This window comes from Lolium rigidum, chromosome 7 (assembly GCF_022539505.1).
Source record: "Lolium rigidum isolate FL_2022 chromosome 7, APGP_CSIRO_Lrig_0.1, whole genome shotgun sequence".
NCBI classification, from domain to species: Eukaryota; Viridiplantae; Streptophyta; class Magnoliopsida; order Poales; family Poaceae; genus Lolium; species Lolium rigidum.
In genome coordinates, this window is record NC_061514.1 from 235,387,793 (window position 1) to 235,459,881 (window position 72,089).

The 72,089-nt window shown below is 44.3% G+C and overlaps 2 long non-coding RNA genes and 1 pseudogene across 2 annotated transcripts; 2 read left to right on the forward strand and 1 right to left on the reverse strand.

Moving 5' to 3' along the window:
• The first annotated feature begins 3,258 nt into the window (after nt 1-3,258).
• LOC124679215 lies at nt 3,259-7,650 on the forward strand. The gene is made up of 3 exons (XR_006994858.1): nt 3,259-3,564; nt 5,011-5,351; nt 6,648-7,650. It is a non-coding gene; the product is annotated as an uncharacterized LOC124679215 (long non-coding RNA).
• A 5,870-nt stretch (nt 7,651-13,520) lies between these two features.
• On the reverse strand, nt 13,521-14,365 carry LOC124678711. Its single transcript, XR_006994609.1, has 2 exons — nt 13,945-14,365; nt 13,521-13,800 (listed from the first exon to the last, which is right to left on the reverse strand). It is a non-coding gene; the product is annotated as an uncharacterized LOC124678711 (long non-coding RNA).
• A 7,001-nt stretch (nt 14,366-21,366) lies between these two features.
• Nucleotides 21,367-25,918, forward strand: LOC124678299 (annotated as a pseudogene).
• Nucleotides 25,919-72,089: the final 46,171 nt, after the last annotated feature.

A 72,089-nucleotide genomic window follows, 5' to 3' on the forward strand; every position in this document is an offset into this window, starting at 1 on the left:
TTTCATGAGGGGTGGACAGAAAGGTTTCAGATACACCGGTTGAGAAATTTTCCATCTTATTTGGTCTAGTATTTTTAAAAAATGTGTTGGTACCAATGTCAATCTTTAATTTGGTGGTTGCTTCACAAAACACCCCGTTTTCGGCACCTCAAAAATGGAAAATGGTTTTTTCGTGCGATAAAATGGAAAACTTCCTCCTGCAATATCGTAAGACATCCCAAGATGCACATGTGTGCACAATATGGGCACATTATCACAAACTATGCCGCGATTCTATCCATAACATGGTCGTTTGACCTAAATGTCATGAAACCTCGAACATGATAGCTCATTTTGTGAAGGATTTTTTGTGATGTTCGCAATTTTCCAACTTTAAAATTTTTCCTTGCAACTATGACACATAATATGACACCATGCGAAGGTTTCACATTGTTTGGATCGTTTTCGAATATTTTATGCCCGTTTCAAACTATATTCAAAACGGTGGGCATGAAGATCTTTTTCATTTTAAATATTTCAAGTTTGATATTTTTCCAAGATAGAACTTATTTTTCTGAAAATTTTGATATATTATTTGTATTTTTCTGAATTATAATGATTTAGTTATGATTTTTTTAAGATTAATGTCGTAAAATGGAAAATAGCTATGCCGACGGCTTTGCCGTCGCGCACGAGCTCGACGTCTGTTAGCTCGCCGTCACGGCGGAGAGGCTATGCCGACGACCGAAACTCGTGCCGACGGTTGCCGTCGGCACAGATCTTCATGTGCCGACGGGCCGACTTGCCGGCTCGGCCGAGACGAGTCCTGTGCCGACGGCCCCGATATTTTGCCGTCGGCACAGGATCTGGCCGTCAGCACCTTGACTGGTTCCCGTAGTGGCAGACGATCTTCCGCCTCATGCCCGCTCTTGCAACCTTTTTATAGAAGGAGCTTAAGTTTTTACTTTAAACTTTTACGAAACCTGTAAGGGTGTAAGCATATTGATCAAGAAAGAGAGCTAAAATTCAGAAACTCGATGCCTGGCCCGGTGCGAGCACATACGTACGAGCGCACGCAGCCTCTCCCAGCTGGCTACCTTTTGGGCTTTCCATCTGCCACCTAAGGGCATCTCTAGTGTCGCGACGCAAATCGGTGTCTGCGAGCGTCCGTTTGCGTCTGAGGTATCTCCAGCGGCTCGACGTATTTCCGCGACGGTATGAATTATAATGTTTGAAAACAACAAAATAAAGAGAACGAAGTCATAGTTATTACATCCAAAATTTAAAAAATCTACACAAAAATAAGATGATATTCCTCTAGGCATGGTCTTTATGGCCAGTCAATGTCTACTGATGCTCAATCAGATCCGTTTGTAGCCGTTTGCACACGGTCTCGTCAGTGACTTCTACATTCATATGCAGATAGTCCTCCCAAGATAAAGCCCCGGGGAGTGGCGCAACCAGCTCACCTTGAAATTCCCAGTGGTTCTCATTGTGGCCATTAGGACGCTCGTTCTCAACGACTAAGTTGTGCATGATCACGCAGCATGTCATCACCTCATGCATGGTCTTCAGCGACCATATTCTTGCCAGGTGATGGACAATTGTCCACCGAGTTTGGAGCACACCAAATCCGCGTTTCACATCTTTCCTGCAAGCCTCTTGTATCTTGGCAAACCTCCTCTTCTTCTCATAGCGCCGAAAATAGGAGTAAGACACCTACCAGCGCAATTGACCGAACAGGTTGTGGGTGGCACGGAAAGGCGGCGCAACCGACAACGTTTGGCCCTAAAACAGGCGGCAGGTACGCGCCGGAGCCAACCCCGACTACGATAGATCCTGCTCTCCCGCGCGGCGAGAACCGAACCGACGGCGAGTACTGCGGCGCTACGGCGGAACGGCGGCGGGTGGGATTGGGTTGGTGGCGTCGCACTAGGGCAGCAAAGAAGAGAAAAAAGAAACAAATCGAAGCGATCGATTTTGCGGTCCCTAACTTGCGGGACCGGGTAAGAAAGGAGAACGCTCGGCGCGATCACGGAGCATCCGCGGAGACGTAAACCTGGCGCATATTTGGGCCAGGTTTACGTCGCTACGAACGGCCCGATCACTTTGCGTCGCCCCGCTGGAGCAGGATCCAGACGCATTTTCGATCACGACGGACGGAAACGGTTGCTCAACATCCGTTTTATGTTGTCCCGTTAGAAACGACCTAAATAACCCAATCTGCAACGAGTATGACCGGAGTTTGCAGTTTCGCGAAATGCTAGCCGGTTAATCAGACAAGCATACTCACCTGGACCTCGTTGCGCTAGATGACGCGCGATTGAGGAATCTGGCTGATCGCCTTCTAGGATGCTAACATCGAATGAGCTATCAAGGATCACTAGGAAGTGTCAGGCGCGACGTCACGTCGCGTCCGTGGTGCTTTTTAGTAATTGTTTGAAAAAATATTAAATATTTAAATCTGACTATGTGGTCTAAAGGTTAGGAGTATCTGTGTAATATTATGTTCTCCTTTAGGTCTATATATAATTTCTTGTCTGTGGATAACGTCGGTATACATCAAACACTTTTAATATTTTCTTCAGTGAGCTTGTTTAGATGACTCTGTGTATAACCATTTTAAATTTTCCTAACCACTGTTAAAATTATATTGGAACGGGTTATACCTTGTATTTTTTTTTACAGAGTTATACCTTGTAACTTGTAAGCACTTCTCTCCTACTTTTCTTCGGAGGGTTTATACAACTAACAAAATGAGGCGACACAAGCTTCCATATAGCAGCTAAGAAGAAAATTCCACAATAAATAAGTAGAGAGCATAAGAAATTATTCTGGTAAGTATAGGGACGGTGATAATTTCTATTAATGTGAATTTGTAACCGTGACTAATTTTCTTCTGTTGTATTCGTTAGTTTTTATTTTTCATAATATTTTTAGACGTACAAAAGCACTTCCTCACACATCGATGACAGGAGCCTAACAACACTCATGTCGCGTGCAAGGAATAAAAACACAACATGTCACACGCACAGAGCATACCCGTACGGGGTAGCTCCTGCTCACCTTTTCCCCAAAGTCCCGAGTCCCCTTTTCTCTTGCTTCCCTCTGTCGATCTTTGCGTTCGCGCTGCCCTCGATTTGATGTCGTTATTGCCAAATCGGTGCAGCCGGACGCTCATCGGCGCTCTCATCAGGCCCCTCCGCCGGTACCCTGCATCCGTGTTGCCTGCTGCGCCTCCACATCAAAATCTTACCCCAGCAAGACGGGAAGGTGTCCTACAGTCTTCATCCGAAGGAAGGTGGCCGCACATCTGGCGGGCCCGCAGAGCGCCGGAAGGTGAGGATCCGTCTCATCAGCGGTGGTCCGGCGAAGGCGATAGCACCTGTCGGTGCAGCGGAACACGGGAAGTGGCGCTTCATCGATCCACCATCATTCCATCCTTGTGGGTGGTAGCCGCGACTCCTTTCATCTCGCCGCCGCTCAGCCGGAGGTTGGCACAGAGTCCGCGTGGCCATAACTGGCTTCCAACCAGGATTGACAGAGCACCACCCGTCACAGCGAGTAGGAAGAGAAGATTTGCTGGTACACATCCCGTCCCGCACCATTGCCTTCCCCATTATGTGCTTGATCAGTTGATCTAGTTTTGTTGATGGCAAAAAATGCATATGTGTTGATTTGGAATTTCTTTACCTACCAATTTCTGAATGCTAAGCACTGCTGGCTGTAGCGATCTACGTTCTATGATTTAGATGCCTAAGTGCTCACTGCTTAAGGAAGTAGAAAGGCTACTTTACTCGAGCTGTGATGTTTGCCTGGGATGATAACATGGCTTCTAAAACCTATGGAACTTCAATGTAAATGGGCTGGCAGCACTACTCTGTTATCACGCATAAATTTAGTGTTAGTTTACGTGGAGAAGAATTTATTTTTTTGAAATAAATGTCGTATAAGTTCAACAATGTGGCATGCAAATTATTTACGTGGTTCATAAAAAAAATCCATGGTATTCGACTTCTGGACTGTATGCATGTAGAAGTAGAGTGATAGGTAAATAGATCTGTCAATATTCATTAATTCATGCTATACATATTGATTATATATATTCAATTATCCCATGAACCGGATGAATTTAGATGGAATCTTCATGTAGATGGTTCTTTCTCAGTTAAATCTTTATACAATGCAATCCTCCATTCTGATTTACCAGTTGATAACAATAAGAAAATTTGGAAGATGAAGATACCATTAAAAATCAAGATTTTTGGATGGTACCTTCGTCGAGGAGTTATTCTTACTAAAGATAATCTTGTTAAGCGGAATTGGCACGGAAATACACGGTGTGTTTTCTGTCATCACGACGAAACCATCAAGCACCTTTTCTTCCAGTGTAGTTTTGCGAAATCTATATGGTCAGTCATCCAAGTAGCGTCTACCCTGTATCCCCCGACTAGTGTGGCAAATGTCTTTGGCAATTGGCTTCATGGTGTTGATGCAAGGTTTAAGTTGCTTCTTAGGGTGGGGGCGCTTGCAGTTATCTGGGCGCTATGGCTATGTAGAAATGACAAGATTTTTAACGATAAAAACTGTTCTCCGTTCATGGTTAACTCTTCAGCGGGCGGAGAACCAAGACCTATTTACGGAGGTTTGTACACGGTTGGAGGCTACGGCTAGGGATACTTTTTCCCGACATGGGTGGAAGCATAGTCTACGGATTGAAACTCCACACTTGCCTTAGGCGTTATATAGTTTATCGTCTCGATATGTATTTCGCCTTTTTTCTTTTAATGCTCGTTATGGACTGTTGAAACAGCTGTGTGCGGCTGGATGTAATTGCTTATCAAAGTAATAAAACATCCTTTATCGAAAAATACGTATTGATTATATGCTAGGTTGGCTTACTTTGCTTATCTATATCTGAAATTCTCTGCCGAGGTTGTTAACAATAGATTACAAATGCTCAACACTATCCTCTGTCGAGGTTTTTTTTTTCCTTTTACTAATTTACAGATTTTGTTTCGATGATAATAGGGATGCATCAGATGGTGGTTGTCCATACACAGTGACGCTGCTCTCCTGCCGTTTGGGCACGGGCACGGCGCCGACATCTACGGACCTGTCGACAAACCTCATGTCTAGCCAAGCTCAAGTTCTTCATAGGGCTGAGTCCACTGTCGCCAATGACGCCATCTAAGTTCCTTGTGGATGATACCAGAACATCAGTAACAGTCACGGTAGTGCATATAGTGGTGCCAAGGAACACGTGATCATCGTCGTCGCAGAGCAGGTTAGCCCAAAGTAACACTGTTGAGGGCAACAGGAAGGTCACGGTGTCGTCCTTCGCCCCCTGCCTGACATTGGTAGCGCAACAGGTGCAGTTCCGTTTCTCTGAAATTTAGTCTCTGGTGTTGCTTGATTGTGGAATGGGGCATGGAGGGTCTTGCTTTTTCTTCTGCTGAGGTTAATAACTACATGAATTGAACTTCTTTTCCTACACAAAAAACTTCAGTAGGTCACCGTAGATCCTTTCTAGTGTGACTATGGAATTTCTGAGGCTTAGAAATCATAAGGTGGACATCTCTTACCTCTTTAACTGTTTGATTCCTATTCGTGCACCTGACCAAAAAGATTAACCAATTTGTTGGTAGCTTGTACAGCCTGGAATATGCCGTTGCAGTAGATGTTGATTAGTAGCATCTGAGTTATATCTTTATATTTATCATTTAACAATATACAATACATTGGTAGACTGGCACGCTGTCAATTAACAATACAATACATCGGTGGCATTTCTACTTAACATTGCAGTGTTCATACTTCCTATGGTGGTAGATAGGTGGATAATATTTCAGGACTTTTCTGGGATGGCCCGAGTCTGCAAAATAATAGATATATTAACATGCTTACTTCTTCTTTTATCTGCAAAATAGATATATTGACATGCTTAGTTCTTCAGGGCAAACTTGACATGTTGCTGCAAGCAAGGTTTCGGTCTGTACTGCATGGAAAAGAGTTCAACAGCAGTATTCTTGACCATATTGATGCCTCTCTCATTTGTGTCAATATTATTTCAAAAATTGACCTGGCAAAGCATAGTCCTGTACTTGGAAGGGAATAGTATGAACAATGTTAAAACTGAACGGTTTCTAAATCTTATCCTCTAAATATGTGGTAGTTTTTTTGGCAAACTTTTATTAAGAAACCTTAACCTTGCTCTTGAAATCGTGAAGCCCATTTTGTAACAAACTCCAACTGGATCTTCCTTGTCTCCTGTTTCTGAAAAATTGTAGAAGATTATACACTTATTCAGACTAACTGCAAGATCAACCCTCCATCCAGGATGGTAACTTGCAAACAAACTTATTAGAATCCAAAAAAAAACATGTATTCGATGCATCATTAACTTAAATGATTGGCGCACTACTAATTATGGCTTGCTTTTTTTTATGTTGACATGTTCAACATGACTACAGTAGTATACACATTAGCTGAATAGAAGCACGCAATTCTATAGACAAAGCTCAATAAAACTCAGTAGAGAGCAATAGTACATGGCCAGACGTCGCAAACATACACATCGGCCTTATGCAGTGGCTACCGTTGAAGACTAAACAATTTGAGTTGTGCTAGTGGTACTGCATACTGATGCTTTTCCAAATTATTTGCAGTTAAAGTAAACAGCAAGCAGCAATCAGATATATGCAAATATGAAGGATCAATGAAATCAAACAAAAAGGATGAGAAACAGCAGTGACCAGGTGTTGGTGGCAAGCAGGCATCAGTGTTCGATGGGCCAAGGAGGAGCAAGGCTTCGCCAGGAGATGCATGAGTTTTCGGAAGAAGAGGGGCATGGCTCGATGAAAGTATCTAGGCTGGACGAACTGGACATCTCCATCATGGCGCTCAAGGTCGAGAACAACCACGCCTTCCATCCTGCAAATGAAGAACCAATTGCTCGTTAAGAAGCTAATTTTCATAGAATCATACCTTGGTTCTGCAGCTAAAGGGATGAAGCTTCAGGAAATTTCTTAGAGCACGGGAGGAGAAAGGAAGTCGTCGATCAAGCAACGCTGCTGGTGCGGGGCTCTGTTCCGGTGGCGGCATCCGCTCAACGGGAACGTCATGGACCACACCGGATGCACCTCGCCAGCAGACCGACTGGAGGACCCTAAAGGTACCCCGCTTTGTCCCGTGCTGGGCATCGCTACACCGACCCCTGCATTGCTGGTGTAACTGTTTGTACTCGCTGAACACGGAGCAGAGTCAGCAGACATGAGAGGGGGAAGACGATACCAACTTGTCCCCATCACTTTACTTCTGCTGATGTTCCAAGGTGGACGGCCGGGTAGCTGGTGGGCGCTGGTGCGGGACTCCAGACGGCAACCTCCATGTGCGAGATCGCCTGCGGCGCTGTGCGGAGAGCTCTGACTTTCGCAAGGACCAAGGCGTACGCTGGGAGGAGGCGGAGACAATGGCGGCGAGGTATGGTAATTGCTCTGCCCGCGACCACACACACTCCCTCTCCTCTAGCTGGGAAAGACGTGGAAGAGGCAAGCGCGGAGGTCTTCCACCACGCCGCCAGCAACCTCGGGAGGGAGAGAAAGGTGTGCTCCGTCGGAACGGATAGAAGGGCGTGTCGCAGTTAGAGAAAAAAGCGCCCCAATGGTTGGCTCGGCAGGTGCCTTGCTGGGCAGGAACGGAGAAGAGGACGCCGGCCTCTGCGGCTGGATATGGATTACCAATTCGTGGAGGTCCTGGATTTTTCTTTGAGGGAATCGTGGAGGTTCTGGATTATTCAACGTGGTAACGGTGGCACCGCTTTGACCGCTTTTGATGGCAAAACAGGAGCACGACCAGCGCGATCAAGTAAACATCACAACTACTACACCGGGAAACCGAAAGATAACCGGGAGAGATAAGAAGGGGTAACCGAAACTGAGCCGGTAAACATGGATTTCTCACACGAAAAGAAAGGGCTAAGAAAAGGTAAATACTACCTACCGTAGTCCGATCTGAAGCAAACGGCCGGACTAGCATCTGTCCGTTCAGTCTACCCGACGCATCCAACGATGCAGGGTTGAGGTTATATAATGGCCCACATCGCACCATCCCTAACCAGTAGTAATGTCGCCGCCGCTACCGTCATCCTCCGCGCCGGTCACCGCTCGATGTTGCCGCCGCATCCGTCCTTCCCACAACACTTTCCGAGCTTCTGGCGGCGCTCGTCAATGCTGCATGGGTATGTGGCCTAGACCTCCACGTACTCGCTGTTGCCGCCACATCCGGCCCTCCCCCGACGCTGCCCGAGCTTCTACCTCCGGCGCTGCTCGTGCTTCCGGCGACGCTCATCGATGTTGCATGGGTCTGTGGCCCAGACTTCCGCTCGCTGTTGCCGTATGGCCATATCTGAGTACGTTCCAACAGAAAACATCAGTGCTTCCGATGCATCATTTGTACGCTTTTGACAACACAGGGATGTGCTTCGAATTTTTTGACGTTGCTTCCTTCATAGACCATGGATTCTATACTAGCATCGCATGTGCTTTCTGCTAATAATTTATTTGCTTCTGAAGCCAAAGAAAATACTATATCATTGCATCTTCCAAATTTACAAAGCTGCCGATGAAATAGTGGCATGCTTCTTAGTAAAACAATTGTGCTTCACGCAAACTTTCCATGGAGCTCGATCAGTCGCATGCGTCTTTTTTCCATCTTCTGCGAAAGAAGCAACTAACGAGGAAGAAAGGCAAGAGACGTTAGCGATCTATCCGGACGTGAATTACGGAAACGAGTCATCGGGAGCAGTTTTTGCAAAGGAAGCATGCAATTAATCCCTTGATTCAGGAAAAAGCCGCGCGGACCTGGCTTAGAATCGTAGGGTCAAGATGCTTCAAATCCTGTGGCTAAAGATTGGTCCGATGGAAAGCAAAAAATCGGGAGCCGATTCCTAGTGCTGCCCGATTTTCTTTGGCTTCAGAAGCAAATAAATTATTAGCAGAAAGCACATGCGATGCTAGTATAGAATCCATGGTCTATGAAGGAAGCAACGTCAAAAAATTCGAAGCACATCCCTGTGTTGTCAAAAGCGTACAAATGATGCATCGGAAGCACTGATGTTTTCTGTTGGAACGTACTCAGATATGGCCATACGGGTTACGAAGTATTGTGCGATCCCCGGCACAGGCGGAGCCGGTTGGCATCGATCTAGACGGCAAAGCAACCCCTATGGTCAACGCGTTCGCCAAGGTCGATCCACTCGAGCGCGCATACGAGAATCATGAATCCACAGACCTTGTGCAGTGCTTCCTCGCAGTGGTCACCCTCACCATGAAGCGACACAATCACCATGACGCGCCAGGCTCCTGGCTGCATTGCCGTCTTGCCCCGATACAGTCGCTGGTGCTCCGTTCCTCTCCCTCTTCAGCCTGGAGGGCCCTGCTCAAGGTCTGGGCCACATACCCATGCAGCGTCGACGAGCACCATCAGAAGCACAGGCGCCTCGGGGGAGGGCCGGATGCGGCGGCAACAGCGAGCGGAAGTCTGGGCCACAGACCCATGCAACATCGATGAGCGTCGCCGGAAGCACGAGCAGCGCCGGAGGTAGAAGCTCGGGCAGCGTCGGGGGAGGGCCGGATGTGGCGGCAACAGCGAGTACGTGGAGGTCTAGGCCACATACCCATGCAGCATTGACGAGCGCCGCCGTAAGCTCGGAAAGTGTTGTGGGAAGGACGGATGCGGCGGCAACATCGAGCGGTGACCGGCGCGGAGGATGACGGTAGCGGCGGCGACATTACTACTGGTTAGGGATGGTGCGATGTGGGCCATTATATAACCTCAACCCTGCATCGTTGGATGCGTCGGGTAGACTGAACGGACAGATGCTAGTCCGGCCGTTTGCTTCAGATCGGACTACGGTAGGTAGTATTTACCAAGAAAATACTATATCATTGCATCTTCCAAATTTACAAAGCTGCCGATGAAATAGTGGCATGCTTCTTAGTAAAACAATTGTGCTTCACGCAAACTTTCCATGGAGCTCGATCAGTCGCATGCGTCTTTTTTCCATCTTCTGCGAAAGAAGCAACTAACGAGGAAGAAAGGCAAGAGACGTTAGCGATCTATCCGGACGTGAATTACGGAAACAGTTACTGGGAGCAGTTTTTGCAAAGGAAGCATGCAATTAATCCCTTGATTCAGGAAAAAAGCCGCGCGGACCTGGCTTAGAATCGTAGGGTCAAGATGCTTCAAATCCTGTGGCTAAAGATTGGTCCGATGGAAAGCAAAAAATCGGGAGCCGATTCCTAGTGCTGCCCGAAAAGAAAACTCAGCCGCGCCCATCTACAGTAAAGAATGCAGACGCGTCAATATTTGATTGGATAAAAGATAACTTGAAACGCTGCCCCTTCCAACAAATGGGGTCAGCTTTTATATATGTATGTAAGTATGCATCTAATGTGGTCTCCAGCGACCAACTATTACACTAGCATATTGCTGATCTACGTCACCATTTACTTGGACGGATCACACAATGTTGGCAGTAAGTAAATCGACTAACACCCACATATAGACTAGGAATAATACCCATACGTTGCACTGGGAAAAACAAATACTCAAACGCTCTAACAAACTTTTCACGTTGACATTTTCTCCTACATGTCACCATTGTCAATGGTGGTCACATTTTCTCCTATTCATGACAAACATAATAAATTTTAAGGTGAGGAAAATGGGCTTGCTAGCCACTGAAGCTTTCCTATAGAGAATAATGATAATGTGCTCACGACATTACTTAATGTTGATACTGAACAAAAATGTAAAGATATAGACATACTCACATCCTTCACATGCTAAACATTTAGTTTAAAATACCCATCTGAACCATCAATTATGACACCAATGTAATAACCCATAACCGATGTGATATATCGTGAGTCCAAACACAAGTTTTTTGCCATGTTAATATTCAGATAAACAGCAGGCCGAAATTCAGCTAACCGTACACAATTGTGTCAAAAAAAGGCTAACCGTATGCAAGCATAATATAAGCCTGAGAGTAAATGCTGGAAGTAAAGCACCTCTGTATAACAGAAAGTGCAAGGATGAAAACATAAATTGCCTAAAGGAAAGCGCCATGATGAAAACATAAATAAATTGCCTAAAGATATTATGGTCCCTCTCTCCTCTATCTCTATCCCATCTCTGATGTGTTCTCATGTGGACGATTTGGACAGTCCACCAGCGCCACGACACGCAATTGATCAACTTTAACTAAAAAGGCTAATATTGATCTCTGTTAACTATTAACACTTGAAAACACGGGCACGATTGGCCTGGAGTTTTCAAATGTTGTTTACAAATGTGCATTGTAGAAAGATGAATTATGCAGCCATGGTACACCAAAGGCACTTGGTCAAATTATACACAATCACGTACATTTAGGGGAGGACAAATTTTTTGTTTCTTATAGGCATATCCACAAATTTCTTGAAATAATTAGAAGAAGCTCAAATCCTATATGAATAAAACTAAAGTGAGAATATGATTGTAATCAGTGAAAATTTATCTACCACGCAAAGCTTCATTTAGGAGATTACCTGCTGTGGTGTACTGATGTGCATCCGTGCTACCATGGCAGTGTTGCTCAGCCCGAACGCTGATGCCATTGGACAATCAGCTGAATCAACCAATATTCATGAGCATCCACTTCTGCTTGAGAAGCGAAATTGGACGTAGGAGGTGTTTCTGGCTGTTGTCTGGCACGCATTGGAGCTGGAAGGGTGGTAGCGGTGTATAAAAGCAGTCATCACGTTCAAGGATCTTCATCTGAGATTCTCTCAACTAAGCAAGTAACGATCTTAGCATAATACCACTGCTTCGAAGACACCAGGTCAGCGATCTTCTCTGTCTAGCGGCAATTGCAGTAGCATGTAGCCCTGTACGGCGACTCGTCAGACGCCATCTGCCGGATCATACAGGAAAACAACAGGCCTCGGCATCCATAACGGGAGCATGTCAGACAGACCTCGTCGAGCTCCCCTGCTGCGTCACCGCTTGGCTTGAGGATGGAGTTTCCTATCAGCAAGCAGCGTGCCGTTACCCTGCTGCTGCCGCCCTCTGGTCAAGACGCCGCCAGACATGGACCGTTGAAAAGCCAATGATTTTCAGGTATATAATGCAAGCTTACCTAAATTACTAAATCTGCATATTACAACATACCACTAAATCCTCAGGAGATACAGAGTGACAGAAGAAAGTAGGACGACTGTATTTTTGCCTGTGCCCTGGCTTGCTCTGTATCCAACGAAAGGCACGCCCCAATTTGTTTCTAAGCTCGTCCCTGTTGTCGTTGCTTGTCGGTTAACTCGTCCCTACTCCAATGCTCCTGCTCGCCGTTCCGCATTTCCTTGTAGCCCAGCACTTGCCACCGCGGCCGATGACTACCTAAAGCCGGACATGGAAGAGGCAAATCAGACCGGAAAAAGTTAACTGACCAAAGCAAATCAGAGCCGCTGAACCGTATGAGCAGGAGCCAAAAACAAATTGTGTCATCCCACTCGAAGCAGGGCGAGGGACGCTGCAAGTGGGGCAACATTAGGGTACCTTTACCCTCTTTTGTGCAAAAGTTGAACTAAAATGATGAGGTCATGAAAAATTGCTAGTTCATTTTTTAACCAAGTAGGGTAGAGGGTACCCTAATCTTGGCCCACTTGCATCGCGCGTGGTCGTGGTCCAGGCGACGGGACCATCTCCCCCGAGCAGTCTGATTTTCCTCACGGGCGACGCCGCTCACGCTCCCCTGCCGCATGGACCTCCTCCCCGAGTAGGCCGAGCTTACCAGCTTGCGGCCGACGCGCCTTGCGCTCCCCTTCCGCCTGGACCACCTCTCCGATGGGCGCCGCCGATGCGGGATTCAGGCTGAGGACCGAGGAGGGGGGACTTGGGCAGATTCCCGTGGCAGGGCGTCTCGGGTGGCCTGGGACTGGTGCAGATCTGGAGGGTCTCCGTGGGGATGAAACGGTAAAAGGGCAATTTGCAGTGTTATGTGATACTGTTCAATACCCGGGTGTTGCTACGGTTTCTATTTTCTTTTATAATATGTTAATATAATATATTTTAAAATTCATGTGTATGCAAAATATAGCCATAAGATATTTAAAAATCTATGAGATTATACCTTTTTTCAATGATGTTTGGACAATTGTTATAATTGATATCGTGTGAATATGAAATAAGCACCTGATTAATTATTTTTATTAACTAATATCTACTTAGATATTGTCGTACAACATTAGAGATATTGTCTCCTGCTTCATTTTCATGATACTTGAGAAAGAGTACCAAGAAATTCTTTCGGAACTCGTAACATTGATGCACAACAATAATTGTCATTACCATGTACATTTCATGTTGAATAAAATAAAATATATGCAACATAGAATACCCACCGTGCATATTGGATGAACCAATTATTTACCATCGCATAAGAGCATATTGTGAAACAACAAAATAACCATGTATGTTACCACGAAAAAGAAGCTTAGTATGTGTGCATATGAGTTGCTATATTTCGTCAAATGCATAGAGCACAATGTATGCTAAGTTTGGACCAATGTGAATGTATTTCTTTTGTCCCTCCCATCTGGCACCATGAGTATGGTTTCTAATATCATTGCGGTATACAATCTGTCACATTTTCTCTCATTAATCTCCTTCAATCAAACACCCCTCGTCTACTATTAGAAATCGAAAGACATAGATACACTTGCGGATGGAAACAATGGTCGTCTTTGTTTTTAGCTCCACTCCGCCTCCAACACGGCCCTGACCAGAGCAATCAAAAAACATTCAGTTCGCATGCCATTAGCTCCTTGCAAGTTGGTGCTTTCACACAGCACGTCAAAAAAATGTGCGGCAGTCCTGAAAGGATTCCTTCATACTTTTGGCTTGATTAACACATAGGTATACCTTACGCAAATGTTTCAGAAGTGTAGTAAGCAAAACTCCTTGTCCGATATCCCTTGTTGGTGGGAAGAGTGACATACCACCATCACGGCGATGACCCCCGAAGATTTCCCAGTTTAATCTTGCAGAATAAGGTCCTGAAAAAATTATTCAGGTAACATCATTTAGTTTAGTATCTAAAATATTGTTGCCGATAAAAAACCCATCGATGCACACTTATAATAAGAAAAGATGGTATTTTCACAAACATATATCTATAAGTTGACTTCCTACACCAAGGTCATAGTTTCGTATCTAAAATATTTTTGCCAATGAAAAACCATCGATGCACACTTCTGATAAGAAAAGATGGTATTTTCACAAAACATACATTGCATAGGTTGACTTTGTACACCAATGAATAACTGAAAATTTTCTTAGTATTAAAGTTGGACGGTTAGATATTAAGCGGGATGTTAAAGATAAGATTGGACGGTCTTAATGCTCCTGATCTTTGACATCAAATATTTTTTATGACATACGGACTGCAATATAATAATAAAGATATGGTGGGAGGGCAAATCGGTCCAATAAAAAGTTGGACAGAAATCAGAAACTTTAGCTCATTTATATTAGGTATAGATAATCAGAATCGGTGTCTTCATTTCTCGTGCATATCAAACATTCATGCTAGCTCATACATTCAGGCTTAAGGCATATTCTGAGGATAGCACATCGCATGTTGCCAGACATCGTGAATCATGTTCTCCACGTATTATTATCATCATCATCTCAAAAATACGTGGATGGTCTGGTAGGGGCTAGGGTTCTACCGGATCTAGGGCGGAGGTTGTAAGGGTGGAAGTGAGGGCGGAGAGGCTGGAGAGCTCGGCGCCGGCGGCTGGGCGCCGTCACGGAGGAAGGAGGCGGCGGCTAGGGTTGGTGCGGCGGGGCGCAGGGGTCTCCCGTCTCCCTTCAGGAGACGAGACAGTAATGATACTGAATATTGTCTGATTAATCTCGAAGGGGTACAAGTGTTTATATAGGAGGACGGCCTCCTCTAAACCCTAATTTACTTGGGCTAAGCCCCTAATTTACTTGGGCTAAGCCCACAACTAGCCACTAGTGGGCTTCCTGCGTGTATAGGTCAAACCGACCATAACATCTCTCCCCGCCTTCTCAAACAGCTCGTCCTCGAGCTGAACTTCCGAAACTGCTGGCGGAGATCTTCAAGCTTCTCCCAAGTCGCCTCGTCCTCGCGGCAGGCCTGTCCAATGCACCAAGACGTGCCAAACACCACGGCGCTGCCGGGCCTTCAACACGCGAGCCACACTCGCCGGGGCAGGCTCGAGACGCCCATCCGAAGTAGGTGGAAGAGCTGGTGGTGCAGAAGGAGGGTCGCCCGGTAGGCCTTCGGGAGGCCGACGTTGAAGACGTCGTGGAGGCGCGAGACCGCGAGCAACTCAAGGCGGTAGGCGAGCTTGCCGATGCGCTCCAGCACACGGAAAGGACCGGCGTAACGAGGTCCCAACTTGCGCCTGGAGCGCGGGTCCAAGGACTGGGTCGTCCGGTGAAGAAGGCGTAGCCAGACCCAGTCGCCCACCGCAAACTCCGCCTCGCGATGATGTGCATCATAGTACCTCCTGGCCAGCTGCTGAGCCTGAAGAAGTGGCTGGCGCGCCTCAGCCAGTATCTCGTCGCGGGTACGCAGCAGGTCATCCGCCGTCTCAGTAAGGGCCGTGCCAGACGCATAGGGAAGCATCACCGGTGGTGGCCTCCCGTAAACCACCTCAAAGGGAGTAGCGTGCAGCGCGGAGTGGTAGGACGTGTTGTAGCAGTACTCGGCCCACGCCAGCCAGTCCACCCAAGCTCGTGGACGATCCCCGGTGATGCAGCGCAGGTACATGGCGATGATCTTGTTGACGACCTCGGACTGGCCGTCCGTCTGAGGATGAAACGCCGTGCTCATGTGGAGCTTCACGCCCGCCAACCCAAAGAGGTCCCTCCAGACGTGACCCGTGAACACAGGATCACGATCACTGACGATGGAGGATGGAAACCCGTGGAGGCGAACGATGCCGTCGAAGAAGGCGCGTGCCACGGACGCCGCCCGTATAGGGATGGCCGAGGGCGATGAAGTGCGCGTACTTGGAGAAGCGGTCAACCACCGTGAGGATGACGGACTTGCCGCCAACCTTCGGCAGCCCTCGATGAAGTCCATGGAGATGTCCGCCCACACTCGGGACGGCACGTCCAGCGGCTGCAGCAAGCCCGTCGGACGGAGCGTCTCCGTCTTGTTCCGCTGGCATGTGACACACGCCCGCACCCAGTCTCGCACCAGGGCGCCATCCCCTGGAATGTAAAAGTCAGCGCGGAGACGGTGCAGGGTCTTCTGGACGCCCTCGTGACCTGCAGAATGCGCCAAGGACAAGGCCTGGTGGCGCAGGTCTCCATGATCTGGCACGAAGATGCGGCGTCCATGGAGGAGTAGTCCCTCGTCCAGGCGCCATGGCGCGGCCAGCTCGCCGTCGGCCGGGCGCTGGCGCAGCTGCCGCGCATCCGCAGCCGTGGCAGTAGCGCGGCGAACCTCGTCGATGAAGGCGAAAGATGGCCCGGAGTGGATGCAGAGGGTTGCACCGACTGTGGGCGCGTCCGCAGTGTCGTCAACGTCTCGGCGGGACAGGGCATCGGCGACTGTGTTGAGGCGGTCGGGGCGGTACTCGACGGTGAAGTCGAAGCCGAAGAGCTTGCTGATCCACTGGTGTTGTGGGACGGTGGAGAGGCGCTGATCCAGCAAGAACTTCAGGCTGTAGTGGTCCGTGCGCACACGGAAGGTCCGGCCCCAAAGATACGCCCGCCAGTGGCGCACCGCCTGGACTAGCCCGATCAGCTCGCGCTCATATGCGGCGAGCTTGTGGTGGCGAGCGGCGAAGGGGCGACTGAAGAAGGCGAGTGGACCCTCGCCCTGGTGAAGTACGGCGCCGAAGCCAATGCCGGAGGCGTCGCAGTCCACCACGAACGGCTCGTCGAAGAGGTCGCCGTGCTGCTGCAGTGAGTCGGCCAGGAGCGGATGCGCCTCGTCTAGCGCGGCGGCCATCAGGTGGAGCTGCGGGGATGTGCCAGTGCTGCCCACGCCCGTCCAGTGAACACGGCGGCCGCCCTCGCGCCAGAAGATGAGGGACAACACGTCGAGGTCCCACAGGATGGGGCCTAAGGTGCTCAGGAAGTCGAGGCCGAGGATGAAGTTGTAGCAGCCCAAGTCGATGCCGACGCAGTCGATGGAGAACGGCTCGTCGCCCACGAGCACGGGAACTCGTCGCGCCACGCCACGGCACGTAAGACGATCCCCGTTGGCGACGGTGACGCCGTACTTCTCCGATCCCGCCGGGCTGGAGAGCGAGGTGGCGCATGGCGGTGTTGGACAGGAAGTTGTGCGTGGAGCCCGTGTCCACCAGCGCAGTGAGACGCTCCCCATTGATCGTCACCGGGAGCAGCATCGTCTTTGCCGTCTTGATGCCCGCCATAGCATGAAGGGAGTCGACGAAGGCGGACGCGTCGACTGGTGCGTAGGTCGTGACACCGGCCTCAGTGACGCTGACGGTCTCCAGGTAGAAGAGGCGGGCGCACGTGTGGCCCGGTGCGTACTTCTCGTCACAGTTGAAGCACAGCCCCTGGCGGCGCCGCTCAAGCTGCTCCGCAGCCGTTAGCCGCTTGAAGGGGCGAGTCGGCGCAGGAGGGCCTGCGGGCGCAGCGGCCGGCGCGGGGCGCGGCGGGGCGGTGGGCGTCGGGGCGGGTCGGGGCGCGGGACGAGCGCTGCCACGTTGCGCGTAGACCTGCTGCATGGCGAGGGCGCGCTGCTCGTAGGCTCGTGCGTAGTACATGGCCGTCTGCAGGTCCGCCGGCTCGCGCATCTCGACGTCGACGCGGATGTAGTCGGGGAGGCCGCCGAGGAAGAGATCGGCGCGCTGCCGCGCCGAGACGCCCGGGGCATGGCACGCGAGCGCCTGAAAGCGGTCGGCGAAGTCTCGGACCGTGGTGGTGAAGGCGAGGCGTCCCAGCTCGGCGAGGCGGGCCGCCGCGGAGGGTCGGCCCAAACCGCCGGAGGCACGGGTCGCGAAACGCTCCCGGGCGGCATCCCGCCCTCGTCCCGCTAGAGGGCGTAGTACCAAGTCCGCGCGGCGCCCGTAGGTGATAGGAGGCGATCCACGTGCCGTCCGGCGCCGAGCGTCCGCCGCCCCGAAAACCGCTCACACTCGGTTCAACCGGTTCGGGGATCGGTGGCACCGTCGTAGGTGGCGAACTCCGGCTTGGTGAAGCGGGGCGGCTGCTGTGCCGAGGCGGGACCTCGGGGCGCCCTCCGGCGGCCCGGGTTGAAGGACGTGCCCGCGGCGAAGGGGCCGCAAACCTGCCGGGACCGCCAAAGGGGTGGGCGGGCTCGTCGAACCGGCGTCCGCGCCGTAGTCTGAGTGTAGACGGGCGACGCGTCGATCCATGTGGGAATTGGCGAGGGCGATGGCGGCCACCACGCGGGGCGGCCGTTGCTGGCGGCGGAGGCGGGCGGTGGGGGCGGCGGCGGAACGGCGGCCGGTGGGGGCGGCGGCGGAACGACGGCCGGTGGGGGTGGCGGCGGAACGGCGGCCGGTGGGGGCAGCGGGTGCTGGCCGGCCTTGATCTCCGCGAGCTCGAAACGGATGGCGCGGAGACTGTCGGCGAGGTCCGCCAAAGTAGCGGGCAGGAGGTCGAGGCCCGTGGGGGCGGCGGCGGCCTGGTCTCCGTTGGCGGCGGCGGCCCCCTGCAGCGCGTGGGCGCCTGTCATGGCGGCGGGGGTGGCGGGGGTGGTGTTGGTGGCGGCGGCGGACGTGGCGGTGATGGGGTCGACGGGGGGCTGTTGGAGCCCATGAGACCTAGGCAATCTGATACCAAAGTGGTAGGGGCTAGGGTTCTACCGGGTCTAGGGCGGAGGTTGTAAGGGTGGAAGTGAGAGCGGAGAGGTCGGAGAGCTCGGCGCCGGCGGGCCGGGCGCCGTCACGGAGGAAGGAGGCGGCGGCTAGGGTTGGTGCGGCGGGGCGCGAGGGTCTCCCGTCTCCCTTCGGAGACGAGACAGTAATGATACTGAATATTGTCTGATTAATCTCGAAGGGGTACAAGTGTTTATATAGGAGGACGGCCTCCTCTAAACCCTAATTTACTTGGGCTAAGCCCCTAATTTACTTGGGCTAAGCCCACAACTAGCCACTAGTGGGCTTCCTGCGTGTATAGGTCAAACCGACCATAACATGGTCACTTTAATGGCACTTAACCGATAGATAGTAAATATGATAATGATGATAGGCCACATACATCCAGAGTTTCATGTGACATTACATAGAACATATTTGTAGGTGCTAGATCAAACCAAGAAAGACCTGAAGCAGCTCTAGTACCTATAAGGCAAGGAAGCACCGGCAAGCAAATAACAATTAATCAACCAGCTACCAGACTAGTACGATTTATTCTGAACCAGGGGATAACTCAATAACCCAACCACCTTCTTTTTCTAACCTGCCTCCCTTTTTGGCTTGGAACTACTGTCGGAGCAGGCCCACACTTTTGCGGCAGCCAATCTTTTTTATCCAAACGGGTCTTGAAGCTAATATTGATTTCATACTGAGCCCCCAATATACGCATCCGTTTTAACCAGAAGAACTTCTTGGCCAATTCATGTGTCTCCGCCTTTTTTCCACGAAACATTTCTTCACATGCATTGAGAATTGCTCCCTGGATTTCTTATCAATATGAGGTGATCGCAACACGGTGTACAAGGATCGCGATTCAGGCAACCCAACCTTGCGCATGTAAGGCTCAAGCCCACTCAGATTGTCCTTTTGGCTATTGAAAGATTTCATCACGATGCGTATCTTGGCAGGCAAGCTTTCAGACTGCATCCTCTTTGGGTACACATCTTCCTTGGTCTCCTCGATAGGCTTGCCAACCTACATCAATTAACAAACCTGGTACTATTAGTTAGAAGAAAAGTAGTATACACGAATTTTCTTCTCAACAATTAATCCGGTAGACTTTTTTGTAATATAATTTCCTTCAGTAAGATATATAAACTGATTTGCAATCTACTACCGAAACTCATGGAAAAAAATCTGGAAAATTTGTACACATCATTGTAATGTCCAGCGTAGCCTACGGTGTGGTGACCACAGCTAGGGTTTGTGGCGAACGGAATTAGGATGGAGGAAAAACTTCAAGAGGAGGAAGAAGAAGAGACAGGAACAAGACTGAAATTCAATTCCTTCATAAGTTCATAGGTCGTTCCAACATTGGACTCACTGGCCATTACATGTATATCCACTCACACTCAGCACACAGACCGCCAGCCCAGGCCCAAGGACCAACTAAACACGACTCCAGCGATACTGAAACACTACAGTTAACTGAACCTGTCGAAAGCAGGTACAAATTCAGAGATACACCAACCCTGTTACAATAATTCTAGTATTTACTCTACCTATCTTTCAAAATGTAAGTTTAGACACAACCTATGTAGGAGTAATGGCTAAGAGAAATTTCAGAGAGCGATAATTCTTAAACATTGTTATAATATTCTTGTTTATGTTTACTCTGAACAAAGGTCATGTTTAAACTTCAAATTTTAAACATAGATAGAGCAAATTTAGAGATAATAATTAACAGAAGTTTTGCACCTAGGGTTCCAAAACTAAATTGCACCTAGGGTTCCAACTATCCAGCGGTATGAACCTGATCACGGAGGCCCCTCTCCCCTCCCCTCGCTAATCTAGCACAAAAATAACCCACCGCTAGATCGCGCGGACACCCCGAAACCCTGGTCGCACACGCGCAGATCTGGGATCGGACGTGGACGTGCTCGGGGCTATAGAAAATACCTCCGTGGCGAGGGCCCTGCGGCTGATGGAGCCGGCGGCGGCGCGGGAGGCCAGGCGGTGGGCGGCGTGGCGCAGCATTTTTTTTTTTCTTCCTTTCCCTCGGGTCTGAGCTCGGGGATGGGTGCGTGGATGTGTGGGTTTCCGCTGGAATCAATCCAGCGCCTCTGCAACTGGGCTGCGTTTGATGGTCATATTGATCTGCTCCGTTCCTAAAAAAAAAGTTGAGAACCATAAAATTTGGCAAACGCTAGCCATCAGCTGGCTACAGCCAGTTATGCTAAAAAAAAAATCTCTAATATAGTAAAAAAATCTCGAATGTAATTTTTTATATGTAGCATTTTTTAAAATGGGCCTAACGGTTATTTGAAGGTTTCAATATTTGTCGTTTCTAATTTTAGAATACGTGTTGCTGAATAATAATCTGTTTGTTGCAATACCAAGCAGTCCAGCCAGACGATTGCTTCAGATTTGTGCATCCCTGCTCTTAGTATACGTACCTTTCGTGCACCGTGGTTTTCCCTGATTCGTACCTTCTAATATGCACGTGGTGGTGATGTCGCTTGTGGAATCCCCTCAGTGGCGCCGGAAGGCCACCGATTTCTTCTCTTCATCCAGTACGTGCTGCAGTAACACTCTCCTCGTTCGCTGTTGTTCTTATGCCTACTTATCTAATACTGGCATGGCATATATATTGGGTGAAGCTGTGTTTGTGTGCACTGCTGGATTACTAAAAGAAGTGATGTCTCGTGGCAGAGAACCATATTTGTGTTCTACTCCCTCCGGTCGGATAAAATCGACGCGGAGTGGTGCTGAGGGTATAGCTAACGTATGTATGTGTCCGCGTCGATTAAAAAAGTCCAGAGGTAGTATTTATTTATATGTGAATTCCCCTTTCAATTCTGAATGTTGGATGTGGATGTTTCGGGGGTGCAGGCTTCAAGCTGAAGCAGGCAGGACAGTCTGCAGAGGATAACATAGCTGATGTCGCTGGGAAGGTCGGATCAATGATGAAGAGCCGTTGGGCTATCTTCCAGGATGCTAGGCAGCGACCGCCGCCACCAGGCGATACCATGCAGGAACGCTTCATCTCTGCTGCTGCCAACATGGGTGTGATTCTGAGGAAGGGTATTTCAGAAACAAAGGAGAAGGTTGCAGTGGGGAAGGTCAAAGTTGAAGAGGTATATGAGCTTGTGGAAAATTTTGCTTCCAGTTTTTCTTTCTTCACTTGAAGCTTAACTTGCTCCACCATGAATACATAATTTATACTTTTATTACAGTTTTTATTTGCTTAACTTGTTCCACCATGAATACAGAATTTATACTTTGATTGCAGTTTTGTAACCTACTACTCTTTAGATCAAGGTCCATTTACGCAAAATAACTATCAGTAAGTAGTTCATGTATTATGCCACCATTATATCTCCTAAGTGGGCTGCATCATCACCAGCCAAAACTTGAAATAGTTTTACAGCTTGGTTATTGACATCCTAAGATGCAGTTAGGAGATATTTGTTTGTATTTGCGCCATAGCTTGTATTCCAGGGAGTCTTAAGACCATAATAAATACTATTAACAACATAACCTTAGATCACATGTTCGAGTTCTATCTTTGCATGCTTGCTATGATTCCTTGTGTTACAAAAAGTGGCTTCGTGAGACTGAGTTTGGTGGTTCTGTTCTATGTGCTTCCTTGTAGGCTGCTAAAAAAACTGCGGACAAAAGCAAAATTATTTTGAACAACATTGAATGCTGGCAGAAGGTTTGTGAACTTATGTTACTTTGCAATACAAGATCCCTTTGTTTGGGTAGGATGCTGATTCTTAGTTTCTTCTGATTCCTTTTCACATGGAGTTGCCAGTACCGATGGTGAGTTTACAGTTGTAATGTATTTCTGTCCTGGTTCTTAACACAACTAAAATGTCTTGTATCATGCTGGAAATTCTGCAACTGTCAACACCGGGATGTAGCCACATCAAAATCTTATTTTGACAAATTGATTTGTGTTACTCCCTCCGGTTCACATTAAATGAATCAATTTTGTCTAGATACACATGCATCTAATCCAAAAACTTAACTAAATTCATACGAATCTAGACAAAGTAGAGTATATTAATATGAACCGGAGGGAGTATTTACTTCTATCTACTGATGATCAGTTGTTTGGATTTGAACTCTTTGATTTTCAATAATATTTCCTTATAAGCTTGCAGTCTTTGGTGTTCCTATTGAAGCCACCGTACAACGAGAGCAATCTGGTAAAGTTGTGCCCCTGATACTGGTGAAGTGTGCAGACTACATGGCTATATCAGGTGAAATCTGTGAAAATACATAGATGTTGGTCCCTTACTAGTTACTATGTATTGTTCCGGATCTGATGTCTGAAACTATCTGGTTAGGCTTGAGTAATGAGGACTTGTTCAAATCTGAAGGTGACAGAAGCAGCTAGTTTCACTTTACAATGAGGGTCAGGCTACCATTTTCACTTGACTCAGTTGAACTTAGGTTTCGTAGTCATGGTTTCAGGTCATTGTTTCATTATTAAGAGTCTTGTGACGTTGCTTGCAGATTCGGGTGCATCTTTGCCTGATGGTGTAAGCCCTATTGATGTAGCTGCACCGATCAAGTGCTACCTTGCCAGCATCCCTGAACCGCTTACTACATTTGCTCTGTATGATGAGCTTAGGAATGCAAGAGTTAGCATTGATGATCTAAAGAACATACTGAAGAAGCTTCCAAATGTGAACTACATGACACTAGAATTTGTTACGGCATTGCTACTGAGAGTAAGCCGTAAGTCAGCACTTAACAAGGTAGGTCTCATCCTTATTTTTGTACTTAATTCCCTGTATAAATTTTTTGAGTTCGTTCTCTTTCGGTTCTTGGGCACTGAAAAAACTGGAACTATAAATTGTAAAGCTCAGTTTAGTGTAGAATGTAGAGTTGTAGACCTATGAACGTGTTAACTGTCATTCAGCAACGCTTGGGAACACCTTTAATTCCACTAAGGAAGGACTAATTTCTCCCTAAGATTATTTCTCCCTTGTACTTCGTAACTTACGGCCTGTACACCAGTTGCAATTCTGAGAAGACGGCCATTTGACCAGCCAACTCTTTATTCATGGTTCTAGTTTAGTAACAACTCCAGTAACGGCTAGATTCTATTGTAAATATTTTAAAGGAACACTCAAATCAGCGTGAACGATGTGTAACTTTTAGTAGAATGCACTGGACATTTTTCCATAAATCACTAGTTCTTGTAGAGTTATCCACCGGACCAGTTGCTGATTGTAACCTTCTTAAACGCCAATGAGCTATCATTTCGTGTTTAGATACCACATGTCTTCAGTGATCCTTGCTGGTAAAATTCATTGGTTATGTTTGAATAGGTATTCAGTATTAATTGTATTCATTATTCATACATTTGCCAGCTATATCCTGTCCAATTAGGAACATAAACATGCACAATGTGTCCACTAGAAGAGAACAAGATGATGACGTGGGCTTAGCCCAGTGGTTGGGATCGCAGTGGCGCACCCTAACGACCGGAGTTTGATTCCTGTCAGGGACGAATTTCGGAATTGTCACGCTAAGTCCCGCTTCTACTATATTAAAAAAGTGTCTAGTTCCTCCTAGACACGGTTTCATTTTTTTTTTTTTTTTTTTTTTAGAAGAGAACAAGATAAATCTGCAAGCATCTGGCTATCTGCTTACCTGTCTTGACTAAAAGGTTTAATAGTAGAAACAGCACACAGAACTGAGTTTGCTAGATAATATTTGCAGTTCCGTCTGGATTGATAGGCCACACTGTAAAACTTTGCATGATTAGGTTCTTCATAATTTAGTAATTTCTGTAGTATATAAACTACTAGTGAAATTTGGCGGTTTATTTCTAGTTATGGAATTGATCTCTTTCGTTTTCGTCCCTCAAGGTGATGTATCAAGTTTAATATAAATGTTTGCATCCGTTGGAGGGTTTGACCAAATTCTGTTGTCAAACGCAGATGGACTCTCGTACCCTTGCTGTGGAGTTCACGCCTTTGATCATGTGGCAGCAAGGGGATTCTGGAACAGATATGCAGAATCATCTCAGATTCACACTAAAACCACCTCCGGAAATCGTGGATACAACATCAAATACCACTATATGGGACCTGCTAGGTATGTAAATCTACTTCCAATTCATTTACGAATAATCCAGGAACTTTTGTAGCGCTTAAATGCGAGTCTAGCACCAGGTGGGACTAATTAGGTGTATTCTTGACTCATTTTATGAAAAAAAAGATGCTTGATGCCCTATAGTAGGTTGTCAAGTTATCGTGAATGCTAACTTTCCAGTATGAGTCGATAACTGAGCTTGTGCAACTGCCAAGAAAGTTGTCACCATGAATGAGGTTTCAACTTTTTCCAAAAGCCGAAGCGTGAATTTAGCCGCCCATCTGTAAACTGCCAAGTCATGACCGTAAATGAGGGGTCAACTTAATCTAAAGGCGGGCTCAACTTAGTCAGAACACTGAAAAAGAAATGTGAATATAGCTACCTGTCTGTTTACTACTTTTACATTTCATGAACTAAGAGATGCCCCCAGAGACTTTTGGCGACACATATGCCTGATCTGACCAGAGCCTTTTTATAGTCGGGTCTTGCTATGATGCATGTTTTGATCCAACATTTGAGCTACTGTTTGTTGGGGAAGAGATAGGGAGAGGTGTATACTGGAAGAAGGTAAAAAGTGAGTGACCGAGCAATGGCCGTGTTATTGGAGAGGGAGGCCGGATGTTGTGGCAGCGAGATAGGTTTGCAGTGGATGGTCTAATCTGGAGTCTCTTGTGAGCAAAGGGGATAAATTATACTCTATCTCTTTCTAAGAAGTTTTCACAAGCCAATTAAGCTCGCCACTTCTTTCACTTTTATTTATTTAATTACTGCTAATTCAACACCTTCGCGCTTATATGATTGCGGATGAGGATGATGTGGATGCTTCCTCGCAAATCCCCTTGGATGACGCTTCGCCCCCAGACTACAGTGCCATTGAGGTCATCCAGTGCCCGATTGAGCACCACAATCCCATATTCACCGACGCAAACAAGACTGTATGGAGGTGACCTGGCCCGGTGTCTCCTATTTAGGTTTATATGGTGTTTAGCTCGTGCTCTGTACAAGTTCCAAGTAGGAGTATGATGTGAAGTGCCACGCATAATTCTCAGGGTCAAGCATTTTGGTCCAAACTTTATGTTGGGAGTAAAAATAGGAACTGTATATACGCTAGAATTAATTCTCCACATGACAGAGTTGCCCTGTGGCTTTGTCCGTCAATAATGTAGCATCATTATTCTTGTGATGTATGTCGCTAGTACTTTGGGATGTTGGCAGATCGTTGGATGTGACAGTTATCCTTAGTGCATTTGCCAAATTCAGCGGTAGGTGTACCATTTACTGTGCGTGCTCGTGCTCGTGCTCGTTACCTTGGCAAATAAGTGCATTATCGGATGAACTCACATGATGTTGTCTTCAGTAAGATTTAGCGTAGGTAGCAAAGTGGTAGTAGATGTGTATACCAAAAAAAGGTGCGTGCATGGAAATATCGTGGGCATGAACGCTCCTTCATCCTTGCAAAGTAGGTGTCCTAAGGAGGCGGTGTTTCGGCTCACAAAAACCATTTAAAAATGTTCACAAAATTAAGAAACTTTTTTCCTTGAGAATGTGCATGTATGTGTCTTTTACATGTCCTCAAACATTTCGTGAAGAAATAACATTTGTGTTGTTCTACGAAAAAAAAGACAAAATGTCATGCGAAAAGTCATTTTGTAGCACTGAAAATTGTCATTTTTTACACAAGTCACAAAAATGTCTTTTTTCATGGAACTTTATATACACACATAGAATATGAAGATGTACAACCGAGATTTTTCCTTTTTATGTACACTTCAAAGTTTAGTTTATCACAGTAGGTGCATCTAGTCCTATGAGCCAAAGCAGGGCCATGTCGGCAATGCAGGAGGTTGGTTGAGGCGTGGCAGGTAAAGTGGGCGAGGACCATGGATCGACGTGGTGATAAGCAGGGGCGAAGCTCCCCTTAGGGCAAGGCAGGGAAGCCATCCTACCTTGATTTTTGGTGCATACATTCAGATGCACTTTTTTTTTGAATATTTTGAGTGGTCACGCATCGAAAATAAAACAGACTCTGTGTGAGAAAGTTATGCTTGTGTTTACTGAACATTGTGTAACATAGACTCATATTCTAGGTTCAATGTAAATAACAATGGTTTTATATTTCTATTATAGAGATTTATCATGAATCTTAGTATATGCAGGATAACTTTGTGATATTCATTATTCAAACGTGTAGAATCAAAAATTTAGAGATTTCTTGATATTTGAAAGACACATCATAATTTAATCAAAGACATTATCACCTCATTGAGATGGTGATTTGGAAGGGTTTCTTGGCGACAAAGATCATTAAGACCTAGTTGCTCACGATGAATATTTAAAAGTTTTAATCGATAAAATTATTCTTTTTTACAAAAAAAATAAAGCTTTGGCATTGAGGTGGCATTATTGTTATGTTTTTGGGTTTTACGTATATTAAATATGTCTTTGTTTTTATCGTACTAAGTTATTTCGTTAGAATCATATATGACGTTCATGTCTTACGACTATTTTGGTATTTGCATCATTTTTTTTAGTTTGCCCTACCGAAAGGACACGGATGTCGCCTAGAGAGGGTGAATGGGCGTTTTAAATTTTTTATGAATATAGCTTAACAAATGCGGAATAAAACTAGTGTGTGATAGCAAGATATATAACTTCAAGCACGAAGCATATCACAAAGTAAAGTGCATAAGTAAAGAGCTCGGGTATAGGAATAACCGAAGTGACGTGGAGACAATGATGTATCCCGAAGTTCACACTCTTACGAGTGCTACTCTCCGTTGGAGCGGTGTGGGGGACAAGTCACTCCAAAAGCACGAAGGCCACCGTATTCTCCTCGAGAATTCCCACCAAAAGGAATGTCCTCGATCCATTATGAAACCTTAGGGTGGTCACCGAATCCGCACAAAGCTTGGAACTATCTCCACAACTTAATTGGAGGCTCCCAATATATCGTCACAAAGGTCTTGCCCTTGAAGAATCTCCACAACTTAATTGGAGTCCCCAAGAACACCACAAAGACCACAAAAATCACTAAGCCGTCTAGGGTATAAAGACCCAAGAGGAACAAGCTCCCGAAGAGCATATCTCACGAACTTTCACCTCCACGTATCACCGCGGAGAAATCAAACCGATGCACCAAATGCAATGGCAAGAACACCACAAATATGCCCAAATCATTCACTCTCAAATTCCAACAAAGCTACTAAAGCTAATTGGGGGAATAAGAGAGGAAGAACAAAATAAGAAAAGGAACACCAAATTTCTCTCCAAGATCAAGATCTAGATCTAGTGATTTCCCCACAAAGAGGGGGATTTGATTGGTGCAAATGTAGATCTAGATCTCATCTCTCTTTTCCTCAAATATGAGCAAGAATCATGGAAGGATTGATGGAGGGGAAACTCTCATGAGTTCAACAATGGTGGCAGCCCACTACCGCGCGAGAGTCAACGCATGAGGCGCGTAAAGCGAGCGGGTCCCGTTCGTGAGCGAGCGCCAGAATCGGTGGGAAGGAAGGGATAGACGCACGCAGTGGGCGGGAGCACGGGGCTGCTGTCTGCCGACCAGATCGGCGGAAGCAGCGTGCCGCACACCCCAAGACAGGCAGCAGTTTAATGGGCCGCGGCCCATCAGATCAGGTACGTCCTCTTTTTCTTTTCTTTGTTCATTTTTCATTTTTCAAAATTCGAACGTTTTTTTTCGGAAATCGAAATAATTTTCAACAAATTTAATTTTTTGAGGTTGAACATTTTTCATTTTTCAAAATTTGAACATTTTTTATGAACAAATTTTAAATTCGAACATTTTTTGAATACGAACATTTTTTAGTATGAACGTTTTACAATTTAAACAATTTTCAAGTTTGGACATTTTTTAATTTTGAATGTTTAAAAAATTAAACATTTTTTTATCTGAACAGTTTTTAAATCTACATATTTTTTTAAAATGAACATTTTCGAATTTGAACATTTCTCAAAACTCAAAAAATTTAAAATTTTCAAAATCTTATAATTTTCGGATCGGAAATAAATAAAAAGAAACAAAATAGAAAAATAGAAAATAGAAAAAACATAAAAGAAAAAGGAAAAGGAAAAAAGAAACCAAAAGAAACAGAAAATTTAAAAAACATCGAACTGGGCTGACCAGGCCGGCCCATACCGCGTGCGGGGGGTGTGCGGCACGCGGTAACGACTCACCTGGTCGATGTATAGGAATTGTCGGGAGCACGTGCGCGTGCGAGGGTGGGCGAGCAGGCACGCAGGGTTTGGCGTGGCGAGCGGAACGAGTGAGGTGGCCTGGTGGCTCAGCAGCCCAAGTGGGCGGGGCCCAGCGCGAGTGGAGGGTCGCGTGCAGCCGTGCAGGAGCTAGGAGATGGCCACGCGGGTGGGGGGGCGACTGACAAGGGATTAACTTGCCAATGCCTATAGATTGTAGACTTAGGGTTTCATAGAAAGTAGAGGGCAAGTAGATCTCGAAGGTTTAGCCGAAAAGGTGCTCGATTCAGAAAATATGGTGTGCGTTCACAATGGATTCGATTCTTTCTTTCACCCTCGGCTCCCCTTTATATAGGAGGTGGAGCCGAGGCTTTCCATGTCGTACAAGTTATAAATTGTTAAGAGGCACGTCGAGCCTTTCCTATCTTGTTATACAATTCCTAATACAACTCTATTTTCCTTATCGGGGATCTATGGGCTTCCGGGCCTTCACTTCTTTGGGACATGGATGTTCAGATAACCTCATGTACCTTATTTGGCAGGCCCTTTCGGCATGCCTATGTCATCGGTACCCCCGACTCGGGCCGGCCGGTACCTCTGGGCCTAGTACCGGTTTAGGTACCGGTAAATGATCCAGGGTATACCGGGAGCAAAGCTAGTTGGGCGGTAGCAAGCCTGGTAGCGCGGGTTGTAGTATCGACCCAAAAAAACGTTGCCCCCATTTTTTCTTCTTTTTAAACTCAAACTTGAAATGCAAATAACTTGAGATTGGAAAATCCAAATGAGACGAACTAATTTTGTTAGAATTATGGAAACTAGTGAGGGTGATTTTATATGAATTTTAGAGGGACAACCCCTGAATACAAGAAACCGAGAAAACCACCCAAGTCGAAAACGCAACAAGTGATATACACGAAATCCGTTTTCGGTGAACTAGAGCTTATCATGGAAATAAACAGAAGCTCTAAAACACCACATGGATAAGATACAAATAACAACCAAGAAACATGATGCAAGGATGCAAAGGTTTGACCGCACTCCGAACGATACGATCGATTTACTCACTCGAGAGCCCCTTGATAGTACGACCATTATCCTATAAACCGGCCTCCCAACTAAACCACGAGACCGGTAAAAAGAAACCCTATCAAGAGCAAACCTTAACCTTGCGCCTTCCATTTGAGCTCGATGATGATGATCTTGACCGCAACAAGATGAAACGCCATTCTTGATTGTGCTTCCTTGAAGAAGATGAGGTCTTGCGGATTGCTCCCCCATACTCTACTATCGTTGAACTTCTTATTCGGTGCAACCTTGATGCCAAATAATCATTCAAGCATTGCCTATGGACAACTCCTACACATATAACTCAATGCAACCATTAGTCCATAGGGATTGTCATTAATTACCAAAACCACACATGGGGGATCTATGCACCTTCACCTACCTCAATTTTTTTCCATCCTTCGCCACTGGTGACAAGGGATGTATGGTGGCCATGGCGATGCGCACCTGTTTGGGAGGCGCGCAGGCCGGAAGCACCCTCCATGCCTGAAATTTTTCTCTGCCGAGTTTTTTTATGATGCTCCATCGTCGTATGTACATCCTCATTGATTCATCCGGCTTCTGCTTGCAAGTCCTCAACTGCTCTATTGATGTTGGTTTCTTGCACGTGGAACGGAAATTTCTCACGAATAAGTCCTCGAAGTTCTCCCGCACTATCGATGGATCCTTCGGTAATTTCGTTATCCAAGATCTTGCGGCTCCGCCGAGGTGAACTAGAATACTTTGCATGGCCGTTGCCCTGGTTCCGCCCATCAGCTTCATTGTTTTCAGGTAATCCACTAACCAATCCTCTGGATCTTACAATCCATCAATTTTTTTATAATTGTCACGTAACTTGAAGCCAGAGGGAACCCGCGTTTTGTGAACCCGTCGGGTAAAGAAAGGTAGTCTGCACATGTCTTCATCGTTAACTTCTAGCGAGTATCGTCGTTCTTGTGTTCTATTTTCTCGGCTTCTCTCATCTCGTGCTCTATCCACTCGAGCTTGGGCCTCTCTGTTCCTCGCGTCTCCTTCTCCTGGGGGATCTCGCGCTGCCACCGTAGTAGGTCGAGGACTATTTTGTCTTGGACTGTTTCTTCGTGGAGCACTTTCGGATAGCGGTGCACTCGTGCCTGCTATTGCTGCCCCCATAACACCGACTCCTGACATGGCCATCTGGTATAATGGTTCTCTAGGATCTCCCTGAGGTGGTTTGGATGCCATTATAAAGGCTTGTGTCGCCATATATCCTGCTTCCGGAGTTTTCGGGATGATGTTCCCTCTCGTGTCTATCGACATAAAGGACATGCCGAGGTTTTGGATCAAGTTTTCTCGTTCATGCTCAGGTACGTTTGCCAGCCGAGATCTTGCTCTTGCGCGGGTGTCTCTGTGAATATCTCCCAAAGTTCTTGAGTGTCGACTCAGGTTGTCCCTACGCGCACTTGATGCGGATCGAAGCCGCAACTCTTCTTTCATCGAGTATCTCCATTTGTTTTCCCAACTCTCGTCCAGACACGAGCGAGTTTATATTGATATGCTTGTAGTGCCTCTAGCGTAGCCGTGGTGGTCATCGGCTATGTTCCGTTTATTGCTCTCCGAGCTCTATCCTAAGCTTCTTGCGGCAGCCGTACTTTTTCTCGCGGCGTGGCCCCGATGTATTTGTTTCCTGTTACACGCGTAAGATACGCGGGATCGATGTATGGGTTGCCCAAATCATCGAAAGCCTCAGACGCTTCATCATCTTGGCGACTTTTGATTCCCCGATTGTGCAGACTTTGTGATATATTGTAGTTGCGTTTTCCTCATCCTCGGGATTGGTGACACCATCGTATAGATCAGTGAAGACCTCCCATAGAAGTGGATTTGTCGACGAAGTCGAAGTTGGTGAAGCCGAAGTTGTCGGTGCTTTCCGAGTCGCTATCCAGATCTGAATCTGTGAACGACCCAAAAGTCAAGTCGCCTAGCAGATCGGCCAGTGCTCCGCCGGTGGCGAGCTTGGTGAATCTTGCCGGTGAAACTTCCTCGTTGCCTGACTTGATGGTTGATGTTGATGATCCCAAAAAATTGGAATCGGCCACCAACGGTCCCGAAAAAATCGGTGCCGCGAGACACAATCCCTCTTTCCCGACGATGAAGAGGAAGCTTCCGAACGTCATCTCCGTTGACTCCTCCAGATTGGCATATTGTCACATCCCGAAATTTTCCAAATTTCGAAATGTAAAATAAAAATGAATTTAATGCTTGATTGTTTAAACTTGATTGAAAATTCACAAAGAATTAAAACTTTTTAAAGTTATTTATAAGTTAATCCCAAAATAGTGTTTTTTAAATACTTTTGGTTCCAAAGTATTTTCAAAACTAAACATATCTTATGTTTCAAGGTTTTCAAATCTTTAATGGATTTGTATTTGAGAAAACAGTACCCTAGAAAAGTTTTCATAAATTATTGTTTCTAAAAGATTTTCCAACAACTCTATTTTGTTCGGAGGTTTTGAAACTTATAAAATATTTTATTTGAGAAAACATTAAATTCTAAAAAGACATTATAGCCACATAGACATGTATGCCAAATTTTGATTTTATAAAGTTTATAATTTTGTTCCAAATTTAGTCTCATATTGAAGCATTTTTCATAACAAATCCAACGGTACCTTATTTGCATTTTTTCGATTATTTTTGAGCCTCCAAAAATGTATTTTCATTTTCTGAAAACAAAAAGAAAAACAAGAACGCGGCCAGGCCGAACGGCCCCGCTCGCCCGCGCGCGGCAGGCAGCACGGCGTCGCCCGCTGCGGCCCAGCTCGGCCCGGCCCACCTCCCAACCTCCTCGCCCACGCCTCCCTTGCCCTTTTCTTTTTTTTTTCCGGCCCACCATCGCCCACGGCCGCGCGCCCCGCAGCCCAGCACGCCAAGCACTCCCGCACGCCTGCCTCCGTCTTTTTCTAATTCTTTTAGTCCCACATCGCCTGTTTGAGGAAATTTTCTCCAAGCCTTACCCTATATAAAGACCCCAGGGGCAGCCAAAAACACACAGCGCCCGCGCATCTCCTTTCTCTCTCTCCCCCCCGCGAAGGCTGAAGGCTGCTCTTTCCTCTCTCCCGGCGCTGCTGCTGCTCTCCTTTGCGCGACGCAACATCCGCAAGGCTAGTTGGGAAACGTCGTTTCCTTTGCCCGGTAATAATTCTATTTCCGCCCTTTTTACGTAGATTGTCTTTAGTAACTTTGCAATTTTATTTCTTTAGATTTACACCTCTGTTTAGAATAGTAGTTCTTCCGTTAAGTTTGTAATTACATTCTCTACAACTTTCATGTAGGAAGTTTTTTCATCCGAACAACTTGTTCGGACAACTTTTCGTACACCATTAGAATAATAACCACTTGGGTCTAGTTTTGTAAAATCCACATCTTGAGTTCTACACGTTGGATTTCGACAAACCCTATACCGTCGGAATCAGCAAATCACGTAGATCATGTTAGACATGTTGCGTGCCAGTTTCGCACACTCTATCTTCGCAGTACCACTTTGTTCCGCAACATCATCTATAAAATAAATCCTACAAACTTTTTCCGAGAGATTCTTTTGGCGATATGCTTGTAATGGAATTCTCTACAACTTCCGTGTAGAAAGTTCTTCCATCCGGAAAACTTCTTCTAATAACTTTTCGTGAAAAGTGTAGTCCTATAATTGGTTTCGATATAGTTTCTTTAGGCAAAATGATCCTTATGATCATACCCATCTTCTATGACCAGTTATAATTCTCTATCATGTTCACGGATGCATAATTTAGCCCTGGTTGTCTAGTTCATATTATTCAATAACAATTGAGTTATTTGAGTAAAGTGTGACATGTCCTAGTTTAGATTTTACCTTGCTTTAGTAGGGTGGAGATACTCTACCTCATATCGCATGTGATGAACCTTTGCTATCCATTAGGCTCCGCGAATCAAATCCCGATACCATTCACGCCTATACAATCTCATGTCATTCAATCCTTCCACTTAGTTCGAACTATTCAACTTTCAAATGAGTTATTTGAATAGTTCAATATGTCATTAGTTCATATCCAATGCTATCTTGTGCTAATTTGATAAGTGTTGTCACACTATGTCAATTGCATAAGCCTTGCTTTACAATAGTTCATCCAATAGCACCACCGTCCAAAATAATTGAATCATTTTGCAAATATTCAAATTCAAATATGAGGATTTGAGTATATATATCCATTATAGATTTCTATAATCATTTCTCAACATGATTCTTCTGTGAAGGTGAAACTTATGATCACATCCACACACCAATACCACTAGACACTCTATCTTGAATCAATATCGTGTCTATCTAAGTTGTTTTTCATTTACTCCTTTAACTAATTTAAAACTATTCAACTTACAAATGAGTAAATTGAGTAATTCTATATATCACTTGTTTATACCCAAGTCTATGTGTAGTTCATGCTATTTTGAGTAATTGTTGTCACACTTATTCAATAGTATTGTTGTTGCACTATTTGTCACTTATGTGATTCAATTCATATAAGCCATTCCAAATTCTTTTCATGCTTTTGTAAAGCATAAATATTCTTCAGTTATATCTCAAATGGTCCACTACTTTGTAATCATGCGACTTTCCGTCCAAACTCTCACCGCCATATCTTGCAAGCCAAACCTCATGCCGCACCTTAGTACCATAGAGCGATTTCCGATTGTTGTCTTGTTGGATTTTGTTGTTGTTGTTGAATGGTGTGTTTATGTTGTGCTATATTCTATGTTATAGTTGTACGGAGAGGCACGTATTTTGATTAAGAGAAGTGAACGCGCTTCAACTACCAAAAGGCAAGTGACATTCAAATCCTACCTATTTTATATATGCATTAGTGTTTTTTTCAAACTAGTATGCATGGTAGGAATTTGTTTTCGAAAGTTATGCTATGCTTATCAATCCCAGTAGTGTGTAGCCACCATGAACCCTTGCTAGCATTCTTAGTTTGCCTAGCAATAACAAAGTGCCACCGCTCGTTTTGATCAATTTGGATTGTGAGTATTGAGAATTAAAATTAACAACCTTAATGAATCACCTGGGTGGATTGGTTGAATGGTGGGCGGCTACTCAGGGCCACAGGACTCCTGTCTAGTACTTGTCTTGTGGTTGTCTTCGCCTGAGGGTGCGCATTAGTTGAGTGGCTACTCAGGGCCACATGACTCCTGTCTAGTACTCGTCATGTGGTTGTCGTCGCTCGAGATGTGCACTTGTGGTTGGCCACTCAGGATTAAAGAGATTAATATGTCGTCCATGTCTTAGTTAGCTTCCAGTGCAGCCTTATGGTATTATGGGCTCTGCCGGGATTAAGTAAGTTGTGAGGCCAAACTTGTTGCTTGACATGATGATGTGGCTAGCTACCAAACGGGAACGGGTCTTGCTAGTTATGGTTGAAGCCTCCTTCTGAAAGATCTTGTCTCATTTCTTCTCTTGGGAAGGGTGGGTCGTAAGGTGAAAGTGCACAACCTCTCGAGAGTAAACCTAAGATCTTAGCCGTGTCCCCGGTTACGGACAATTTGAGCTTTCTAGGCAGGGAATGTACGTAAGAATCTCATCACCTTTTCCGAATAAGTTAAAATTTGAGTAGCAACCGTTCAGATAGTACATGGGAGATGTAACCATGATACTGTTTATGACATCATTATGAGTTTTGCAAAATGTTTTGATTTGAAATAAAATGTAGGATAAAATTGGCTTTGTGCAAATTTGCCTAAACTCCACTTGCCAAATATCATGTAGCTAGTCATGCCCAAAACTGCCACCATATAAGTGTCATTTGCCAGTACATCATTGTACTGACCTCCATTCGTGGGGCTGCATATTCCAACGTGCAGGATTTTCTCGAGGAGAAGTACGTGGTAGGATCTCGAGTCTACATTCCAACATGTCTGCCTGTGGCACATGAAGATGATGAAGGCTCATTGATGATATACATTTCCGCTCGTGTTTGTTCCGAACATTGTACCGAGCTAGTCCATGTGACTATGCAATTTGTAAGATTACACTTTACCCTCCGGATCAACGATGTATTAATTTGATACTATTGCAATGATTACTGTATTTTGTAATGTGTGTGCTATCAGTGATCCCGGGAATAGCACTATACACAGGTATCTTGCCTTTATTAAAAGGTAGGGTGCTACAGAATGGTATCAGAGCATAGTGTTGCCTGTAGGATCGAGACCCTATGTTTGGATTAGAAATAGGAAGACCCTAGGATGAAAATTTGTCTACTCATATTTCAATTAAAAAAATGTGTGTTTTGTGAAATCCTAGTATTCTCCTCTATTCTATCTTCAAAATTGTTTTCCTCCTGCCTTAGATGACCTACCTTATGAAACCATCAAGGAATGTAGAGAGGATGACCTTGTAACTGAAGTGAGGGACTGATGCTTCATGAGATATTCTTCGACTCCGCAAGAACTGTTTCATGGAAGACAAATGAAGAACTTGAAGAAAGACTTCGATGCAGACTACACAATACACGAAGATACACCGACGAAGGAGTAGAATAGAAACTTGATGCATCCAATATAGAAATAGACTAGACCACCATTAGTTATTTTTTTTATTTTTTTTTTGCGAACCAACGATAAAGTAACAAAATATTGATCATACCAAATTGAGGTATGACCATACTAATTATTTTGTGTTCTGAAACATATTGCTTGATGCTTGTTAGATGATTGTTTGTGAGATGTTTTGCCTTGATCTGATGTGTTTGGGTAGAAATCTTCTTTAGATCTTTCTATCTATTCTCATCTATACCTAACCTAGAGAATGTTTTCTCGGCAACTCACCATGAAGACAATATTAGTAAAACCAACCTTGATGTTCCTATCAAGATGAAGAGCATAGAGTGTGAGATATGCAAAACCCTAGTTAGGGATCGATAAAAATGTTTTCAAAACAATTCAATAATGGGGATTGAAATCATTGATTCAACTCTCCATGGAACTTTTATCAAATGGTGAGGTTGACCAAGAGTTAGAATACGAGATATACCAAACTGAAAACAAGGAAATGATTGGGTGCGACATGGATTGGCCCCCATGACGACTACTCATATTGTTCGCCCTTGTTATGAGGAATGGTAAATCTAGAGAGACGTACCTACAAAAGAGATATCGGCGAATAAGCCTAAAACTTAGGGTGGAGAAATATTACACCCTTATAGTAGGCAAGTGCTGCCAAGCGTAGGACTACAACAAGATTGAAGATCTAGCCACTAGGAGAGGAGTGGTGGAAGGTTGTTGCCGAAGACACCAAGAAGAAAAAGATAAAGGATGTCATGAAGTTTACACATCTTGGTCTCCTGTTTACCCAAAGTGTGGCCCCTTAGTGTAGAAATTAGTTCAACCAACCATTTGGATTAGAAGCCCTACTATGAAGGAAACCTATTCGAATCACCTTGGAGAGATATGTTGTTCACTATATGTGAAAAAAAAACCACCTAGGCCAGAATCCATAGATATTTCAAAAGATGACCTCGTGTCAAGTCATATCCTCAGATGTGCCAAGTCATATCCAAGATGAGCTTAGCCTAAACCCATGACCTAAGACTACCTAACAAAAGTTTCTTTTAAGGGTGGTAGAAGCTATACCCTTGGATTATGTATTTACACCGGATGCCGCATGAGATAGGTATTTGGAGAAGGTATCATAAGGAGTTCCCCATGACCAAGTGTTCTTAAGTAAAAGATAATACCCATAGGATGAGTGCCCTCATATGAATGGATATAATGGATGGTATCGTATATGGTTTAGTGTAACCTTTTCAAAACCCAAGGTTGACTTCCAAATCTCCTCGAAGATGTTTGAAAAGGAAGCAACAGTGAGTATAAACCTTCTAGAAGACTTGAGCTTAGAACCTTTTCTTTCTAGCCTTTCTCAAATCTCGAGGACGAGATTTCATTTAAGGGTGGTAGTCTGTCACATCCCGAAATTTTCCAAATTTCGAAATGTAAAATAAAAATGAATTTAATGCTTGATTGTTTAAACTTGATTGAAAATTCACAAAGAATTAAAACTTTTTAAAGTTATTTATAAGTTAATCCCAAAATAGTGTTTTTTAAATACTTTTGGTTCCAAAGTATTTTCAAAACTAAACATATCTTATGTTTCAAGGTTTTCAAATCTTTAATGGATTTGTATTTGAGAAAACAGTACCCTAGAAAAGTTTTCATAAATTATTGTTTCTAAAAGATTTTCCAACAACTCTATTTTGTTCGGAGGTTTTGAAACTTATAAAATATTTTATTTGAGAAAACATTAAATTCTAAAAAGACATTATAGCCACATAGACATGTATGCCAAATTTTGATTTTATAAAGTTTATAATTTTGTTCCAAATTTAGTCTCATATTGAAGCATTTTTCATAACAAATCCAACGGTACCTTATTTGCATTTTTTCGATTATTTTTGAGCCTCCAAAAATGTATTTTCATTTTCTGAAAACAAAAAGAAAAACAAGAACGCGGCCAGGCCGAACGGCCCCGCTCGCCCGCGCGCGGCAGGCAGCACGGCGTCGCCCGCTGCGGCCCAGCTCGGCCCGGCCCACCTCCCAACCTCCTCGCCCACGCCTCCCTTGCCCTTTTCTTTTTTTTTTCCGGCCCACCATCGCCCACGGCCGCGCGCCCCGCAGCCCAGCACGCCAAGCACTCCCGCACGCCTGCCTCCGTCTTTTTCTAATTCTTTTAGTCCCACATCGCCTGTTTGAGGAAATTTTCTCCAAGCCTTACCCTATATAAAGACCCCAGGGGCAGCCAAAAACACACAGCCGCCCGCGCATCTCCTTTCTCTTTCTCCCCCGCGAAGGCAGAAGGCTGCTCTTTCCTCTCTCCCGGCGCTGCTGCCGCTCTCCTTTGCGCGACGCAACATCCGCAAGGCTAGTTGGGAAACGTCGTTTCCTTTGCCCGGTAATAATTCTATTTCCGCCCTTTTTACGTAGATTGTCTTTAGTAACTTTGCAATTTTATTTCTTTAGATTTACACCTCTGTTTAGAATAGTAGTTCTTCCGTTAAGTTTGTAATTACATTCTCTACAACTTTCATGTAGGAAGTTTTTTCATCCGAACAACTTGTTCGGACAACTTTTCGTACACCATTAGAATAATAACCACTTGGGTCTAGTTTTGTAAAATCCACATCTTGAGTTCTACACGTTGGATTTCGACAAACCCTATACCGTCGGAATCAGCAAATCACGTAGATCATGTTAGACATGTTGCGTGCCGCTCGCACACTCTATCTTCGCAGTACCACTTTGTTCCGCAACATCATCTATAAAATAAATCCTACAAACTTTTTCCGAGAGATTCTTTTGGCGATATGCTTGTAATGGAATTCTCTACAACTTCCGTGTAGAAAGTTCTTCCATCCGGAAAACTTCTTCTAATAACTTTTCGTGAAAAGTGTAGTCCTATAATTGGTTTCGATATAGTTTCTTTAGGCAAAATGATCCTTATGATCATACCCATCTTCTATGACCAGTTATAATTCTCTATCATGTTCACAGATGCATAATTTAGCCCTGGTTGTCTAGTTCATATTATTCAATAACAATTGAGTTATTTGAGTAAAGTGTGACATGTCCTAGTTTAGATTTTACCTTGCTTTAGTAGGGTGGAGATACTCTACCTCATATCGCATGTGATGAACCTTTGCTATCCATTAGGCTCCGCGAATCAAATCCCGATACCATTCACGCCTATACAATCTCATGTCATTCAATCCTTCCACTTAGTTCGAACTATTCAACTTTCAAATGAGTTATTTGAATAGTTCAATATGTCATTAGTTCATATCCAATGCTATCTTGTGCTAATTTGATAAGTGTTGTCACACTATGTCAATTGCATAAGCCTTGCTTTACAATAGTTCATCCAATAGCACCACCGTCCAAAATAATTGAATCATTTTGCAAATATTCAAATTCAAATATGAGGATTTGAGTATATATATCCATTATAGATTTCTATAATCATTTCTCAACATGATTCTTCTGTGAAGGTGAAACTTATGATCACATCCACACACCAATACCACTAGACACTCTATCTTGAATCAATATCGTGTCTATCTAAGTTGTTTTTCATTTACTCCTTTAACTAATTTAAAACTATTCAACTTACAAATGAGTAAATTGAGTAATTCTATATATCACTTGTTTATACCCAAGTCTATGTGTAGTTCATGCTATTTTGAGTAATTGTTGTCACACTTATTCAATAGTATTGTTGTTGCACTATTTGTCACTTATGTGATTCAATTCATATAAGCCATTCCAAATTCTTTTCATGCTTTTGTAAAGCATAAATATTCTTCAGTTATATCTCAAATGGTCCACTACTTTGTAATCATGCGACTTTCCGTCCAAACTCTCACCGCCATATCTTGCAAGCCAAACCTCATGCCGCACCTTAGTACCATAGAGCGATTTCCGATTGTTGTCTTGTTGGATTTTGTTGTTGTTGTTGAATGGTGTGTTTATGTTGTGCTATATTCTATGTTATAGTTGTACGGAGAGGCACGTATTTTGATTAAGAGAAGTGAACGCGCTTCAACTACCAAAAGGCAAGTGACATTCAAATCCTACCTATTTTATATATGCATTAGTGTTTTTTTCAAACTAGTATGCATGGTAGGAATTTGTTTTCGAAAGTTATGCTATGCTTATCAATCCCAGTAGTGTGTAGCCACCATGAACCCTTGCTAGCATTCTTAGTTTGCCTAGCAATAACAAAGTGCCACTGCTGTTTTGATCAATTTGGATTGTGAGTATTGAGAATTAAAATTAACAACCTTAATGAATCACCTGGGTGGATTGGTTGAATGGTGGGCGGCTACTCAGGGCCACAGGACTCCTGTCTAGTACTTGTCTTGTGGTTGTCTTCGCCTGAGGGTGCGCATTAGTTGAGTGGCTACTCAGGGCCACATGACTCCTGTCTAGTACTCGTCATGTGGTTGTCGTCGCCTGAGATGTGCACTTGTGGTTGGCCACTCAGGATTAAAGAGATTAATATGTCGTCCATGTCTTAGTTAGCTTCCAGTGCAGCCTTATGGTATTATGGGCTCTGCCGGGATTAAGTAAGTTGTGAGGCCAAACTTGTTGCTTGACATGATGATGTGGCTAGCTACCAAACGGGAACGGGTCTTGCTAGTTATGGTTGAAGCCTCCTCCGAAAGATCTTGTCTCATTTCTTCTCTTGGGAAGGGTGGGTCGTAAGGTGAAAGTGCACAACCTCTCGAGAGTAAACCTAAGATCTTAGCCGTGTCCCCGGTTACGGACAATTTGAGCTTTCTAGGCAGGGAATGTACGGAAGAATCTCATCACCTTTTCTGAATAAGTTAAAATTTGAGTAGCAACTGTCGGATAGTACATGGGAGATGTAACCATGATACTGTTTAAGACATCATTATGAGTTTTGCAAAATGTTTTGATTTGAAATAAAATGTAGGATAAAATTGGCTTTATGCAAATTTGCCTAAACTCCACCTGCCAAATATCATGTAGATAGTCATGCCCAAAACTGCCACCATATAAGTGTCATTTGCCGATACATCATTGTACCGACCTCCATTCGTGGGGCTGCATATTCAAACGTGCAGGATTTTCTGAGGAGAAGTACGTGGTAGGATCTCGAGTCTACATTCCAACATGTCTGCCTGTGGCACATGAAGATGATGAAGGCTCATTGATGATATACATTTCCGCTGTGTTTGTTCTGAACATTGTACCGAGCTAGTCCATGTGACTATGCAATTTGTAAGATTACACTTTACCCTCTGGATCAACGATGTATTAATTTGATACTATTGCAATGATTACTGTATTTTGTAATGTGTGTGCTATCAGTGATCCCGGGAATAGCACTATACACAGGTATCTTGCCTTTATTAAAAGGTAGGGTGCTACACATATGCATGCAAACGATGGGAGGATGACGAAAAAAATTGACGAGATCGGTTTGGACCTGTTTACCTCCGTCCATCGTGTTGCTTGCCGTTGATGATGTTGACGATGTCATCGAAATCACCTCCTTGCAGCCTCCAATTCCCACAGACGACGCCAATTGATCGACAAAGGATTAACTTGTCAATGCCTACAGATTGTAGACTTAGGGTTTCATAGAAAGTAGAGGGCAAGTAGATATCAAAGGTTCGGCCGAAAAGGTGCTCGACTCTGAAAATATTGTGTGCGTTCACAATGGATTCGATCCTTTCTTTCACCCTCGGCTCCCTTTTATATAGGAGGTGGAGCCAAGGCTTTCTGTGTCGTACAAGTTACAAACTATTAAGAGGCACGTCGAGCCTTTCCTATCTTTCTATACAATTCCTAATACAACTTTATTTTCCTTATCGAGGATCTATGGGCTTCCGGGCCTTCACTTCTTCGGGACATGGGCCTTCAGATAACCTCAGGTACCTTATTCGGCAGGCCCTTTCGGCATGCCTATGTTAGTAACCCCCGAGATTTTACTTGACTTGCAGAATCGAGTAAAATCTCCATCGTAAAACTAAATCATAATTTTTACAGATCTCTTTAAACTTTCATAAGCGTTTTTACTCAATGTATATATTATACAGGGATAATGGTAAATGGGGCTGGTTCATCTGATGGATCGAGTCCCAATTAACCGATCTCGTGGCAATCCCGCAAAAACCTACTTCAAGCTCAAGTCCCTGGACTCGAACTCGGGATACTGGCGTAATTCGACACGCGCCGCTTAAGGACTTATCGTGAACCGAATTCCAGCTATATTTTATCGAGTACCTAACGCGTCCGCTAGGATTTTTCTTCGCGTTTGTTGACACGGATATTAGTGGAAGAATGCTTTCGGGTGCGGTACCATGCCACACATGATAGATCCTGGGGTCTTACCTTCATAACCTCTTTCGAGTTATGGCATTCAGAGTTTCTACCGCGGCGGACGCGCTGTAAGAATATATTGTCGAGTGCCTTTTTCGGCTGTTGGAATTGTACATTTATCCGAGTCGTCTTATGACATAATATCTTGATCTCCCGATGGGAGTACATGACGAGTTATGTGTAACTCGAAGATGTACGATGAAACTTCCTCGTCTGATAACTCTATATTGTCTTTATATTCTCTTTTCTTTTCTTTCTCATATTTCATCGGGCGTGCGACCAGTGCTCCCGATGGGAGTAGCCCCCGAGGCTACAGCCGAGTGTTTGCACTTGGTTGTAGGCTCAGCTTTTATTATTTTGATCAACTCTAAGTTTTTTCTTTTGCCATGCCATCTTATCAAAAGTATAAATAATACTTCTGATAAGAGTAGCCCCCGACCATATGAACAGATGCTTGTATCTGAGCATAGGCTCCCGAAGTTCTCTTCTCGCTATATTTTTTCTTCACCACTCGAGTTTTTTCTCAAATGGTGTCATTGTTGACGATAACCACGAACTCCACCTTGGGAAGCCACGACTCCTGTCACTCAACTGTTGAGTGGGTCCAAAACTCTGCACCTTTGACACGTCGCGCAAGTGGGCCACACGCGTCCTCCATAATTCGCGGCACGCGCGCAGTAACTTCTACTCAGTAATTTTTATATGAAAAGACCTTTTAGCCCTCTATGACATGGGGGCTCGGGATCTCCTCCTTTCTTCATCCAACGACACAGCAACATCATCTTCTTATAAGAACAAAACCTACTTCACTTTTCCCCGTTCGCCATGCCGCATGGTCTTCTCTATTCATCTTCTTCCTTGAGCACCTCGCGCCCAATCTCTCACCATCGCCGATCCTCACCACACTCTGCATCATGGTTCCACGCACCAAGAGCTGCATGTGTCGTGCCTCCGGCGCCAATGATCCCATGGAGCAGGCCAAGATCTCTGGGTGGGAGCGATCGAAGCTATCCGCCCAGGACCACAAGATGCTGAAGAAACTAGGTCTGTTCAACAAGGAGGCCATGCGCATTCCTGGATACTAAAGTACTCCTCATCCTCTGATCAACTTCCGGGTAACCTTCGTTGATTTTCTCATTCGCGGCCTATCTGTCCCCATCCATGAATTTCTTCGGGGCTTTCTTTTTATCTATGAGATTCAGCTACACCAGCTGACCCCCAACTCTCTTCTTCATATCTCTATATCTATCACACTCTCCAGTGTTTCCTGGGCATCCACCCTCACTGGGGCCTTTGGAAACACATCTTTTATCTCCGGCGAAATAACTCGAGGAGTGTCGCCTACAATGTGGGTGGCGTTGTTATCTGCATTCGTCCGGATGTCGGCTATTTTGATGTCAAGTTCGCCGACTCCGTCCAAGGCTGGCGCAAGCAGTGGCTCTATATCAAGGATGAGTCACTTGACACTCAAGAATACGGCATCGCGCCCTTGACGCAGACGAACAAAATCAGAGGCGCAGATCCTGGGATGCCGAAGTATTAGCCAAAGAAAAGTCAGCTACTGACGCTCCAATTGCCTGCATCCATGAACTTCAAAACACCGATGGGCAGAACTATCGGGTGTGCAAATCATTGAACACTTCTTGCGCATCCGCATTCAACCTCTTCAGGCCCGAAAAAATCCCATGTGGATGTATTCAGGTGCTGAAGATTCCAACAGAGTCTCTGCCGAGCTTCCTTTGAAGGACTTGGAGAAACTCGTCCACCGATTTACTTCGTTGAGCAAGAGCAACGAAGTTCCTTCTTCTTGTCGCGTGGAGCCCTTCAGTGGCAGGCACACCCTTCCCGAAGTAAGTACCTTATCTTCGAGTTGTGTAACTGTTTTTTTGTTGACTGCTTTCTTTTTTCGTTTTTTGACCAGTTCGCTTTTCCTTCTCGTGCTTTTTGCTTGTAGGGTCATCAAATTATTTCCTCTCTCCCTCCGCTGCCTGAGGATGGTGAAGTAGATGAGCGAGCCGTTATTCGTGACGACTCGCAAGAATCTTCCATGCTTGGAAGCGAACTCGCAGAATCTCAGAAAACTGCAGGTTCCTCTGACGAAGAAACGGAATCAGAGCAACACTCTCATTCTGCTCAATCTATTTCTCCTCCTCTTGCTGCCTCTCCTGATACGCGCAAGAGGAAGAGAGGTGATGCCGAAGAAACTTCTGGCGCATCCAAACTCGCCGAACTAGCTGCCGAAGATTCTTCTCCAAATGACCAAGAGGCTTTCGACCCCTTTGCCATGACCGGCGCTGTGAGCTCGTACGTTGTTCTTCTCTTTTGTCTTTTCTTGTCTTCTTTTCTTTCGTCTGCCTTGTTTTTTATTTGCTGCTATGTTGACAGTACTTCCAACATGTTGGTTCTTTCTGATGAGCCACACATTGCATTGGAAACCTCGCCTCCCCTCGCCGTGACTCGAAGCACCAACTCCAATGCCCAGCCCCCGAGCACCGATGCCGAAGAAAGCTAAAATTGGGGCTGGTAGCACACACGAACTTGCCACTAGGAGTACGTCCGGTCCTCCCCTTGATGATGTAAGTTTCTTCCTCCTGCTTGTCGCCTTTTATTTTTTCAACCCAATTTTTTTGTACTGGTGACTTATTTTGTTTTCTTATCGGCTTTTACACAGCCTTGACGAAGAGGTTGATCGACATTGGCTCCCGCTTCCTTGGATTCCGTGACGAGGCTGCAACCTTAAAGGGTAAAAACTTCGACATAATTTTTTTTATCCTATATGTTGTCTTGATGCTTGAAGTTACACCTTCTCTTGCTTTTTTATTGCAGAAGCATTGCGTCACGCTGAAGAGCGCGTGTGGTGACCCAGCGTACCACTGCATGGTGTAGTACACAAGTCGTTGACATAACACAAGTGAAACACTGTTCCACCCATATTACATCCCTCAGAGTGGTACAACGGAAACATATGCGAGTCCAAGGTATGTCTATAGAAGTACACACGAACTGTTTACATAAGATCAACACAACCTCCTACTTTACAGTGAGGTAAAACTTCAAATAAAGCTCCAAAAGAATGACTCGTAGTCTAACTTATTTCTAACTCAAGCTTAAGAGCTACTTGGCTTGCTATAGAAATCTAGCTACTTAGGTGCTAGGATTAGGGAAAGATTCCCTTCTATTACTAGTCTAGGTTTCCATTTTAGCTAATGCGAAAGTTGACTCCATTGACTCCTTTGATTGGATTCTTCATCTTGTTGCAGTTGACTCCTCTGTCTTCGAGTTCCACGGTAGTTTCTCCTTCGATGCCTTGATCTAAGAAGGGGGTTCAAATGGGATAGAATGAGTACGAGCGTACTCAAGCAAGTTCATATTAGGAAATATGTGTATCATGCACTAGCTACAGCCATAGACCATAAAGTCATAGGCCAATGCAAGTTTTCATAAACATTTCTTCAAAAGGTTTATTTTATTCCGAAAACTATGCCCGTCGGTCTTCACGGAGTTGACTAGAACTTCGTGGAGTTCCTTTCCCGCCGCGTTCGTCAGCTCCCTTCCCGGAACAGGGAGTGACAGTCACAATTCTTGATACCCTCTGCAGAGGTGCGTTACTTTACCCCACAAGAGATCTTAACCATGTTGCCGGCCGAGAGTATGTCCCCGTCCACACTTCCTTTGGTGTGAGGCCTAGTATATGATCCAAGCCAATCACTGCCTTCTCCACGACCCTGCAAACCCACCCTTTTGTCCAACCGTACACCTACAGTAGACTTCTCCCGATAATACGGCTTTACTCATGGTGTACTCCGGACAATCCATCATAGATCGTAGAGCCATCATCACTAATGGATGGGGATTTAAAAGGCTATCCCAACCTACGGCAGTGCCTCCAACTCCCCGCCAGCTCTACCAATCCGTTGGCGTGCGTAAGGGAAAAGATACAACTGACTTCCCGCGAGCCATTATAGATCTTATGGATAACGCGATATGTACGGCGCTAGAATCACCGGACGGCATTGGTACTTAGTCCTAGATGAGTAGTACCCATGCAATGGAACCTCCACCATATCAACACATACCATGGTTCCATTGCCCACCACATAGTCATATTCATAATTGTAAAATAATACTTTGCTTTTCAATGCATGAGTGATAAGTACGATACTTTGCATATAGTTTGATACAAATAATCAAATGACATGAGCAAGCGATGAACTTGCTTTTCTTGATCGCAAGATTATGCAGGCAAAAGCTTCGATACGTGATAACTCCAAATGCTGAAATACCATCATCGTCCGGTAAGGACAATGTTTAAAGAACTGGCAAAGATGCTATAATGCATAATATGAGATGCAATCGTCCCGAGCGTAACCTAACCTCGATGATTTAGGATGTATGAGTTGTAAAGATTTCTTTAGGGTTGGTTGCACTTTTAGAATGGTTCTCAAACAAGGTTCTTATTAGGGTCCGGTTATATTAGCATCATAACCAAGTGATATAAGGCATTATAACAATCATACACATAAGAATAGTGATGGAATAGTATGTAAAGAACAGTTGTCAATTTTAAGTTCTATAGAACATGGTTGGTGATTACTTGTATTATACTTCAAAAGAATAACTTTCGAAGAACATGTTGTTTAAGAAATATTGAGTATTTCAAAGAAGGATAGGGCTTCTATGGTTTGATTGACATTTGTACTTCAAAAGAATAACTTTTGAAGAACAAGGTTAAAATAAGAATATGAACTACTTTAAATAGGAGCTAAGTGCTATTAGGGTTTACTAATAGGACTGGTTGGTGCTTAAGTAGAAGTGATCTACATGTAGCAAGTATTAGTAGGTTTATTACTATGGTTTCTCCTAAGAATCATATCAAAGGATGGTTATCAAGGTGTTGCTATGAGTTAGGGTTTACTATGACTTCATATTTGCGTTACCAAATAATCTCTAATAGTTTCTAAGCTAAGTGGTTTATCATTTCCTAAGTAAGGTTTAGTTGGATAGGAACATGTGATGTGATTTACTACACAAAGTTGATACTAGGGTTTATCATTATGGTTCTACTAGGGTTTAATGATTGAGGTTGATCTTAATGGTATGGTATATAGGAGTGGTGATCAATGGTACTAATTCAATTAACAAGTTAGGGTTTATACCTAGGTGGCACTAGTGGATCATATAGGTTTTAATTAAGAATAGGAACATGAAATGATAATCTCATGTGACTTGGTTTATGCTAGTGGATTATGAGCATGCATTCATTGGTTTCTTATTAGGGTTCTATATGTCAAGTAAATCTCCCATGATCATATGTAACACATATCTAGGGTTTTAGAGTTGGTTCTAAGGTGGAATGATCACATGGTTAAATCCTTAGGGTTTTAGGTTTGCAACTACTATGGATGAACACATGAAATAATGAGATCAATGTCTTACTTAAATTAAAGCTAGGGTTTAATTGGAAATCAGGGTTTAACAATTGTGATTAGAGTTAAAGTATTTAACTTGTTAACTTAGGATGTTTAAGTAAACAATTGTTGGGCTACCAAAATAATATTGGCTTATAATATTTTCTTGAGTTGTTACTATTTAAAGCAAAATAAAATAGTAATTTGCAAATTAGGGTTTATGAATTACCACTAATAATTAAATTAATGAAAATATGGTAAATAAAATTAATCTTAACATTTTACTTAGTTACTGAATAGTTAAAATTTAATTTTGGAACTTCACTAATTATTGAATTCAAATTGTATTTTAAATAAATGAAAAGGCATAATTAATGAAGTTAAAAATAAATGGATTTTTATTTTGACACACATTTTTGTTTTATATTTTATTTGGATAGAGTTTATTTTTGTGAGCATTTTGATATATTATTTATATTTTTCTGAGTTGAAATGAAATTTCTATGATTTTGCAAAGTTTCAGTGATTTTCTGGAATTTGAAATAATCCTAAATACTAGATGTACCGGTTCACACCCTAGCTACTGCGACTGACGAGTGGGGCCGTTGACTGGGTCCATTGCCACGTGGGCAAAGACCAGTCAACAAATGCTGACGAGGCAGTGGACATGCTCTCCTCGTCGACGGCTTGACGCCGGCGACCAGGCGAGAGCGGCTCTGCCGTTCTAGTACCTCCCAGGACGATTTAGTGATGGATTCCGACTCTCCTCGACACGCAGAAGCGAATGGTGGTGTTGCGTTTCAGAGACGACCACCGGAGCTAGCTCCGGCGAACGCTACCGTGGCAGTAAACTCCGGCGATCTACCAAACTCGATCTACGGTGGACCCTAAGATGTGTAAAGAGATGCTGGAGAGGCGCAAGATTAACCTGAAGGTGATGGTGAGCTCGGTGGGGCTTGCGGTGGTCGGAGACGAGCTCACCGTCGCGGATCCCGGCGACCGTCCGCGACGAAATCTCCCAAATTGAGCCAACTGAGGAAGCTCCTGCTCGATTCCTCGCACCCAGAGGATCAGTGAACCCTTGCGGTTCACCACGGCTACACCACGGACCTCGAGATGGTCACCTACGACGGCGTCGTGTTGAGCACCGGTGAAGTGCTGCGGATGATTGAGGAAAATTGAGAGGAATAGAGAGGGAATGGAAGGGCGGCGAAGAACAAGGACGACACGGGGATGCTTCAGACGTATTTATAGAGCCAGAGGAGGTCGGCATGGTCATTTCCTCTCCGACGACGGCTCAGATGTGGCGGCAACGTCGGCGAGGTTCTGTGCGCTGATCTTGATGCTTTTTGGATAGGACGGACGTGAGGAAGGTTGGGCGAGATTCTGAGAGGCTTGTTGGCGTCCGGCGGCGTTCTTATCTTCGACGGGAACGTGGCCGAGCTCGCCGTCGCCGTGTCGTCTGCGGGGAAGAAGAAGAAACTTCTTTTCTTCCTCGCCGAAACGGTACGGTGGACTGGTGGATTTGTTGGTGGGCTGGGCCTCGACGTGGGCTGGTGCTGGGCTGCTGAGGCTTCGGCTGAAGAGGTAAGTTTCCCTCTCTTTCTTATTTCAAATTTTTATTTTTGTTTTTATATTCTGGTTTGTATTCAAATTTAATTTCTGGTTTGTTTTGCAGAATCTAAAATATTTGAGTATCAAGATAATTTGATAATCATGCTCACTCGGATGGTTTTATTATTTTAAGCAAATAGTTTGGTTAGGATTCAATTGAGATCTCGGTGAGACTTGAATTTAATAGAAATGGTTTAGGTATTTATCTCAACTCTTTAAATTTGGAAATCAAACCTATTTTGAATGATTTGAAGTTTATAACCGAGTGCATGGTAAACATGTCATTAAGTTTTGTTATTATTTAACAATATTGAAGGTTCCCATGTATTTTATATTATGGTTAGAGTTTTAAATTAAATGGTAATGAGAATGGATTGGTTCATGATTTCATGTGGAGAATTGTTTCTAAGGGTTTAAGAAAATGGTTGATTAAACTCTATAATTACTAATCTTGCTTAGCAACTTCTAGCTTGGATTATACTTGTGATCCATGATACACAAGTCAGGATAATATTTTATGTGGATATGATCCCATATGAATGGGTTTAGGGTTTTGCTTAAGCCTCACTAAACTAAAGTATAAATAGGCATGAGGTATGGCAGGGTTCTACTTATATTTCAAAAGGGATATTTGAATTGGTATTCAAATGTGATCTAGGGTTTTAGTGGTGATCACTAATAGGATATGGCTCTCACTTCCAAGATTAAAGGTTGGTTTGACCAAATAAGATTTAATACTACTCTAGTATTCTCTAGGGTAGACATGGCTATGGTTAGCATTATAACTACTCTCACTTATCAATGTCTTGGAATATCCTAAGGTCCTACTCAAGAGATGTTGATATGATCCTCTAAATATATGGTTTTCCTAGGAATTCTACCTTGGTATCTTCTGTAGCTTGTTCTTCAGGAAATCTGATAAACCTGCATCTTGTGGTATGCCTCCACCTCCTAGCTTCTTCATCTTGATCCTAGCTAATTCACATGGAGTGGCTCTATGTGTTTTCTTGTTTCATGCTACAAGATGATGAAATGGATGAAGGGTGTGGCTCTATTTATAGGCTTGGGCAAGCTCTAATATCATGACACATAGGTGGTGACTCTTGTGTTGGTTTGATGAGTAAGGTGCTTGGTTGTCATGCCCTCATCCATAGCAATCCTTTTAGCATGAGGTGGCAAAGCTTGGAGTGCAAGTCATGTAGATATTTTCATCCCATGTGGCAAGATCATTATCCTCTCATATGATTTATTTTTGGATAGCCAAGTGGCATTTGCTACTAAATATCTTGTGGATGGTTTTATTATTGTTGATGAGTCACTATATTATATTTGATTGGATTTATATTATAATATTGGTGAAAAGGTTAAGGTTGAAGGTTATTTCTCAATTTTGGATAGTTGGGCTTGATTTCACCAAGGCATGATCATATAAGTTTCAAAATACTCATAATTAGTTTTATTCAAATAGTTTGAAGTATAATTTGTAATGTAAATGGATTTAGTTTTATGATATTCCATGTATTTAATAAGTTATGATTTAAATAAGAATGTGTGGCTTTTATGCACTTTAGACCCCGTGGTTTACCTTATTTATAAGTGAATTAAATTAGACACAAAGGTAGTTGCTAACTTTTAAGTGTTGTGTAATAGTTCTAGTTCCTTTTTTATCCAACCTATGGATCAAATTATGTCTACCCAAAATAAGGGTTTCGCAAAGATCACAGTGAAGTTTATAGCGCTTGACTTGATGATCTACTTCAATTCCAGCAAGTCAAGTGAAACTTCAATGATCGTGGTAAGTTTTATTTGAAAGCGCGAAAATTCCCCGGATTTTCTATGCATGAATGCAATGCACACTTTGGTGTTCTCTCATTTTATTGCCTCTAAACCTGGGATATTACAGCCTCTCCCCTTAAACTGAACTTCGTCCCGAAGTTCGAACGCTCTCACGTTTCAGAATGTGGAACAGACTTGAACAGATCACAATCCTTTCAAACTCCCTAGTGATCTCATTAGATATAATTGAATATATCCCTTGTCCAGATCCTTCCTGGAGTCTTCTGATGTCTGGCACTGATACTATCTTATATTCTATGATTTCTTCCAACACTCTAAGCTTATAGGCTTACTATCCAAAAATTCTTGGATTAGGACATCTTATTGTGTTAATGGACTTTCCTAATGGTTGTGGTGACATCTTCCTATTTGGGTACTCAAAGCTTGGTTCTACCAGCTGCGGTAATCCAAATTGCGGTGTAATATGGCACTACGATTTACCAACTTGTGATACTCAAACCTTAATTTTAAAAGATTTATTTAAGGTAGGGTATTGTTTTCCCTTACTACCATAACGAAAGTAATGGTACTTGGTAAGGTATTACGATAGGCATGGTCCTGGTTGTTTAGTCCTACGAATGGATTAGACTCATTTAGTCCATCCAATCATGGCTTCTAGTTTTAAGCTAGTTATCTTCCTTTTGGGTTCTTTAGGTTCCATGAAAGGAATCTTTCTAATAATCATTAGTTTTGGTATAGTCAAACCCTTCGATCTTTTGTTTCCTTAGGCTTTGATTGTCCTCCGATATCTTCTTCATCCAACTTCATTTTCTAATACTTACTTAAGTTCTCTTGGTTTTGAGTAATTACAATTTACCCACTCAAGTGAGGGTCTAACCCTTACTTCTTCGATATATAAACCTCGGCTTCTGGTCTGACAATCTCCTGAGAGTACTTTTATATGGGTACTTCCCAACAACCTTATAAAAATAAGATCGGACTTCCTCTCGCTCAGACCTTTTTCTCCGTCTATCATACTCCAAATCATATTTTAATACTTCTCCTTCAACCTTCCTCTCCCCCTTGGAGTTTACTAATGATCTTCAAACTTCCTTTCTTCTAATCATTAAACTGCAAGGTTAGAAGTTTAGTCTTGGTCTAACTTGTAGTTTGTACTTTTCTAGAGTCTCACGAAGAATTCTTTGTGGTATATCCACTCAGTTGTGGGTATCCATTATGAGTCCTCCGACTAAATATTTACCAACCACGAGATACCAGCTGTGAAATACTAGCTGCGGAATCCCCCTTTCTTTTAGGTAAAGAAATGTTCAGGCTGTGGCTATCTGGTACCAGCTGCAGACTACCTAGTACCAGAGGTAGCTTATTGGATACCAGTTGTGGCTATGTGACATAGGCATCCCAAAAGGGCCTGCCAAAGATAGTACCCGGGGTTTTACGAAGGCCCACTACCCGAAGAATAAGAAGGTTCGAGAGTCCAAGATATATTAAGGAAAGTAGAATTGTAATAGGAAGTGTTGATTGTAAATCTAGCGGGATGAGTTAGAAACCGTCCCGGACTCTGTAACTTGTACAAAACAAAACCCTCGGCTCCACCTCTTATATAAAGGGGGAGTCGAGGGACGAGGAGATCATCGAATCATTGTCTGCAAACCCTAGTTTTCATAATCGTCGAGTACTTTTCGGATGAAACCTTCGAGATCTACTTGCCCTCTACTTCTAACTAAACCCTAGCCTACAATCCATAGGCATTGACAAGTTAATCCCTTGTCAATTGGCGCCGTCTGTGGGAATTAGAGGCGTAAGGATCCGATCTCGATGGCACGTTCAAGATCTTCGACATCATCAACCGGAAGCAACACTATGGATCGAGGTAAACAGTATCGCTGCTGGTCTTGTTGATTTTGTTCCTCACCCACCCTCCCGTTTGGATGCATATGCGTATCTGGCGGAGCCCTTGGAGATGACGTTCGGAAGGTTTCACTTTCGCGTCGAGAAGGAAGGATCGTATCGTGTCGAAATTCCGATTTCGTCGGGATCGTCGGCGGTCGATTCCGATCTTTCAAGCTACGCATCATCAACCGAGTCGAAGAAGAAACTTCGGCAACACGTTACGTCAGCATCAGAGCAAGAGAGAAACTCGCCAAGATCTTCAGCAACACATCGTTTGAGTCATCTGCGGACTCATATATAAGCGATGGCTCAAGCGATGTCGACAGTTACGACTTCATCGACAAATCTATCACAGTGGGCAAGGTCTTCATCAATCTCAACGATGATGTCACCAAACCCAACATAGATCGGAGTACAAAATATCATCAGATTTATGCTATCGACAATCAAGAGGAAACATCAGAGGCTTTCGACGATTTGGGTAATCCTTTTGTCGATCCCTCGGATCTAAGGAGAGGTATGGGCACCGAATATGTCGGGCCCACACCACGTGTCGAGTTCAACTTCCACGAGCAGCTCGGGATAGAGCGGCAAAAGCCCTAGATGGTTCGGAGCCAATGACGACAACAGCTACAGCTCAAGAACCGCAAGCTTATCAATATAGGCTCGCACGAACTGCTCGAGAAATAGAAAAACGGACAGCTGAGTTGAACAGGAGAAAGGAGGCAGCTTCTGCATCCAGCAGGAGAAGGGCAGATCTAAGTGGACAATCTAGAGTTTCGGGTGATAGCCACAGGGAGGCTCGGAACAGAGGAAGATCAAGGTTACAACACATACCCGAGCGTAAAGAGAGCACTTGGTTCAAAACCTCGACATGTCCTTTATGTCGATAGATACAAGAGGAAATATTATCCCTAAGACACCGTAAGCTGGGTATATGGCGACACAAGCTTACATCCTCGCATCCAGTGCCACCCCGGGAGATCCAAGGGAAACATTATACAATATGGCGTTAGCGTGGGTTGGAGCTATGGGGACAGCTGTTCGTAGCAACGCCTCCCGAAGGAACGGCAAGGCAAAATAGTCCACGACCTGCAGCGGCAACAGCGGTGGTTCCTGAAGGACCAAGCGGAGCAAGAGACACAGGAGCACAAGCAAGGGTCGATAGAGCGAGACAAAGCAGAAGGGATCATCGGCAATCCCCGGAGCTTAACGACGAGGATATGTGCGGTTTGCCGTGCTTCACAAGGAGAATACGAAAAACTCGAGTCCCGTTGGGATTTAAGTTGCCCGATCACTTCAAAAAGTTCGACGGCCTGCAAGATCCAGAGGACTGGCTAATTGATTACCTCGAGACGGTGAAGCTAACTGGAGGGACTAGAGCAACAGCCATGCAAAGTATTCAGGTGCACTTAAGTGGAGCCGCACGGTCTTGGATCAAAAAACTTCCGCCAGGATCCATCGACAGCTGGGAAAGTTTCGAGGACGTATTCGTCAAGAACTTCAGGTCCACGTGCAAAAAACCTGCGTCGTTAGAAGAGCTGAGGGCGTGTCGACAAAAGCCAGATGAGTCAATGAGAAAATACATCCAAAGGTGGAACATCATAAAAACTCGGCAGAAAATATATCGGACGAGAGAGCAATAGATGCGTTTGTCGCGAGAATTAGGCGTGGAGATTTTGTCGAGGACTTGGGAAGGACCAATCCAAAAACAGTATCCGCGTTGATGGAGATAGCAAATAGATGGGCAGACGGAGAAGACGCTGTCCACAATAAACGACACAGGTCGCCAGAGGAGGACCGTGGTCGAAATTATCAATCAAGGCGACGATTTCCTCGGCAGTATCCAAACTATGACGCCCCAGGGCAAATTTTGGCAGGATTTCGGGCAAACACAGGAGGAAACAACAGAGATGATTATCAAAGAAGCAATGAGCAGCGAAGCGATAGTAGGGACGACTCCCGCAATAGACAAAATAGTGGGCCGAGGTTTCCAAGACCTTTCGTGTCCCCCGAAGAAATGCTGAACGGACCGTGCCAGATGCACTTCTTCCTCGACAGCAACGGGAAAAGACAGTCAGGGCACCTGCAGAAAGACTGTCGAAATTTTCAGGCAATGTTCAGATATGCAGAAAACGCTCACGCTCGAGCAGCACAGAGAAATCCTCGGGAGCCCAGAAGCGAAGTTCACCTACCGCCACCTCCCGCGATTACAGACGACAATCGGCATCAGCTCAGAATAGCGGCAGCACCTCCACCACCACCTTACGTTGATCCCAACTCAAACGGAGCGGTGTCGATGATTCAGAAGGGAAGGCCGTCCAACGAACTCAAAAGTAATCTCGAGACAGGTGTTTATGGCGGAGAAAATGCCTCCACCAACGAGTTGAGTACCTCAATTGGTCGGGGCAAGACATCGGCTTCACCATAGCGGATCACCCGCAGCAAGTTCCTCGACCGTAGGCAGTCAGCACTTATTCTGCCAGCAGTTATTGCGGGTTTTGACGTTTCTCGAGTATTCATAGATGGTGGCAGCAGCTTAAACCTTATGTATGCAGATACATTGAGGAAGATGAACATATCCTTAGCAAACTTGAAGCCAACGGACACAAGGTTCCACGGCATCACACCGGAGAAACCAAGTTACCCATTGGGAAAAATCAACCTCGACGTTCGGTTCGAACCCGAGAAAATTATAGAATCGAGAAACCGGAGTTTGAAGTCGTGGATTTTCCATCACGAGTACCACGCTTTGTTGGGACGACCAGCATATGCTAGATTTATGGCAGTACTCACACTATACATACCTGTTGTGGAGATTGCCTGGACCCAAGGGACCAATCACGGTCAAAGGGAGTTTCGCCTTAGCTGATAAGTGCGACAAGGATTTCCATCGGTTATCAGAAACTTTCGGGATGCAAGCTGAGTATTTGGCGTCAAAAAGCATGACTGATTACGACGTACTGCCAGACATTGGAAGGCCAAATAAAGAATCAACTATCAACACAGAGAAAAATTCTAAGGAGGTGCAGATTCACCCGACAGACCCAAAAAAGACGACATCCATTGCAAACAACATGGATATCGCATAGGAAAGCGCGCTCGTCGAGTTCCTCCGTGAGAACTGGAAAATCTTCGCATGGTGTCCAGCTGACATGCCAGGAGTACCCAGGGAACTTGCCGAGCACCACCTAAATTTGGATCCAACAGCGAGACCAATCAAACAACCTTTGCGGCGTTTTTCGGAACCAAACCGCAAATCTATGCTGTCAGAAATCAATCGACTACAAGAAGCTGGTTTCATCAAAGAGATATTCACAGAAGCCACATGGGTAGCAAATCCCGTGATGGTGCCAAAGAAAAACACTAAGGTCCTTCGCATGTGCGTCGACTTTACGTGTCTCAACAAACATTGTCCAAAGGATCACTTCCCCCTCCCGAGGATCGATCAAATTATCGACTCCACGGCTGGATGCGAACGTCTTTCCTTCCTGGACGCGTATTCCGGTTACAACCGGATCAGGTTAAAAGAAGAAGATGAAGTAAAAACTGCGTTCATTACACCTTATGGCGTGTTTTGTTACAGAACAATGCCCTTTGGTCTAAAAAACGCGGGAGCAACATATCAGAGGATGATGCAGAAGTGCTTGGCGACACAGATTGGGAAAAACGTGCAAGTATACATCGACGACGTTGTCATCACATCAAAAGAAGGATCAACGCTGATAGAGGACCTCAAGGAAACGTTCGACAACCTCAACAAGTTCTGCTCGAAGTTGAACCCGACGAAGTGTTCCTTTGGTGTCCCAGCAGGAGAACTCTTGGGATTTCTAGTCTCAGCAAGAGGGATTGAAGCAAATCCCGATAAAATACAAGCTATCGTAACAATGAGAAAGCCAACAAAGTTGAAAGAGATACAACAGTTAACTGGGCGAGTCGCAGCTTTGAGCAGATTCGTCGCCCGGCTAGGAGAAAAAGCGTTACCATTTTACGCTTTGATAAAACAAGGAGACAAATTCCAGTGGAGCGAAGAAGCCGGCAGAGCTTTCGAAGATTTGAAGCGCAAAATCTCGACACCACCAATCTTGGTGGCACCGAAGGAAAAGGAACCTCTCCTGTTATATATCGCAGCCACGCCCCAAGTGGTGAGCACGGCGCTGGTTGTCGAAAGAGAAGAAGAAGGAAAACTCCACGGAGTACAGAGGCCAGTCTACTTCGTCAGCGAAGTTTTATCGCCGTCAAAACAAAGGTACCCTCGGTACCGAAGTTAGCATACGGAGTGTTCACAACAAGCACGAAAATTGCGCCACTATTTTTCGGCACACCCGATCATAGTGGTCAATGAGGCTCCTTTGTCAAGTATACTGAACAATCCGGAAGCTACGGGTCGTGTCTCCCTTTGGGGAATAGAACTTTCCCCTCGGGACATCACGTATGAAAAAAGAAAAGCAATCAAGTCGCAAGTTTTGCCAGACTTCATCGCAGAGTGGATGGAGCTGCAAAATACAGGACCCCGGACACTCGTCGAGAACCCGGACCATGAATTTTGACGGGTCCAAAAGAGTAGAAGGAGCTGGAGCAGGAGTCATACTTATATCACCCGAAGGCGACAAATTGAAGTATATCCTTCGGATGACGTTCCCTAACGCATCTAACAATGAAGCAGAATATGAAGCCCTCATACACGGGATGAGGATGGCGAAAGCATGCGGTGCAACTCGACTAAAAATCTTTGGCGACTCACAATTGGTGGCCCAGCAAGTTATGAACCAATGTGATGCAGTCAATGATAGCATGATAGCATACAAGGAGGTATACAATGAACTCGAGAAGCTATTCGATGGATGCGAAGTAAATCACATCAGTAGGTTGAGCAACGATGAAGCCGACGTCCTCGCAAACATCGGGTCGCAGTGCCTCCCAGGAGTGTTTTGGGAAGAAATATCGGAGAGATCTACAAAGCCAAAAAAGGTGCGAGAAAAAAGAAAAAACTTCGACACCCCTCGCAGAAACCACGGAGGATGAAGATGAACAAGAGCTTGTGATGATGGTACAGGTTCCTTGGATGCAAGCATATGTATCATACATCCTCAGGAAAGAAATACCCGACGATCCAGTTGAAGCAAGGCGAGTAATTCGACGGTCTAAAGCCTTCACGGTGATCAAAGGAGAACTATACAAGCGAAGTATTTCAGGTGTTCCGCAAAGGTGTGTAACACCCGAAGAAGGAAGAGTAATTTTGAAGGATGTGCACGAAGGAATATGCGGCCACCACGCGAGCAGTCGAGCCATCGCAGCCAAAGTTTTTCGGGCGAGGCTTCTACTCGGTTGACGAGCAATCGAGGACGCCAAAGAAATAGTAAGGACTTGCGATGCGTGCCAAAGGTTCGCCGCAAAACCTCACTCTCCAGCAGCAGAACTAGCACCAATACCTTTGTCGTGGCCCTTTGCACAATGGGGACTCGATATGATAGGCAAGTTACACAAATCATGGCCAGGAGGAAAGGAATACATGCTAGTAGTCGTCGACAAATTTACAAAGTGGATAGAAGCGAAGCCGATAAATTCGCCGGATGGAGCATCCGCAATAAAATTCATAAAAGGCCTCGTCTTCAGATTTGGAGTGCCTCATAGCATCGTCACGGACAATGGCGGTAACTTCACATCCAACGAATTCAAAGATTACCGCAAAGAAGTGGGTATCAAGCCGCACTTTGCGTCGCTTGCACATCCTCAAACCAACGGGCAGGTCGAGAAAGCCAATGGCATTATCCGCAATGGCATCAAGAAACGTCCGTTGGGACCTCTAGAAAAAGCTCGACATACCTGGCCTCGAAGAACTACCAAGTGTGCTTGTGGAGCATCCGAACAACACCAAATACGGCGACACAAGAAACCCCGTTTTTCTGGTCCATGGCGTGGAGGCAGTACTACCAATAGAAATAGAGCACGACTCCCCTAGAGTCACAGCATATGATGAAGAAGCTTCAAGGACAGCATTGGAAGACGATGTAGACACACTCGACGAAGCTCGAGACGAAGTATTATCAAGGGTCACCAAATATCAACGGGACTCGAAGAATTACCACGGTCGACGTTTGCGGCCAAGATCTTTTCAAGTGGGGGACTTAGTTCTTCGGCTCACGCAAAAAAGTCATGAAAAACTCGAGTCACCATGGCTTGGTCCCTATATCGTCACGGAAGTAATTGGAGGAGGAGCATACAGGATAAAGGACAAGAAGACAGGGGTAGAGGAGCAAAACCCCGGAACGTGGCGCAACTCGAGCGGTTCTACGCCTAGAGTTAAAATATAGTCCTTGTAAAAACTTCAATGTACTCGAAACGCCCACGAGTTTTCGGACGCACTCTTTTCCTTTTTCGGGGCACCGAGTGGGGCCGGGAAAGGTTTTTAATGAGGCGGGCTCGTGGTGCTGCAATATAATAAAGATAGTGGAGATATACCTCTTATTTTTCGACACGCTCGGGGCTCAACGCCCAAGTCTCAAAATACATACAATATAGATTCACCGAAATATTTCGCCTTGGTACATTAATACCTCGCCAAATATAACAAAATCGGAAGCCAGCAATCATAAATATAGTGTACACATCAAAAAACGTAAGTGCCTTGGTCTAAAAACCTCGCTATGTAAATATAGAACTTCGACATCAAAGATACTCGAAGAATCGGCAATCCATCCAAGGGACAAACAAGGATGTCTTATTACAACAGCAAAGAAAGATTTGAAGGAGGAAAAAATAGTACAACCTTCGCCCAGTTAGGCTCGGGGGCTTCAACAACATAGAGGACCTCAGCAATATACAATAAATTCCTTCGGAAATATAAAAAAGAGGAGGGAAAACAAAAAAGAGTGAGATACAAGGTTTCCAATATAATACAAGTCAGTTAAACCCCAAGATAGTATCTACGGACAAGCCCCTGGTTGTTTTATGTTCAGCATAAGAACCCTTGGTAAAAAACTCCGAGTCCATCCGAAGAAGTTCATCTATCATCGATTCGGCCACAGGAGCTACCATCGCATCGATTGAGTCAATATCATTTTTCCGACGCGTTTTCTTGGCCAGGCAACCAGGCAACAATCTTCGTCGGGTCCAACTTTGGATAACAGATGTTTATCATAATCATGGCAAATCTCGCTCCAGCAGTGAGTTGAGCCCGCACAAAGTTATGGATACGGGGAGCATCTCTGAATACCTCCAATAATTCGGGAAGAGTTTTTGGAACCTCGTTTCGCGGGAATAGATTCCTATAGACAAGGGTTAATGTCGCCGTGCAAAAACTGAGAAAATCGCGCACTTGGCAAGCACGATCTTGGAACCTAACAATTTGTTGGGTTCGTTCAGGAGTGGCCCAGAACAAACACCCGTGATTAAGGGAAAGATTGACAAGAAGATTTGTCCTCTCATTCACTCTCTGATCTTCGGCAGCAGAATCAAGAACTGAGCCTGTTAAAGCAACAGGGCAAGAAATTGGAAGAAAGGCACAGCAAAATAAAGAGAAGGCGCCTTGAGGTTGCAAAAACGTACCTAACATATCTGTGCTAGCTTCCAGCATTAGCTCAAGCATACTATTTTCTCGGGTTGTGGCTCCCTTTGCTTCCGATGACAACGCATCCCTAGCAGCCATAGCTTCTTTGGCTTGATGAAGAGCAAGTTTTTCTCCTTCAGATGCTTTCCGAGATTGTTCCATCATGGCCAAAGTTTGTTTCTTCATAGATTGAAGTTGTTGTCGAAGTTCTTGCAAATCTTCCGACAAATGTCCGCTTGATGAACTCTCGAGGAGATTATGGTCGACTAGTACTTTCTTCGAGAAGGAAGATGCGGGTGAAGCAGCGGCAGAACAAGGAGGGGTCGAGTAATTATCAAATATTAACTGGAAAAGAAAGGCCCAGGATCAATGAAAAGCACGAAGAGAAATTTCATTACTTGCTAAAAAATTTACACGGACATTACAAAAGAAAGTTCTCCAGGGGGACTAAGAGAGTAATTGTCGCCTAGGCTAAAATGGCGACAAGAGCAAAAGAAACAGAAAAAGAAACAAGGAGGCATGCAACTAGACCTCCGGCCTCGAGGAGCTAGGAGTCGAAGCTGGCTTGATCCCGAGATACGCCAAGATCTTCTTCGTGTTGGGCTTGGCCGCCTTAATCAGTGACTTCCACCTTGACTGCTCTATTTGCTCGGTGTCGCCAACTTTCATCCAGTCAATAGTCTGTCGACTGTCAGCAACCAACGCGACAGTGTTCTCAACGGCAACCTTCATATTTTCTTGGCGTATCTTCAGTCCAAGGTCTTCCGGTGTATTGAACATCTTGGCAAGGTTGAGGAAAGTCGCAGGCTCCTCTTTCTTCGGGAAGAAGTAGGGGAACAATGCCGACAACACTGCGCTAGCATTCGATACACCTTCACGAATCTCAGACCCATGAAGCTCCAGATAGGAAAGTGCGTCAAGGACAGGGTCATTAACAGGATTTGTCAGATCAAAATCCTGGTTTGTTTGGGCTGTCAAGAAAACAAAGCATTAGTGAAAAGACAAGAAACAACGATTCCCATAAAAATAGAAGGGATCAGCAAACTTACTGAAAGTGCGGCGACTCTGAGTTTTCAGGCGCTTGAGGATTCCTTCTTCACGAGAAGCTTGCGCAGCTTTGTGCTCATCTAAAGCAGCAGTAGCATCCTCAAGTTTTTTCTGCAATTCCTCAACACCAGCGGCTTTCGCCTTAGCTTCATCAGCTTCGGCCTTGGCTTTGCTAGCAGCGAGGTCGGCTTTCTTGCGAGCCGCCTCACTTTGCTCAAGTTTTCGAGCAAGTGTGTCGGCGCGTTTGTTGGCCTCTGCAAGTTTCTCTGTCGAGATATGGAAAAGAGAGCGAGGAAAGATCAAAAATAGCGACAAGCAGCAGGAGTAAAAAATCAAGGAAAAACAGCAAGTATAACAGTCGTTACCTTCGGCTCTATTAGCATATTCACGGTACCCAATAAATTGGGAACCGATGCGGAGAAGATCCTTGATCATAGGCTGTTCAATGTGAACACAGCAAGAGAAACATCGGCATGAAAAAAAAGAGAAGGTGTGGAAAAACAAAATAAGGAAAATATAGATGACGACAAGCTTACATCATCTAGGAGAAGAGTCGACGAACTGCCCAACTGAGGGGCAGGTTCAGCAATCTTTTCAACCCTTGTCATTTTTGGTGAAGGAGCAAGGGGGCTTGATGGTGGAGTAGTGGTGACGACGTTTTGTTGAGGAGGCGACGTTTCTTCTCCTTCAACTAGCGTGTCTGAGACAAGTACAGTACGTGACGTGCTTGTCCGAGGAGCCACGTCAGTAACTGGTACTTCTTCCTCCTCATCACTGTTGACCAAAAAATCGACAGTATAAAAAGCAAGACAAGATAAATATTTCGAGTACAAAAATAGGGAGAGATAAAGACGACTTACGAGCTGATGAGGGATTCAACATAAGGATCGTAAGCTGCCTTCGGATGAGAAGGAACAACTTCTTCAACCTTAGAGGTGCCAGAATCCTCGGCATTAGTCCTTTTCCTTTTGTTCCTTGGAGAAACAGCAGGAGGAAGGGATTGCGTTGATTCACTGGCCTCAGACTCAACTTCTTTTTCATGAGAAGCCGCAGATTTGTGAGAACCCGCGACTTCACTTTCAGGAATAGAAGAACCTTGAGTATCTTCGGCAACGATGGCCTGTTCTTCGACTTCTCCACCCTCAGGAAGAGGAGGAAGGGAAGTCATAGTAGGATGGTTCTGTAAAAAATAGAGACCAATGGAAAAATTAAAGAGATGACAATACAGTGAGATGCAGAGAAAGTGCGGAACAAGATAAAAATTCGGAAAGAAAAAATACCTCGGGGAGTGGATTGGTGGAGCTGTATGGTTCCACGCGACAAGAGGAAGGAACTGGATCCTTGCCCAGGCGAGAAAGTCTTTGAACCAACTTCTCCAAGTCCTTGGTGGAAAGATCACCGGAAATTCTGTTGGCGTCATTTTTACCAGAGTATGTCCAAAGGGGATTTTTGCGAGCCTGAAGAGGCTGCACTCTAATCCTAAGGAAGTAGGCAGTGATTTGAACACCAGACAGTTCCTTGCCTCGAGTGTTTTGAAGTTGACGAATGCGAGACATGAGTGCCTCTGTCGCCTTTTTCTCTTCCTCAGAAGCTTCGGCATCCCAGGAGCGGCGGCGCTGAATTTTGGCACTTCCGTCGAAAGGAATTATGTTGTGCTCAACGGAGTTGGCGCTTTCTTCGTGAATATAGAGCCACTTTTTGCGCCATCCTTGGACAGAATCAGGAAACTTGACGTCGAAATAGTCGACGTCAGTACGAACACAGATAACAACGCCACCTATGTTATAAGTGACGTTGTGGGAACCATTGCGACGGAGGCAGAAAATGCGTTTCCACAGAGCCCAATTGGGAGGGATACCGAGGAAACATTCGCAAAGCGTGATGAAAATAGAAATGTGAAGGATGGAATTGGGGGTCAACTGGTGCAGTTGAATCCCATAAACGAAAAGAAGGCCGCGGAGGAAATCGTGGATTGGGGTCGAAAGGCCGCGGATTAGATGATCAACAAAACTAACCCGGTATTCCATTGGAGGATTGGGGAAGCTTTCTTCGCTAGGAAAGCGGATGGCGTCTTCCTTCTTCATAAGGCCGAGCCTCTTCAGCATGTTGGTATCTTGGTTGGAGATTTTCGATCTCTCCCACTCAAGATCCTCGGCGGCCATCTTGGATTCCGGAGTGCTGTGGCGAGTCAGACGCACGCGCGGTGGCATCAACGGCAATGGGCAGAGCAATGTATGCGAGTGCGGAAAATCAGAGAGAGTTGGGCGCAGGGGAAGTTTTGCGAAGAGGAACAGGTGAGCGGCGCAAGCGAGGGGATGACCGGAGGTTGAAGAAAGGTTTATATAAGAATTGGGTGAAGCAGTGTGCCGTTGGATGAAGAAATCCTGTGGTGAGAATAGATCTTCTAGATACAAGGGCAAAAAAAAGTATTTTTACTGAGATAGGCGTTACCGTACGTGCGCCAGAAAAAGCGGAGGACGTGTGTCCCCCACTTGCACGACGTGTCAACGTGGTGGGAACAATGGACCCACAAGGCAGAAAAATTTCGACTATTAACAGAGCTGAAGAGAATTTGACAACGGAAAATATGTCGACAAGAAAAATAAAAGGAGAATGGCGACAGGAGAAATTATTTGAATACTTCGGGAGCCTTTGGTCAGAAACAAGTTTTTGCCCAAATGCTCGGGGGCTACTTCGATAAAAGTAAAATTTCGACTATGGCAAATATAGAAATTGTGGGAGCCTACAACCAAGCACAAGTTCTTGGCTGTAGCCTCGGGGGCTACTCCCATCGGGAGCGCTGTTCGCGCACCCGATAGATAGATAAAAAAAAGAAAGAATATCGGGAGATAATGGCAATATAGCGACAAGGTGGACTAAAATGTTGAGCCTACAACCAAGCACAAGTTCTTGGCTGTAGCCTCGGGGGCTACTCCCATCGGGAACGCTGTTCGCGTGCCCGATGAAATATAAAAAGGAAAAAGAAAGAAAGATAGAAAAGCAAGAGAGTATATTTCGAGTTATAATTAACTCTACATATACTCCCATCGGGAGATTAATATAAGTCATATTTGACTCGATAAAATGTGCCATTCCAACAGCCGGAAAAGCACTCGACAATATATTCTCGGAACGCCAAAGTTGCGATCAATTTCTCGAATGCCGCAAATTTGCGAAGGTAAGACCCCGCATCCATTCTGCCGGGCGTGGCATCGCCGAAGACTGCGCTCCGCTACTTTTATCCGTATCAACGGATACGAAGAAAAATCCTAACGGACGCGTTAGGTACTCGATAAATTTGACTCGGGACTCGACGGAATGGTAAGACCTTAAGCGGCACCTGTCGAAGTTTGCACCCGTATCCCGAGATCATGTCCAGGGACGTGATTTTGAAGTAGGTTTTTGCGGATTGCCACTAGAGCAGCTTAACTAGTACCCGATCCGTCGGATGAACTAGCCCCAACTACCAATATCCCCGTGCAATACGTGAAATTTATATAAAGAAATATAGAAAAGTTTAAATTGTTGAATAAGAATAAGCAGTGGAGATTTTCCTTGATTCTACGATTCAAGCAAAATCTCGGGGGCTACTGACATAGGCATCCCAAAAGGGCCTGCCAAAGATAGTACCCGGGGTTTTACGAAGGCCCACTACCCGAAGAATAAGAAGGTTCGAGAGTCCAAGATATATTAAGGAAAGTAGAATTGTAATAGGAAGTGTTGATTGTAAATCTAGCGGGATGAGTTAGAACCCGTCCCGGACTCTGTAACTTGTACAAAACGAAACCCTCGGCTCCACCTCTTATATAAAGGGGGAGTCGAGGGACGAGGAGATCATCGAATCATTGTCTGCAAACCCTAGTTTTCATAATCGTCGAGTACTTTTCGGCTGAAACCTTCGAGATCTACTTGCCCTCTACTTCTAACTAAACCCTAGCCTACAATCCATAGGCATTGACAAGTTAATCCCTTGTCACTATGTTGTGGTTGTCAATATCTACCTACCAGCTGTGGCTACTTACATAGCTTTTGTTAAGATATACCTCACTTAACATTCTTTCTCTTCATGGTTATCCTATATCAGTTGCGGTCTTATCATACCAGCTACGACTTCACTTGTCTATTTTCCTTCTTCCAGGGTTTGTTTTGCAAGAAACCACTTGTTGACACTATGAAAATAGTATTGTAAGTGACTTCGCTTGCATTCCCTTCTTCCATAATGCATACGGCTCCACTTCTACTACTCCTTATTCACTATTTTTCTCACTTTTATGGTACTTCCATGTTGAAATACTCCTTGATTAAGGATAAAAGTGAGTTTTGATTGGTCTTTCCTTTAGAGTATTGTGGTTGCTTCCCACAATTTGACTTCCTTCATCTAGTGAACCTTCATCTTTTCTTCAAAATATCCAGAATTCGTCACTTCCTCACACGAATACCTTTACCCTCTAGACCTATAACATCAAGTAAGAGCTTGATATTGCAACATGCATTTGCATATCAAAGTCAAACTTCATGTATGGATCTAGTCAATCAATGAAAATCCAATAAAATCCAAGAAGATTCAGCTTTGTGCTTATAATACACATCCTTATATGCCTGAATATAAAAATTGGGTAAGACATCCCTAAACATCAGGATCAGATGTGTAGTATATAACACCACATAAGATAGGTTTAAGTCGTGATACTTAGCACGAATACGTGAATTTCTACCATTTGTCTCAACAGTTATCTTAATTGCACATTTGCATTGAGACAAACTTGAAACAAAATGGCCTGGGATAGTTGAAGTTAACCTAGTTTTCTTTGGAAGTACTAACAAAATAGTATACCATATATATGTGCTATTGAGGACTACTTCCTATAATACAATTAGTTCTAACATGTCTACTCTAAACACATGATTGTTTAGAATATACCACCTATAACTCTAGGATTTCTCTATGTGATATGCTCTAAATAAGCCTTCTTTAAATTAAGGACTATGGTTCTAACATTCTTGACACAGTTTCCAAGATTTTAAGGCCTAAGCTTTCGAACTATTCCCTAAATCCTACTCCTTATCATCCTTTTGTTATCGTACTTATGATGTTCTTCTCCCTCACATCATGATTCTCAAGTGAATCATATACGATTACCAACTTTACCATGAAAAGTAGAGTTGTATAACTCCTATCACTCTTCCTTACCTCCTATGATTGACTCATCATAGACAGATACTACCTTATATAACTTATCTTCATTACTTAACATCAGTCATTTGACATTTTAAAGGACTCTTATTTAACCATAACATGACTTGGTATACATCTTCCAATAGGATATCTTCCTTATGGTTGTATCCTCTCTTTAGACTACCATGTGTTGTATACCAACTTTGGTCTACTACCACCCTTTATCTTAAGCTTCAATGGTGTTCTAATTATTTGGAATGAAGCAAGATAACTAATTAACTTTACTAAAGAAAGATAGATAAGAAAGATTGACTCAAGTGTGTCAGGATTATTCTCAAGTGAATACCCATCTCAAGTCAAAAGAATAGTTGGTTTAGCATAGTTGGCTCAACTAAGATACTTCCTATGGACACTACCAAACCTATAGGTCTCCTTTAAAGGGTTTTAATCCTAGGGTCAAAGCATTTGCTCTGATACCAGCTGTGGTGACCCAGCGTACCACTGCATGGTGTAGTACACAAGTCGTTGACATAACACAAGTGAAACACTGTTCCACCCATATTACATTCCTCAGAGTGGTACAACAGAAACATATGCGAGTCCAAGGTATGTCTATAGAAGTACACATGAACTGTTTACATAAGATCAACACAACCTCCTACTTTACAGTGAGGTAAAACTTCAAATAAAGCTCCAGAAGAACGACTCGTAGTCTAACTTATTTCTAACTCAAGCTTAAGAGCTACTTGGCTTGCTATAGAAATCTAGCTACTTAGGTGCTAGGATTAGGGAAAGATTCCCTTCTATTACTAGTCTAGGTTTCCATTTTAGCTGATGCGAAAGTTGACTCCATTGACTCCTTTGATTGGATTCTTCATCTTGTTGCAGTTGACTCCTCTGTCTTTGAGTTCCACGGTAGTTTCTCCTTCGATGCCTTGATCTAAGAAGGGGGTTCAAATGGGATAGAATGAGTACGAGCGTACTCAGCAAGTTCATATTAGGAAATATGTGTATCATGCACTAGCTACAGCCATAGACCATAAAGTCATAGGCCAATGCAAGTTTTCATAAACATTTCATCAAAAGGTTTATTTTATTCTGAAAACTATGCCCGTCAGTCTTCACAGGTTGACTAGAACTTCGTGGAGTTCCTTTCCTCGCCGCGTTCGCAGTTCCCTTCCCGAACAGGGAGTGACAGTCACAATTCTTGATACCCTCTCGCAGAGGTGCGTTACTTTACCCCACAAGAGATCTTAACCATGTTGCCGGCCGAGAGTATGTCCCCGTCCACACTTCCTTTGGTGTGAGGCCCAAGTATAAGATCCAAGCCAATCACTGCCTTCTCCGCGACCCTGCAAACCCACCCTTTTGTCCAACCGTACACCTCCAGTAGACTTCTCCCGATAATACGGCTTTACTCATGGTGTACTACGGACAATCCATCATAGATCGTAGAGCCATCATCACTAATGGATGGGGATTTAAAAGGCTATCCCAACCTACGGCAGTGCCTCCAACACCCCGCCAGCTCTACCAATCCGTTGGCGTGCAGAAGGGAAAAGATACGACTGACTTCCCCGCAGCCATTATAGATCTTATGGATAACGCGATATGTACGGCGCTAGAATCACCGGACGGCATTGGTACTTAGTCCTAGATGAGTAGTACCCATGCAATGGAACCTCCACCATATCAACACATACCATGGTTCCATTGCCCACCACATAGTCATATTCATAATTGTAAAATAATACTTTGCTTTTCAATGCATGAGTGATAAGTACAGTACTTTGCATATAGTTTGATACAAATAATCAAATGACATGAGCAAGCGATGAACTTGCTTTTCTTGATCGCAAGATTATGCAGGCAAAAGCTTCGATACGTGATAACTCCAAATGCTGAAATACCATCATCGTCCGGTAAGGACAATGTTTAAAGAACTGGCAAAGATGCTATAATGCATAATATGAGATGCAATCGTCCCGAGCGTAACCTAACCTCGATGATTTAGGATGTATGAGTTGTAAAGATTTCTTTAGGGTTGGTTGCACTTTTAGAATGGTTCTCAAACAAGGTTCTTATTAGGGTCTGGTTATATTAGCATCATAACCAAGTGATATAAGGCATTATAACAATCATACACATAAGAATAGTGATGGAATAGTATGTAAAGAACAGTTGTCAATTTTAAGTTCTATAGAACATGGTTGGTGATTACTTGTATTATACTTCAAAAGAATAACTTTTGAAGAACATGTTGTTTAAGAAATATTGAGTATTTCAAAGAAGGATAGGGCTTCTATGGTTTGATTGACATTTGTACTTCAAAAGAATAACTTTTGAAGAACAGGTTAAAATAAGAATATGAACTACTTTAAATAGGAGCTAAGTGCTATTAGGGTTTACTAATAGGACTGGTTGGTGCTTAAGTAGAAGTGATCTACATGTAGCAAGTATTAGTAGGTTTATTACTATGGTTTCTCCTAAGAATCATATCAAAGGATGGTTATCAAGGTGTTGCTATGAGTTAGGGTTTACTATGACTTCATATTTGCGTTACCAAATAATCTCTAATAGTTTCTAAGCTAAGTGGTTTATCATTTCCTAAGTAAGGTTTAGTTGGATAGGAACATGTGATGTGATTTACTACACAAAGTTGATACTAGGGTTTATCATTATGGTTCTACTAGGGTTTAATGATTGAGGTTGATCTTAATGGTATGGTATATAGGAGTGGTGATCAATGGTACTAATTCAATTAACAAGTTAGGGTTTATACCTAGGTGGCACTAGTGGATCATATAGGTTTTAATTAAGAATAGGAACATGAAATGATAATCTCATGTGACTTGGTTTATGTTAGTGGATTATGAGCATGCATTCATTGGTTTCTTATTAGGGTTCTATATGTCAAGTAAATCTCCCATGATCATATGTAACACATATCTAGGGTTTTAGAGTTGGTTCTAAGGTGGAATGATCACATGGTTAAATCCTTAGGGTTTTAGGTTTGCAACTACTATGGATGAACACATGAAATAATGAGATCAATGTCTTACTTAAATTAAAGCTAGGGTTTAATTGGAAATCAGGGTTTAACAATTGTGATTAGAGTTAAAGTATTTAACTTGTTAACTTAGGATGTTTAAGTAAACAATTGTTGGGCTACCAAAATAATATTGGCTTATAATATTTTCTTGAGTTATTACTATTTAAAGCAAAATAAAAATAGTAATTTGCAAATTAGGGTTTATGAATTACCACTAATAATTAAATTAATGCAAATATGGTAAATAAAACTAATCTTAACATTTTACTTAGTTACTGAATAGTTAAAATTTAATTTTGGAACTTCACTAATTATTGAATTCAAATTGTATTTTAAATAAATGAAAAGGCATAATTAATGAAGTTAAAAATAAATGGATTTTTATTTTGACACACATTTTTGTTAAATATTTTATTTGGATAGAGTTTATTTTTGTGAGCATTTTGATATATTATTTATATTTTTCTGAGTTGAAATGAAATTTCTATGATTTTGCAAAGTTTCAGTGATTTTCTGGAATTTGAAATAATCCTAAATACTAGATGTACCGGTTCACACCCTAGCTACTGCGACTGACGAGTGGGGCCGTTGACTGGGTCCATTGCCACGTGGGCAAAGACCAGTAAACAAATGCTGACGAGGCAGTGGACATGCTCTCCTCACCGACGGCTTGACGCCGGCGACCAGGCGAGAGCGGCTCTGCCGTTCTAGTACCTCCCAGGACGATTTAGTGATGGATTCCGACTCTCCTCGACACGCAGAAGCGAATGGTGGTGTTGCGTTTCAGAGACGACCACCAGAGCTAGCTCCGGCGAACGCTACCGTGGCAGTAAACTCCGACGATCTACCAAACTCGATCTACGGTGGACCCTAAGATGTGTAAAGAGATGCTGGAGAGGCGCAAGATTAACTTGAAGGTGATGGTGAGCTCGGTGGGGCTTGCGGTGGTCGGAGACGAGCTCACCGTCGCGGATCCCGGCGACCGTCCGCGACAGAAATCTCCCAAATTGAGCCAACTGAGGAAGCTCCTGCTCGATTCCTCGCACCCAGAGGATCAGTGAACCCTTGCGGTTCACCACGGCTACACCACGGACCTCGAGATGGTCACCTACGACGGCGTCGTGTTGAGCACCGGTGAAGTGCTGCGGATGATTGAGGAAAATTGAGAGGAATAGAGAGGGAATGGAAGGGCGGCGAAGAACAAGGACGACACGGGGATGCTTCAGACGTATTTATAGAGCCAGAGGAGGTCGGCATGGTTATTTCCTCTCCGACGACGGCTCAGATGTGGCGGCAACGTCGGCGAGGTTCTCGTGCGCTGATCTTGATGCTTTTTGGATAGGACGGACGTGAGGAAGGTTGGGCGAGATTCTGAGAGGCTTGTTGGCGTCCGGCGGCGTTCTTATCTTCAACGGGAACG